The sequence below is a fragment of the Salarias fasciatus genome, unplaced genomic scaffold (assembly GCF_902148845.1).
Source record: "Salarias fasciatus unplaced genomic scaffold, fSalaFa1.1, whole genome shotgun sequence".
In the NCBI taxonomy this organism is placed as follows: domain Eukaryota; kingdom Metazoa; phylum Chordata; class Actinopteri; order Blenniiformes; family Blenniidae; genus Salarias; species Salarias fasciatus.
Window position 1 is genome coordinate 1 of NW_021941267.1, and position 72,089 is coordinate 72,089.

Below are 72,089 nucleotides of genomic sequence, written 5' to 3' on the forward strand. Positions count from 1 at the left end.
TGTGTGTGTGTGTGTGTGTGTGTGTGTGTGTGTGTGTGTGTGTGTGGTGTGTAAAGGGCAGAGACAGAGAGATCTTAGGCAGATCCCTCTTCCCTCCTCGTAATTGCACAGATAATTCCAAATCACACAACTTTTGCTGAGACAACTGGCAACTTGATTTAGCGTTCTTTAATGGCTCCAACCTTCCAGACACTGAACATTTCCACTTTCTGCCTTCTACCTTTAAACACCGTTAGCAGGAAGACGACTGGATCTTGGCACGTATATTAGGAACAGAGATATGAATGATCATGTTTGAAACTTCCATGTTTACCTATACAACACGACTTGAAGTCAATGTGTCATTTATCATGAAAAAAATAAAATCTGGCCTGATGTTTCAAACAGCAGTGTGGCTTTTTTTTTTGTTTTTAGGTATACTAAAGCTCAATAATATATATATATCTTGACAGTTTTCTTGTTTCTTATTGGGTTAATAACACACCCAAGAATGAAATTCAGGTAACTCCCTCGATATTTTGTGTCAGACTTTTGTTTTTTTTCCTTCAGACACTGGAGGAGGCCTGAGAATTGGGAAAAGTGTTTTGGTGTGTGTGCGATGCGTCAGGACACAGAGGGTCTAAAATCAATCCACAGGATACACACTCAGGGCTTCATTTTAGGAGGGCTGATAAACAACAGCATTTGGTGACCTTTCGCTGTTCTTATGGGGATTTAACCCCCCGCTCAGAGCTGCACCATGCTGTGGCTCCAGCAGTCAGGAGAACACGAGGAGCACCGGGAACTCAGGCGGGACCGCTTCCTGGAGGACGCCTGGAAGACGTCTCGTGTCCTCACAGTTCACCGGACCGTCCAGGATGCTCCCGTTCTGTCTTTTTGTTTTTCTTTGGGCGGAGGTGTAGTTTCTACATTCCAGCTTCCCTGACGGTGTGTGTCAGTGTGTGTATGTGGCACAGGACGCAGGGGTGGGGGTGGGGTGGGGGAGTGGTCAAGGCGAACTCTCCACTCTCCCTAGGACTGGTGTGTAAGATGCTTTCAACAGCAGCAAACTGGTTCTGCACTTACTGTGAGAGGAAGCTCTGAGTGTTTAGAGTACTCGCCGCCACTTATATGCAGTTATTATTGTTACATACATTCTTGAGGAGAACGGGGGGAAAATGGAACAGGGAAGGCTTTTCCAAGAGTCCAAACCAGTAAAAGGAGAGGAGATTTTGTGTGTGTGGTGTGTGTGTGTGTGTGTTTTGTGTGTGGTTGTGTGTGTGTCTGTGTGTGTGCATGCTCGTATTCACATGCATGGATGCACGAGGGAGTAAATATACCATAATCGTCATCTCAGTTTACACTCTTTAAAAATATCCGCATCCAATGAAAAGTCTAATAATCTCGCAGCTACATAATTATTAATGTCGATGAGAACAAGTGGTTCCAATCTTTTGTGTGTGTTGATTGTGTTAAGAAAAAGAACAAAGACTGCGAGTGAAAGTGAGATGGTAATGAGCTGATTATTCTTTTTGTTCTCAATACGCTCATTTCAGTACTGGTGTTTTTGGGGTTTAGGCATTAAGTTTGCACGTTCAACAACAAGTCATGGTCCGCTCCATCTGTGTGACCAATATTCGTACCTAACAGTGAGAAACAAACATGCAATACTTCGTTTGGGGTTAGAAATACTTGGCTGTGGTCAGAAATAAAATGCTTATTTTATTTAGCTTTCATCTCTTTTAAATCAATCATGATTATAATCCATCTGTCCTCTCCACCTTCCCCCTCCCCACAAAGACTTAAATGTCTGTGATTGTTTTTCTCTGGTCATAAATCTTATGGAAACGATGAGACACACCAACAATCACTGCTCCTCTGTGAGGAGGGCCTTGAAGTTCTCCAAGAGCGTATTTGTAAGCCTCATTTATGGCTCAATCTCACACAGAAACAGCAGAATATTCTGACTCCAGCTACTGTTACCAGCACCTGAAGAATAAAGTGATTATCATATTCTGTTTATAGATGTTTTTTTCCTCCTCAGGCATTTTGACACATCCGTCTTATACCCAGAAACCATTTACAGTGAAGAACATGAAGAGTTAAAATTAGAAATAAAAAAAAACACATTACTTACATTCAGAATTTTTTGGCACTTGTGTTGGTCTTCACACCTGTGTTTACATCCATTTGTGGCGTTGTGTTCTTCCACAAAAATCAACACTGAATGAAAACCCTGTGAACCCGTCCTCTACCCCAACCTCCTCCTCATCACAGCAACTTCACAGCTCTAACCAGGGCTGTCCAAAATAGGCCCGAGGACCAAAACTGGTCAGGGAAGAGACTGCATCCTGTCCTCCAACTATGAAGCAAAGTTGTGAAATTCCCCCCTAGCAAAGTTAAGATGCTTCTGAAGAGAAAGTGTTTATTTTGATGGAATTAAACTACAAAATCAAAAACTGATGTGATGAAAAACTGTTGATGGGGGCTGTTACAGATATTTCTAATCAGAATCATTGATTTAAGAAAATACTTTAACTAATTAATCTTGGATTTTGTTCAGCTTCTTGCTTCCAAGTGTTTTACAAACACACTGAACTGCAGTCACAGAGATCCTGAAAACGCTTAGAAAGCTGCTAAACTCGGATGTAAACAGTTCCCACTCAAACGGAGCGGGCTGCTTTTTTTCGTTCATTGCATTTCCAGTGTGAAGGACGTCTGAGTGTAAAGTGAGCCTCTTTTGGTCAGTAAAACGCGGCGCTTTAACAGCTCGCCTTCACCAGAGTTCACAGCATGCATAATGGAGAGGATAGAGTTACCGGCTACTTGTGGGCAAACATGACTGCCAATAATTGCCTTACCATATTTGCATGTCCCGCTCAGTGTTATTGAACACCCTGCTAAGTAACTGGGCACTGTGGCCCAGGCACTATTTTAAGTTGTTTGCTTGATTCCACAGTGGGATGAAACAAGACAATTGTGAAGCCCATTTCACACCATTATGGTGTTTTTAAGAGGCCTCGGGTTTCACTGAAAGCTCAGATTCTGGCATGCGTTTTATTGATGGCCAGTGTGGATCGGACGGGTTTCAAGCAATGCGACGCTTCACAAGAGTCAGGATGTGCCGTGATTTTTTCAAGAAGGTAGCTGATTCCAGTTTGAATGCTGATGCTTCAATCCACAAGCAGTAGAAAATGGGAAAAAGAAGGATGGCTCTGTCTTCACAAGTTAGAGAAAACTCTATAAATGGCTTATGGGATGCGAGTGAACAAAGGAACAGACAAAACGCCTTGGACCTCACCAGTCTAATTACTGAAATGTTGGAACTCGAAAGTGAAATGCAGAATTTTTCACAGGTTTCAGCAAAATCCAGTCAAGTCTGGCCAAGAAAGCAGATGGGTGGATGGAACTAATGAAGGGAACAAATAAAGAAAATGAAAGTTGAACAATGGTATGGAAGGAGTTCACTTTGAGAAATACAGAGAACGGCTCAGGAATGGAAATTACCAGGAAATATCTGATTAACAAAGTTATGCTGAAGAGCTAGCTTTGTGTAATCATGTCTTGAATGGACTGTCAATACGGTGCCATGACATGAAGGAAACAGATCATACTGGAGTGGAATATTGCGATGACAACAAACACACGTATGTTGGTAATGTCTTTGTGCTTTCATTTGTTTTTTTCAAGTAACAGTACGGTACTCTCCTCTGCTCGTGTCTTCTCCCTCCATCACCTTCTTGTCTGCTCCCACTCGCAGCTTACATTGGGTTTTTGGTGGTTGGTCTTCAATTTTTGTGCTTCTCACTTCTACCATGCCGACAACAGTAGGATATGAAATGGAATTTCTTTATATATAAGTATATTTAAAGTTAGAATGCATTTTAATCGGCCATATGTCCATATGTCATTTGCTGAACTGATCTTTATGTGTTGGCGAACAGTGCAAACAGTGACATGCTTTTCTTGGTTGAACTTGTTTTAAGGACTGGTGATAAGTCCTGAAACCAGACCAGCTGAGAAACTCTGAGAAAAAGCAACCAGGAGCCAGGAGTAGCACCATAAATGTTCCCTACAAATTGTCTTATGGGCTTGAAAACTTGTAAAAACACAAAAAGAGCAATGGCCTGACGGTTCGCAGAGCTATTAAATAATCTTTACAATAGCAAGAAAGAAGGGCAGAAGCGTGTGAAATGATAATTTAGTTTGAGTCAAGGGTTTTTTTTTTTGTCATCAAAGTTGGGAAGACCATAAATTGTTTTTGTTTTCCAATAAATAAACCTACGAAATGTGTTGAAGTTTTCCTCTAGTGGCATCTGGTTGGAGTTAAGTCAACGTTTTTTGATACAGTAACAAAGAGAGGAGAGAGAGATGAGAGAGAGAGAGAAGAGAGAGAGAGAGAGAGAGAGAGAGAGAGAGAGCCAGTCTGGCAGATGTCCTTGGTTTGGGCGGCTCGTCATGCAGAACACAACATCCACTCTGCCATAAAAGTCTCCCAATCGCTCTGAGAATAAACGGTAATCAAAAACTTGCGACGAAGCAAAGCATAACTAATTACAAATAAATACAAGGTGGCTAATCATAAGTAATCCAGTTGTGGTGCATCGGCAGACTCCCAGGCGAGAGCAGGAAGAAGCCCGAGTTTGGAGCAGAGTGATTTCCCTCAGGCAGATGTGCCATTTAAGTGTGCTCCATTGTTGCGGGTGAGATCCATTAGGCCTCACTCCGGTTTGCCACATCAAAGTGAAATCTCACATATGGATTATGTATAAATCTGGGGGCTTTGTCATTATTTTATTTTTATTTTCAGTCTCAAGCTGGGCAACTTGATTCAATAAGTTGATTTTGAAAAATGACTCATATGAAATCTGTGTGGACACATGTGTGTACAGCTTACGAGCGCTTATGTGCATGCATGCGCCGATTTGTGTGTGTGTGTGTGTGTGTGTGTGTGTGTGTGTGTGTGTGTGTGTGTGTGAGTAAACAGCTTAATGGAACCAAGCGGATTTCATAATGGAAAAGGCCAACGTTGGAGTTGCATGAAACAGTCTTGTTCTGATGTGGATTAATGAGGTCAGGTTATAAAGCAAAATCAAAACCAAATTCAACTCCAAGGATCCTTTTTATTATATTTTTTTATTATTTTTTTCTTTTTGTTTTTTAAATCTGACCCTCTGTTTTTTATCATGGTAAAAAGGCGTGTTCACCAGGTGAAGGCGTGTTCCAGTTGTGTCCGATCGTCTCCAACACAAGATAGTTCTTGCCTAAATCTAATGCAACAGTTAAGCTCGATGAGGATGATGGTTTTGAAGCATTTTCCTGTCATTTAAGTATTAAGGCTGACTCCATTTTCATAATGTTTACATAGATTCCCCCACACCACATTAAAAAAAAACATTTAGCCAAAGGTCAGTTGGAATGTGAAAACGTGGAATCATCTCATCAGATTGTTTTTAAATTTTCCACAAATCGGCCCGTACCATTTCCCTACATTTGCAATGGGAGTGGGACTTTAATGTCATAGGCGCTGTTGGGTTGGTGTTTCCATCGAGGCTTTAATTTGCTTAAATCCTCTCACTCAGATTAGCTGAGGTTTTTCTAGCTGATTTTCACTGTTATCATTCCGTGATAAATCAGTTACTTATCAGTCTTTGAAACTCAATTTCATTATTAATTAAATGTTCTTATCATTCCATAGATATGAGGTGGTATGGGCCACTCTCCACCTTCTCCGATAGGGCTTCATCAATGAAATGTATGAATGTCACTGCACCTTTGGCTCCATCCTGATGTTCAACACATTTCAGATGAGATCTTAAGTTAAACTCAGCATATTACCTTTTATCATATTAGATGTTTGGATTTTCCTCTCACAGTTGCTCCTTGCCTTGTCGTCACTACGAAAAACAAAGGTATTTATTTCAATAACTACAGCGTGCATTACCAACTCCACGACTGCGGGAATATTTTAGGAGTGCTCCATTCAGTATCGATCCCGACACTGGCTTCGGTTCATAACGGTGCGTGAGTGACCCCGTTTCCATGGAAACAAAGTCAGAGCATCTTCAAAAAGTTCCACCGTTTTTAAAACGTTGTGTTTACAGTGGCTCAGTTGTGTTAAACAGACCCTCAAAAGCAATGACAATGTTCTCTTTTCAAGTTGAAGACACTGTAAGTGGAACTTAAAAAGTCATAAATATGAAACAGTATTTCTTGAAATACTCTTGAGCAGTACCTGAGGGTTGAAACTCTCCATTTTGGCATGTTTCAATAAAACAGGGACTAATTTTAGGTGATAAGTCACTTCCGGATATGATTTCCACCATCTCAATGTGTTCTTTATACTGACAGATGCGACGTTAATCTAATTCTCCACCCTGACACAAACTTACATCCTTTTCTTTATGACAAAATTGCTGTAGTGTCTAAAGGTCACCATAAATGTAGCCCTCTAGCTAAGAGAGGGCCCTGATGCTCCCGATATACCAGACTGGACAGGCAGCAACCACAATCATCAAACATATGTTTATCAGATTAAGAATTAATTCCATAAATCAAGGGTCAATAAATACAACACGCACGTCTCTTAATTAGGATATCTCCATGGAAAAGGTTAACACGGTTTATCATTCACTGATTTGCTTGAGAGGATATTGCGCTACTTTACGTTTTATTATAGACGTGTATTATCAGTATAGGTGAGCCGATGACTGCCCTGGTATAAGCAGACAATGAGTTATGGTGTGTAACTGTCAATGTAACTGTGTAAATGGCTGTCAACTCTACAACTACCAAGTCCAGGAGGATCTGGACTGGGACCGGGACCAGGAGAATCTGGATTGGGAGTCATGACCCTCTGGAGGAAAACAGTTCCTGTTGTCCATCCACCGAGGACGAGCAAAAGAACGTCTTGCTGCAACTGGACTCACAAGTTTGAAAAGAATTTGATACTAAACACGAAAGCAAACCTGATATAAACATCGTTCAATCACGTCAAATAGAATGTTTCTTTATCGCACATCAAAAATGACCCTGACATGTGACTTTCTGCTGTTTAAGTCATGTCCTCTCTAGAAAGACGCCCATTGTAAAATGAAGCATCCCAAAATGATGTTTTTGTTCCAGCTTGATCAGCTGAAAACCTGCACTGAAGCTATGTCTGTTCTATTTCCAGAAGATGCCGTTCATGTGATGTTTTGCATATTGTGTAAATTCTGAGCTCCGATAATCACTCAACAATACAAACTGACTCTGCATCATTAGCATTTGCAGCTTTAGGCTACGTCTCGAGTCTCAAAGTTATTTGACTGTAACAGAAATGGGGAACTTGGGGAAATGTAGAATCAAATTTATAAGAGACTTGACAGTATGCTCATTTCATGGCAAAACAAAAAAAGTGTTATGAGGCAGTATTGGAGGGAAAATATACTGACTGATATCCAGTTTTTCTAATAAAATGACGGTGTATCTTGGTCTACTTTGTGTTTGACGCATTAGTTAACATTTTGTCTCCTCAGAGCAGGAAAAGCCCAAGTTTTCCTCCAACTGTAGCTTTAATCTGTTTGTGCATGATTCAAATGGGAGGAAAGCCTGGATTCACCAAAAAGGCAGAGAAATCACAAAATCACATGTTTTGGATTGTTGAATTAAGTAAAAAAAAAAAAAATTATATTGAACAAAATATGATTGATTTCATAGATTAACACCACTTTTGTGTTTTTTGAAGTTCAATTTCAACGTCCAGACGTAATACACATCTTCACGTGAAAAAACGGAGAACCTTCAATGCAGTTTTGAGGCGAGTGGTCGAAGCCACTGAAAACGCCACTTTCAAAAAACGACTCAAGGTGAAACTTTTCAAACTGCGACTCCATGGGAACGGCATAAACACTGCTGCTGCACACGCGCACCATGTAAATAGTAAATTGCTCTTAAGTACGTGACACATGCGAACCGAAGATGCCTAAAAATATAAACAACCACAAAGTTAAAGTATCTAATCAAGTAGCATCTGTTCTAATTCACTGCCACCATGTTACCTTCATGGCAGATATGATGAGACGGAAAAGAGGTAAGGATGGGACCCAGAACCGGTTCCTGTTCAGAACTGGTTCCCAGCGTTTCAATTCTTTGGCATCATTTGACCATTTTGAAAATGGCTCCTGTATCGATCCCAGGGGGCGAGAGGCACGTCGTGTAGCTCATGCGAGGAGCGCAGCGACGTCATTCACCAGCGTAGCCAGCAGGGAACATGGCGGCCATTAGCTTGGTTACATTTCACAAGAAAGGATGACAACAATACTTGCAAAGTGGGTATTTCGTCAAAGGGAGGAAATGCTACCAAAACTGAGAAGCACTTGTACACGGGGCATGTGATACGTCTGAATGAATGTTGTGTTTTTTCAATGTGTTCTCATTGTAAAACCAGCTGTTACTGTTTAAATTAATGGCTTCTCATGCATTTTTCAAAATGAGAATCGATAAAGTACCGAATTGTTAAGCAGAAATGAAAATGGAATCAGAATCATAAAAATCTTATCAATTCTCATCACTTATCAGAAATAAAAAAGCTAATTAATTCCCTTGTTCAAAAAGTCATTAATAAATACAATGCTATTTATGTGGAAATATTCAATTATCCGTCTTTTCCATCTTCTTGTCTACATAAAGTAGCATCTGTAAATTTACCCCAAAAAATCAAACTCACAAAATTGTTTCCATATCTCTCGTTAAAAATAACATGTCAGCATCTTAAAGAATCAGTGAAGATGAGGAAATGCTAGCTACAATGCTAGTACACCAAATGTTTAGGCTGATCAGAGAATAAAATAAACCCAGTCAAGCTTTACAACTTTTTCAACTTTTCTCATGAAATTTCAACAATCTACAGACTTCAGAAGACGGCAGCTGAAGTGCTATTTATTTTCCGCGGTTCGGGGTGTCTTCTGATGAGCCGAAGTCCTGAACGTACAGTGCTGTAAGGATTTTCAGGAAAAGTCGTTGAAGATAATGAAGCTTGGATTGGTTGAAGGATGAACTGAGGGGCTACATAAAAGGAAAGTACCAGATAATTACAAAGATAAATAAGAGGTGAATCCTGCAAAGCTGCTCTAATTGAGGCCTGGAATGAAATTAAAGGAGCACAATTAACTGATTTGAACAAGCCCAGTCTGTGGGTGATACTTCTCCAGATTGACAAAAGATCCACTTAGCGTGATTTTCCCAACACTGAAATCTCAATGTAAAAACATCGGCGGCTGTTTACTCTTGAGGTCCACTTCCTCTCCGGACTCGTCTGGCAATAGAGCGGCATTGTTTCAGCGGCGGGCCTGGCGAAGGGGCGGACTCCGCAGATAAGCGCCTGGACCATTACAGGGTCCCTCCTTCAGACCTATTAGGTCTTGCAAGGACTCCAAACACCAATTTGTTCTGCAAATAGCCCATTCAATTTGTGCCTGCCAAAGAGAGACACCTCTCTCCCTCTCGGCTGTAATTGAATCTTCAAAGGGACATTTTCCTCTATTTCTGTCAGGTATTAGAGTGATGAATAGCAAACGGTCATCCAGACAGAAAGAGAGGATGCATGTTTATCCATTTCCAGTTAGACGCTCATCACGTGCCTTGATGATTGCGAGACAGGAAATTGAATGGCAACGCTGTGGCATCTCCTCTGGGGTGGGGGCTTTCACTCATAGGGCAAACAAGTCCTGCACTGACATCAGGCCTCTGGGCGCTTGGGGGGGGGGGGCTCTTATTGGGCCATTCATTAAACTGTCTGTGTGAATCCCAGCTTCTTGAATGAAATCAAGAGAGGCTTTTCAAATCTTCAATATTTTTATTAATTAAATACACCATACTGGAGCAAGTGTCTCGGAAAATATCACAAATAAATTTCTCTCTCATTCAGCATTTGATACATCGGTGATGACCTCTACATTACTGACTAAGGAGCAGGTTTTCTTCAGCTTTGCCGCGGTGATTCGAAAAAGGTTAAGGAGCGGAGTGCGGACGGGGTCGGATGTACTTGTAGCCACGCCTGGACAACGACATTTACATGCAAACTGTACATACATGGTAGTTTTACAAATACACCAAGAGAGTGTTCATGATTTGTTTCTCCACAAAATGCCACAAACTTTTTTTAAACCCCCATCTTTTTCATATATATATATATTTATTTATTTATATTTATTTATTATTATATATATATATATATATGTATATGTATGTATATATATATATATATATATATATATATATATATATATATATATATATATATATATATATATATATACCACCAAAAATAACAAAAAGAAGAAAACACATTCCCCCCTTGACAACACATAAAATATAGAAAGTGGAAACACCACGTTGCTGGGAAATGAGGGTAGAAAAAGAAGAGGAAAAATGGAAAGGTTTTCCCCGATTTTTCTCTCCCGAAAAATGTCTTTAAACAAATGTGCAGAGTTTAAAAAGCCTGCATCTCTTAAGCCTCATTAGTCTTTTGCGCTTTCTTTCAATCTCCTCTCGATGTCTTATTGAGTTTCTCTTCCAAAAAAAGTCTCCTTGGATTCTGATCGTCTCCTTTTTTTTTTTCTGTAGAGTTTCTTTCCTCCATCCCCAAGGTCGTGAAGTCCTCAGCGTCCCAATTCGGATACGATAAGTGCAAGTATCCACACATTTGTTGGAGGAAAAAAAAAAGCCAAGTGTTGAAGGCTAAGTGTTGGATATGAGGTTGAAAAAAATATTTTTTTTCAGTTTTTTGGGGTTGAAGAGGTTTCCTTCAGGGACTGGGAGCACAAGTAAAAAAAGAAGAAGAAGAAGAAGAAGAAGAAGAAGAAGAAGAAGAAGAAGTGAAAAGGCCGGGGTGCTGCTGATGCACTCTGTCTCAGGTGACAATGAGTAAGGGCTAAAATGAAGGCACACGTCCTGCTTCCCGCGCTGCTCCCCCGTCTAACACACCTGGATGGAGGGGAGGGGAGGAACAAAAGGAAACAAACAAAAAACAGTTTAAAGCAAAGCAGATCTCAGGGACTTGGTTGATTTTACAGTGTTAAATACGTTTCACCCCCACCACCTCCATGATAAGCCAACCTCCCGCTGCCGCCGCCACTTTAATTTATTGATCAGCCAAGGCTTTCCAAACCATCTGCTACCTCCCCCCCTCACCCCTTAATTTACTTTGCATTAAGTTAAAAGTGCATTCAAGAAGCGATTCTCTTTGGTATAATTAGAGCTGCGCTCCGACATAACTGCAGGAGGTGCGGCGAGTCCTGTGAAAGAGGGAAAGATGCAGGGGAGGAAAGACAATTATCTGACTGTTCTCAGCAACAACGCTCAACTTTTTCATCTTTTTATCATGTGTTTTTTTTTCCTTCTTCTCCCCTTTCTTTTGCTTGGTGATTCTAACAGAACGGTGATTTACTTTCTCCCCCACTCCTTCATCCCTAAAATCACTAGGAGGGCTCGGGTCTATTAGTAATTGCAAACTCCTACTTGGGGGCTAATTAAAGTGACTGACGCAGGGAGGGTCTCACTCCCCTGGGTCAGAGCGGCTCCGTATGAGAGAGGTAATTTGTCTGCTCTGAACAAAGAGATTAGGAAGAAGCTGGGAAGAAAGCCTAATAAATGAGCGTCAAATGTCCCGCGCCGCCATCATGAGCAACGCCAATTATGTCACGGCCTAATCGCGCATAATCAAAAACAACAGTCAGCAGATAACCCCCGTGACTGCTTCATTTTCCCCCCTCGGCTAAAGGCCACACTCGCACTTCCATACACCCGCGCTGTATCGACGTGGAGGCCTCTGAGTTTTGCCCGTTTCCACGTTCGCTCTAGTGGTGTCTGAGCAAAAAAAAAAAAAAAAAAAAAAAATCTAAAAGAAAAGGGGAAGAAATGTGCGGTAAAGCACAGGAGCAGGCAGCACAGCTCTCCCTATTTCACTCCTGGATATAACCAAAGCATCCGGAGCCTGTTCACATTGAGCGATGCCTCTCTGTTTATTTAATAATTCTCTCTCTGCTATAATTAAAGCACCGGGGCCAATATTCAGATTGCATTTTAGCATCAATAATTCAACAGTTTTCAATACAATTGATGTTAGCGCATAAATAAACAATGAGGCCTCATATTTACTACACCAGCCGTGGCTTACGAGGGACTCGGGCGGATGTGGGATGGGGAGCGAGGACTTAAACAGACATTTAAAATTAAGCTAGATAATGCAACAGCTTTCAATTTCAATGTGAGGAGCTCTAAGAGCCGGGAGAGCTGATTTGTAAAAGTGACAAGCCCTTAAAAGGCCTGTGACGTAGAGGGGGTGGAGGGGTGGGGGTGAGGGGGGGCTTAATGGAGCTGTACCTCTCCTCTTCTCAGAGAAGCACTCAAGGTGAAATGCATGCTCCCAACAATATAATTCCTCTTTCAGTCAGAGTCTGACACACTCCGAACACCTCCCATATCTCGGGCTGTGCTTGTGTGCGCAGGCGAGGTATCAATAAAGGCGCTTGTTGCGAGGCAAAAATGATTAGATCTCCTGTGGGGCAGAATGAAGCTATCCTGAAGAATGAAGTTATCCTTCGTATATGATTAGGCCTTCTGTTTTGCTTTCACTGGAGGCATCAAGATCAAATCAAGGGAAAAACCATGATGACAGCTCTCATGATATACTAGCTGCCGCAGCTCGCCGCCTCTGTGCTCAACCCTCAGGGCTCCAGGATGCACCCCACCCCCGTCTGTTTGTTAGCATGGGGGTAATAACTTAGCCCAGGTGATCTGGGCCCCGTTGACGCTAAGTAGTATACTATTCTTATTTCAAAGACAGCAACTTTTCAGCGGGAGCGGGAGTCGTGCTGCTCCGGATGACTAAATGAAGCGGCCATGAGTCAAATGTTCTGCCGATCACAACAAACCGAGGCCGGCGCCCATCCAACCCCCCCACCCCGATCCCCCCCCCTGCCATCATTTTCACATGTTTTCGTGCTGATGGTCCGTACAGATTTTCTGAGTGCGTGTCCTCCAACCCAACAAGAATGATGGAAAAATCCATTGACTGTCTAAAAATAAAATTCATCTCTGCTTCGTGAGATTTAATATCTGCCGTATGCCTCGTGGTGAATCAACGGCGTCGATATAAACAGAGTGAAAAATGTCGGCGCGAAAAATTACAGATGTTTTTTTCTTCCTGCTAATGACTCCGGCTGACTGATGACCAGCCTTAACCGCCTTGTCCTGTGTTTTGAGGTGATCCTCCCTCCCTCCCTCCCTCCCGCTCAGACGTGGCGGCGTTTGCGGCGGCCGGGCCTTACCTTCTGGTCGGGCAGCAGCGGGTTCGTCTGCAGTGAACTCAAATGGCCGTTGATGAGCGCTGTGGGTCTGTCGTGTTCGCAGAACAGGCTGCCGTTGATGTAGTGGAACCGGTCCCCGGGGACGAGCCGGTTCCGGCAGGTGGAACATGTGAAACACTGGAGACAGAAGAGACAGACGGGGGACTCTGTCAGTCATACAGGACAGACCAGTGAGTTCATCCATTCATCTCAGGACTGCATGGCATTAAACACATCGAGCTTTGAGATTTGTTCTTCCAAGTAACAGTGCTCGTTCTCTTGACCACAATTCATGGCTTCTGTAATTTCCACCAGCAGCATTTGAGAAGTGGTTTGCTGTCTTTTTTCCCCTTGATTTTTCTGAATTATTCACCATTAAGCACATTCCATGTTGAATCTCCAGACAGTGCATTGAGAGATAATTCATCACAGATCAGTCTGCAGCGATATGGATGTTCTACATGATGATATCGCGATAACAGCATTTTCCTGGTATACTGTGCAGCTCCAGGTCAACCTAGCACGTCTTAATTCACACAAGAATTGACTGAGCTGCACGGCAGAGCAGTGGTTAGCCTGAATAATCACAGTTCGAGTCCAAACTTGGAGCTTTTCAATGCAGCCTTACTGCATACCTGAGCATTACAAAAAGAAAAAAGAAGCCCACGTCTGAGGTAAATTGGTGACCATAAATCTTTCTGTCTCTCTGTCACTGCCCTCATACTGGCTGCAGCCCGCCTCAAGAGGTGCACGGAATAGTTGGTTTAATCATTTGAAAATACTGTAACACAGTTACGTTTGAGAGTTATAGAGGCTGCAAGAAGTGTACACATTAATATCATTACAAAAACATTTCATAGATTACATTTAAAGTTATGCACTTGGGACACAGATGTCAACACAGATGTCATGCTGTGCAATGTTAATACCATAAACTACATCATGGTGTTATTTTTTTCAGATATATGAGAACTTGATTCAAGCTTACTAATAAGAGCATAACATTTAACTTCCATCTGATCCTAATAAAACTGTAAATAAATACATGAAAAGAGAAAAAAGGAGCTAATAAAAGCACCAATCGTTTTAGTGCAACAAAGTATTAACAGATCAGTAAGAGGGTCAAGTTTAATGAACTGGTTCTGCAGAAAGTCTCCTCTGAGTCTGGTTCTGCAAAGGTATCTGTCTGTCAAAAAGGAGTTCATTCTTTCTACAGTCACTTGTGCTTGCTCATGTGGAATTGCTTTTCCTATGTAAAAGTGCTTTGAAATCATTGTGCTATATTTGGTGAATCATAAATAAAGCTTAACTGAACAGAATAACTTGTCATAATCTAGAAATTGTCTTTAATGTAGACAAATTTCTACATCAGTGTAGTAATTATGAACCCCTGAGCCAATTCACCTCATAACAAACTAAAATGGTGAAATATAATGCAGTTAATATCATAATTTCTCGAGGCTGTGAAACTTCATCTTGCAGGCTGGATTAGAGGGTTTCAGGTAAAATCTTGGTAAATCCACAGTAATTTTCAATTTTGGCAGCTGATTTCTTATCTGTTTTCATGTATACCCATAAATGAGCCTTAAAGGTTGTATAGAAGATCTTTATTACTAACAAAAATGAATTAAAGCTAAAAAATGGCGTTATTAAGCTGTAGCAGCCTTGTTTTTATCGTGATCAAAAAAAAAAAGAAAAGAAAAATTAATCAACTCTGATCCACCGAGACCAGGGACGGCTCAGGGACAGGGTTTGGCGCAAGTGCAGGATTTTACTCATATTCGCTGTGTTTTGTGTTGTTCAAAAAGACACGTTGGTAGCTATGTGTTAGCGCTGTGATGCTAAGATGCTACATGCTACATGCTACTTTCTGCGTAAGGAGGAGGCGTTCCTCCGTAGACAGCAGGGGAGGAGGGGGTGTGGGTCACGCATGCGCAGCATTTCAAAAAGGACTAACTGTCACTGGATTTCTCCCTCCATGGAAAATCCTCTATACAACCTCTAAGTGCTCAATGAAGCAGTTGTTGACAAACTGCAGGCTGGACGGTGGGACAGAGTTCACAAGTTTAACATGAAAATATGGCGTTTCTTCATTTTCAGTTTCAGAAAAACTCGGCATTTACGCGGCAATGTTTTGAAAACAATGTCTGTTCACACGGAAACAACAGAAACACAGAGAACTAGGAAGTTAATAGGTAAGGCCACGAGTTGTTTTTTTTTAATGAAACCACACACACACACACGCGCACAGAGAGCAATACGCAATAAACATTAACAATGGGAGTACTCATGGGTTTGCTATCACGATGACTATCAACTCTAAAACCACAGAGCCCAGAAGAATCTGGACCAGAATCTGGAGGAAAACAGGACTGTTACTTCATCTACTGAGCGTGAGCAGAAGAACTCTCTGCTCGTGCCACGGTGGTAATGCCACGGCAGTAGCAGTGTTTCCACTGTCTAACGGAGATGAACGGATTTTCGGAAAGTTTTGTAAAAAAGTTCCACCTTGGGAACTGTTTTCAACAAGCTGTGTTTTCAGTGGCTCTGAGCGCCGTTGTGTAAACGGATGTCCAATAACACAAAGAAAGTTTGATGTTTTCACTTGAAAACATAAATGAAAGCATTAATGTGATCATGGAGGGGTGGGCTCACAGAGGAACTTGACTGTGACACTTTGACTGTCAAAATTAAATTTATAATTGTCAAACAAAACCTTAAAAACACACGGTCTCAGAGGACTGCACCATATATTACTAATATATTGCTTTAACAATATCAATATGCAAACCGCAAAAGACTGAGTCTGTAAATCATGAAAACAGAAAATTGTGTGATTAGCATAATAAAACATTTTAAAATCTAAAGGCTCACAGACCTCAACATCAGCGTTATCATGGTGTTATCGCAGTCCTGCTACAGCACACGATCGCTCGTCGTTTCCCTGATATCGTGCAGCTCTCTTTTCCTTTTCAAGACTCTACAGCAGAACCGGTGAGACTCTATTGATTTTATTTCTACAGCTCCTTTTGTGTGTGTTGCTGAGGGCTGGTGACGGGACACACCAGCAGCTCCACAGCGCTGTTTAGCACTATGAATTAGATTTATGTCATTAGCTCGCTGGTCAATGTATATTATGCAGAGTGTGTGTGTGTGTGTGTGTGTGTGTGTGTGTGTGTGTGTGTGTGTGTGTGAGGCACCCTGCAGGTATTTTTGATGGTGTCTCATTGTTGACTCTCCCTCCTTTCTGAAAGAAGCTCTCCAGTGATGTCTGGTATTTGGTGGCGTTTGAGAAGGCTAGCTTGCGGACTTAGTAAATTAAGGTAAGTGAGAGTGAGGTGTGGACAGGAGTGGCTATTTTCCAATCATATTTCAAAGTTTATTTATTCTTTGTTGGCCGATATGAAAACATCTGAGACCCGCTGCCTGTCCATGACCGCTGGATGAGTCTTCGGGGAAATACTGTGATGTTTTGACAAACACAGCCTTCCTTAGAGGTAATCTGGGGGGTAAAGTTCCAAAACCACTGACATAAAGGATGAAAACTGTCCAGGCCAGTGATTTGCCAAGGTGTTTTCTCTTACTCAAAGCAAATCTACCTGCATTTCTGAGACTGCTGGTTGATACACAAGATCAACTAAAACCTTGTGACAGTCTGGTTTTCAAATTTAATTTATTTGGAATAAACACCTGAAATCCATTAATACCTAGCTTAGAGTCGCGCACTTTACAACATTAAAAAGTACAATTATTCTAAATATTTCAGAGCTGAGCCACTGTTTTGCTTTAACCAATAAGATCATTAAAACAGAAGAGACTTGAATATTTTGATGACTTCATTATCAACCTAATGTATCTGTGTCAAACCTACTGCATCAATTCTAAAATAAAATATATCGTTTCCTGTGAGCGTGTATCAACATCAGCTGAATCTTGAGCCATGCACAATAGTGGCAGTAATGAAGACTCACAACTCCAAATTATGTCTGAGAGCAGGAGCTCCATGTTTTACAATTTCTTTGGCCATAAAATATCAATAATTAATGATATCTAATAGGGGTGGGACGAGACACAAATTCCACGAGACGAGATGTCTCACGAGATTGAGTCCACGAGATCGAGACGAGACGAGACGGGGGGGTTGGTGCTGAGCAGTGGGGAGCGGTGCGGTACTCACATGCAGCGTCGGAGCGGCGCAGAGCAGTGCTCACACGGAACACGGAGCGTCGGGGCGCCCCTTGTACGGCCACGGCGCCCCCCCCCTGTACACTGCGCCCCAGGCGGCCCCCTAGTTCGCCTATTCCCATTCAAACCGCGGCGCACAGACAACGCCATGACTGCATTTGCACTTCATGCCACTAGGTGTGCTGTTTGCATGTTCTACCTTATTTTACAGACACCACAGAGGAAGAAGGGCTGCAGGCTGCAGGCTCTCTGCATGTTGTGAGAAAACAAGTGTGAGCCGGAAGACGTGGTAAAATGTTCATTGATGCGATGCACCGATTTTTCAATAAAAGAGAAGAACTGAACGATCGTTTCCACACATTTTCTTTACGTCGTATCAATTAAACTGTATCACAAGTAGTTTGTGGACTCAAAAGACCAAGATTCCTTGCGGATAGAACATGCGCAGAACAGTATTTCATGTCCCTTTCTGCCGGGTTTTTAAATGTGAATATGAGCATATTCGGGGCTTTGCACGTGTTTATATGGCTGTGCGCCGTGTAATGTATTATTCCATCAATATTCCAGTTAATAAAGAGTTATTGCCTGCATATAAACGTACTCAATCTCGCGGCATTCGATCTCGCGAGATCTCACGAGATCTCGTCCCATCCCTAATATCTAAAGTTACTTGAAAGCAAATTTTCTTGATTCTTCAGGACATTTACTCTTTTTTACTACCTTGCAATTCAGAGTAAATTGAAGTTCACCACTCTGATAAAGTTTAAAAATGTCCATGAAACCTTGAACAGGTTGTTCCTCTTTTAAAACCGTTTGCTCGCTGATCTTTTCCGTGTGAAGCCAGCGTGTTGTCCTTCTGTGCGGACTCTGATCTAAAAGCAGTCACTGAAGGATGAAGACCATTAAATTCTGTCACACTAAATGCATTTTATTCAAAACATTCAGACACATCTTAATATCCTAGTGACACAGCCAGATTCTATATGTTTTCTACTATTTCCACTCTGGAAGTGTATTTTTCTCAACTTCCTGCTGGTTTTTGGAGCTTAAGTACACGAAGCTCTCCGTGTTTCTGCCTCTGAAAGAGCGTCTGAGGTGGAATGAATTATCACCATCTTCTTCTGCTGCTCCGCTAAACATGTTGCACATGCAACAGTTAAATAACACGAGAGAGCAGTGGAGATTTTGCACAGGGAAACTATTCCTTTCATTTCACAAATGCTTTATTTTTGCCAAAGCTGTTGTGACTGCTCGGTATTTGGTGGAGCTGCTTTCAAACTCAAATGTACATTATGTTATTGAGCAATTGGATCAACAAGATGTTGCATTTTAACACACAGTATTGGTGATGATAGCACTGAGATGTGCTCGGGCTCGGCCTGAAGGTTTTACCTTGAGATGGTAGACGTTGCCCTGCGCCCTCATCACCAGTTCGCTGGCTGGAATCGACTGACCGCAGGCGCTGCAGGCTCCGCTGTTCCCGAATAATCTGAGCAAAGACATTGGGAGATGAAGAAGAGTGAGTGTTAGCGTGTGCCCACCTGCCGGCACGTGCACGGCTGCAGCCGCGTGTAATGGACTGTGGCAGCCACACTTTTTGTCGGTCTGGGAGTGTGTGTTGCGTAAGTAAAAGTGGACGCCCTGCCTTAAGTTTGCTATTCCCTGGCTCCATTTCGATTTTGAAGGTGTGTGTGTGTGTGTGTGTGTGTTGGGGGGGGGGGGCAACAACTAGGAAATCATCACTGTATCACCAGGGAGAAAAAAAGAAAAAAAAAACAATCCTCCACTCCTCATCTGTCTGCCAGCATTCGGCGCTGGAACTGTGTATTACGTCGGCTGCACATTTTTTTGCAACCAAATAATAACCTGGAACATAAGCAATCAGGCCCTAAGAGGATTTGATTGTACATCCAGGCGGAGACATAGTGCTTTTGCCATTAGGACTCCTGTGAATGCTCCGTCAGTGCTGTGTTTCCATTAGAAACCCTGTAGCTACTCGGGTTGATATATAATGTGCATGGGTTAACCTTTCAATCATGGTGTCAACACTTTAGATTTGCTTCTGCTCATCTCTTTCGTCCCTAACCTTCTCTCTCTCTCTCTCTCTCTTTCTCTCTCTCTCTCTCTCTCTCTCTCTCCTTCTGCCTCTTGATAATGAAATGCTTGCTCCAGCTTCCCTTCTATCTTCCTTCTGAGTCCACAATTTAGATTACTTCATCTCGGTGAGCAGCAAACTGAATGAAATTTCGATTTGAGCAGAAAGTAATTTACTGGGATCTGGACCCATTTGTCATCATATCTCACCGGGTGTTTGCTCTATCACTGCACTTTTCCTAAGCAATCAAATAAGACCACGGCATCTGACATGCTCCGGAGAGAAGGGGAGGAAAAGAGGGGGCTGAGGGGGTGAAGGGATGGAGGGAGGGGAGGAGTGGCTTACGCTGGTTTGTCTGTGTATCAGATAAAGTTGTCTGGCTTAAAAAAAAAAATGAAAAAATTAAAGAGCAAAGGAAACAAGAAGACAGTACTTCACTGTTTAACAGACTTGCATCGGGATGGAGCAGAAGAATAAATGCTTTAACCGTCCCAAACCAAAGCTAGAGGAGTGCAGGATGCAGACTAAACAAACAAATTATTTGCAAATAAAAATTTTAGCAGGGGTGTGGTGGTGGTGGAGGTGGGGGTGGTGGTGGAGGGTGGGGGATGGAGGGGTGCACAAAGAAGTAGCTTTGAGCAAGACAAGCCTCAGCAGAAGCAAATTTTGTCTTGGCATCGTTTGGAAAGGCTCCATCAAAACTCAATTTCAGAAACTAATTAACTGGAGACTGTCGTCACAACTCTGCCAATTCAGGGTTCTGGCTGGGACAAACATGACAGTGGGGAAATGAACATATATGCCTCGCTTTGAGACTCCAGGACTCCTGCGATGTTGTTGGGGTTTTTTCCCATGAGATTGGCAGATTTTACTGGAAAATGCCATCATTTCGTTCCTCTACAAGAAAATAGTAATAAACAAAGGGATGCGGGAGCCGGGCCTTTCTTTTTGTCTTGCATTTTGGCGCAGTGTGGCTCTCGTAACAAGGTTAATTATTTTACCAGGGGGATAGCTCTTGATAGTGTTTGATTTAGGGAGCCAGGGCCCTTTAGGTACTCAATTAAGTTGCTGTATCGGTTTGAACTTGGGCTCTAATGGCCTCTTCTGCCAGTGAACTACAGCAGCAGGGTGAAGTCGACACCTCGGGTCAGTATAATTAAGGCCAGGGGACTCTTTTAATTGCAGTGACACATCTGGTTTCTGCTTTTCGCCTCTTTAGAAAAAAAAAAAAGAAAATCACTTCCTCTCCACGTATCTTGGGGGTTGGCTTTATCTTGATTTATCTGTCCCCTTGCCGATCTGTCTTTGATTAAATTAAATAACAAACACACACACAAAAAAAAGCATTTGGACCTGTCTTGTTGTCTTAACGCAGGCGGCGGCGGCGGTGGCGATTGGATTTCATTTCAGCGCTGACTGCCCAGTGAAATATAGCGTGGCTTGCTGCTGGGCCGGGCTGTCTGGTAAATGCAGACCTCATTCAGCGAAAGGCCTTTGAGTAGGGTAAAATTACCCCACAACAATGATTTCTGCAACACAGTCCATTAAAAATGCCTCTCTACATCAGCAGCCAAAGCACCTTAAAAGCACTAGGGCCATATTGATACTGAAGCGGGGGCTTTGCATAATGGCAAGAGCTGCATTAGAGGGAGAGAGCGTTGGGGGGGGGGGGGTGAGAATGAGGGGAGGGCCAGCATCGTGTATGTGCATGTGTTTTGGAAGGAGGGAGGGGAGGAGAAGGACGACAGGGGAGGTATGTGTGCGCGCGCGCGTGTGTGTGTGTGTGTGTGTGTGTGTGTGTGTGTGTAAGGGAGGATGGTGGTGGTGGTGGTGGAGGTGGGGGATCAGCCAAATTACACTTGGTTAATTCAGAGTAACAGATCTGGCCCCAAGTGAATTGAAGGCCTTGAATTAATTCTGTTATGACAAATCAAGATAAACGTTTCCCCTAAATTGCATGCGATTTAATTAATTTCTGAGATCCCACTTTTCCCCCTCTCCTCTTCTCCCCTCCTCTCCCCGGCCCTAATAGTTCACATTCTATCGCGCTGTCATAGTGCTTGAGTGGGCAGACTTCAAAGTGATATTAAATAACCAACTATTAGATTTACCTCACACGTTCTATTGGAAAAGTGCCATTTAATTACCTAGGCTTATTCAATTAAGGAGGAGGGAAATGGGGGGGACAGTATGCTCTCCCCTTGCAATCCGGCAGCCACAAGTAAATTAATTCCCCCTCCACTTGCGGCTCACAGAAATAATATCACCTTCAGCTTAAAACAACACGTCCCCCCCTGCACAGCCAATCACAACTGTGGCTCGGAGTGGCGGTCTGGGGCGAGAGCACTTTGTGGCAACGAGGAGGACACTGGGATTATACCCACACTCCACCGCTGATTGGTCAGATAAGCATTTTCATATGGGACGTGTTCATATAGAGGCTGAGCTACAGCTCTTTAGCAGTCTGAGGCAAAAAAAAAAACACACACACAAGGCTGCCCCTTTAAGAGGAAGGGGAAAAAAACAACGGCAAATGGCCTTCACAATAATCCCTCTTCTCTATCTGTCTTTCCTCTCTTGCTCTCTCTCAAAAGCCAATTTGGTTAATTAAATGTTTTGTTTGCAGTGTGGCTCTCATTCATTTCGGACACGTCATTGGGAGCGGATACAAGCCAGGGACCAGATCTCATTAGATAAAACCCATCAGGACTAAAGGAAATGGAGGGGGACTATAATTAAAGCATTTAATTGTGTGGACTCACTGTCAGATGTTCCCCCCTCCCCCCCATCCCCGCTCCAATCTTTATCTCTGCTGAGATCTCCAGGTTCCATAATATGCGGTTTAGCTCTTCTACCAAGCGTGCTCTCATTACAAGTGGAAAGGTGCATCTACATTCTCCCACCCTCTTCTCCCCCAATTTCCAATTTTAATTACATTACAGTCCCATTACAAATGAAGTGCCCCATTGACTTTGCCATCCTTTTTTATGAGAGCGCAGTCTCACTTTAGATTCTGAATTATCTGTGCAGATTTGATGGCGGTGCTTGAAGAGAAAACAACATGAAAAGAGACTTTAAAGAACTTTCACAAGCAGAAACACAAACGCTCCGGATCAATACTGTCTTTGTGTCGCACTCGTGAGTGCAAGAAGCCGATTGAACCGCCAGTAAACCACAACTGGCCTGGTCACTTCAGGCCGCTTTACATTACAGCAGTGGGTGTCGTCAACAAGCTCTGGTTGGGTGTCTAGCACGCCTACTAGAATATTCAAAAAGGCTCCTCTTCGCTAATTAAATGGTGCTTTTCCATTATGCAGAAAAAAGAAAACAAACGCAGAGCGCAGTCATCTGCATCTCAAAACGCGAACATAAGTCCAGCAGGGCTGGTTTGCTCTCCTCCTGTTGACTGTGAGGCCGGACAGACAGCCGACGACCTGCAGAGCAACTCTTCCAGTCTGCGCTCTGTCAACACGGCGCCCTGCCGAGCGCCTTTCACAGTGCCGGGAGAATTCAACCGGGACAACTGTATCACGGGCTCTGATGACATTAACTCAAATTTAACACACATGTTACTTTTAACTCGCCTTCAAGTCACTTCTCAGAATAATCCAGAACTTTCCCCAGTCATGAGTTTATAGAAAACACAAGTTTCCTGAGAATTCTTGGCAGACGGGATACGGATGATCTAACTTGTCCTGAAACATCAGCGAGACAATCTCTAACATACCAACACCAACACTTAACTTCTGACGAGGCTATGCAGCATCTTTCTCTCACCTGATATAGTCGTTTCTACAGAGGATCATGCCGCTTTTCGTGTAACACGACGTGCCGATTTCGCCCAGCTGAGCCTGGCAGCACGAGCACTTGAGGCACCGGCTGTGCCAGTAGCTGTCCATGGTGTAGAGAAGGAAGCGGTCTGCGATTTTCCCCCCGCAGCCGGCGCACCGCTTCCAGGACAGAGAGCCCGCGCCCACCGGAGGGGGCTGGCTGCTGCCTCCGGGATTCACCATGGTCCCTACGAAAGAGAAACACACACACACACGCACACATGAAAACGCGTGGGAATGAGTCGACATCGGATCGTGCAAGTCCGAGTCAAGAGCAACCTAAGCTGCTGAACAGTCACAGCGTACATGAGAAGCCGATTCATCGATCACACGGGTCTGTAAACCCGGCTTCTGGAGCATGCTGTAGCATCTGCCGGTCCCACCATGCCACAAAAGCACGGAGGCGGGATCTGCCCTGCTCCACGCCAGCCATGAGTCATGTAGTGAATTAACCTGCCCTTGATCTCCGTCTCATCTCTAAGCTGTTGCTTCGCTGGACCTCTCATGATGAATGTCAGTTAGCTGATAACTGTGAGGCCAGAAGAACAGTCGTCCAGTGTGAAGGGCCTTTGTCTCACTGTCCAAACAGCACACAACTCTTTTTTCTGACTGTTTTGGTGAGCGCACCTCCTGCCAAAAAAGAAACAAGCCCAACTGCCATGAAAGGAGTGTGTCTTACAAGGTACTAGAGTGGCAGGATGGAAAGGCATGGCGTGCTTAGAGCTTTGTTTACCGAAATTTTTCTGCTTTTCCGGGTCCTGAGAAATAAACTGGAATGTCTCAGACTGTACCAGATCAGCATGTCATTGATCTAAAAGTGCACACACAGACCTGCTGTAATCACGTTAGGTGTGTAAATCTAATGAAATGCAGGCATTTGTTTAAAATTAATGTGAGGCGCTTTCAAATGTAATCCTTTTCCAATTTGGTTGGGCAGACTTGCCTGGATAAAGCCAAATCTTTGTTGAAAGGCAGGTAGGCTAATTAGAGTTGGGAAGAGAGAGAGAGAGAGAGAGGAAGGGAGAGAGAGAGAGGGAGGGGTGGAGGAGCTGGTGGGTGTACACACACAGAAAAGCATTCAGTAAGCCCATTAGCGATGGCTCTTAGGGACAAACCGCAGCGTACCTTAGTGCTGATTAAATCTAAAAGGAGATGAATCAAAAAGCCGACCTGAAAGTGACTCCCTGGATAAACAAGAAGAGGGCTATCGTCAAGTTTCATTCAGAGAGGAGTTTTCTTTTTCTTTTTGCTGAGGGATGGATGGAGGGGACAGGAGGAGGAGGAGGAGGAGGAAGAGAAGGAGGGGGTGGCTTTTAACTTAAATGGGCTAACTCAAGTAATTACACGGGCAGGCAATTTAGGCGCAGAGTCGTGGAAATGGAAGCGAAACCAGAGAAGGAAGAGGGGACAACACATCGAGCAGCCACGTGCTAAAATGTCCCGTCTTTTTTACTGGGACAAGATAAACTAAGCAGCACCAACATTAGGATTGCTCCAGGGGCAACAAAAAAAGAAAGAAAGAAAAACGACGCACCTTCACTGTGACTTTTCGCTGTAACTACACGTGATAAATACACTTCAGTGGCGCAGCGCGTGCGTAATACCAACAGACACCCACCTCGTTTGTCTCTTTTAAGTGTAATGGTTGTAAAAGTTGACGGCTTGAAGGGCAGGTAGGTAGGTCGGGAAACAGGTACAACAGTCCGTACCCCCTCCCCGAAAAAAAGTACAGGTTGAAAAGAAAGAAAGCAAGAAAGGAAGGGGAAAAAAACACCCAGCGAGCGGACGCACTGAGCGGCGCGCCGTCGGCCTCCCCGCGCGAGCTGGCAGCGAGCGGAGCGCAGAGGTAAATGGAGTTATCAGATAGTATTTCCACTGGATGGCTCTCCGCTTTACTGTCGCCGCTTCAAGTGCTCCTTTTAGCGCTGGAACAAAAGGAGTCCATTGCAAGACGTAATTACAGGTCTACGCATGCCGTAATTTTCCACCAAGCCCGAAAAGTGCGTGTTTTGCAGTGCGGGACGGGAGGGGTGGCAGACACAGGACGAGGAGACGCAAAATGAGAGAAAAATAAAAAAATAATGAGGAGGAGGCAGACAGGAGCGGCTGTAATTGACTGTCCTCTGCGCCTCTCGGTCTGGTCTCTGGGTCCCGCTAGATGCTTGTTCTACATGTGTCGCTGACAGGAAGAAAACCTCCAGTAAAAAAACCTTTCAGCCGCGTGACGACGCGCCTCCGCAGCCAATCCGGGCGCACTCCATTTATAGTGGGGTGGGGGGGGGGGGGATAACAGAGCCAGCCAATGGAGGGGGTCTGACAGAGAGCGAGAGAGACCTGGACGCTCAGACTGAGAGGGATGGAGAGGAGCGACCGGAGGAGACGTGTTTACAGTCGCAAAAACACGCAACTCACCAACAGACGGCATGTCCCGTTCACGACCTGCACTAAACACAGCAAATCCATTCTCCTACTCTAAAATTATTACATGCACACACACACACACACATATATATATATATATATATATATATATATATATATATATATATATATATATATATATATATATATATATATATATATATATATATACACACACACACACACACACAGGCGTCCTACAGGAGGCGTTCATCTCATGCCGGAGTTTAATTAGTTGACATTCAACAACTACTTTGTTTACCGAGGGTGACTCCAGCCGCTGGGAAATATCACTGTTTAATCGCTGCGTAGTGGCGCCATCGTCTGTCACTGGGAGTAATCGCAACAAGGCCCCGCTGTCGTTTACAACCTCATTAAGTCTCGGGTCATTGGTTTCAACACCTATTAAGGCTAATCTCCAAGACCTTGAATTGGCGGAGATCCTTTAATTCATCCGAGTCTTGCGATCTGCAAGCCTTTTTTTTCAACCACAACACATGATATCAGAGAGTTGATGAAGCTGGGAGGTGGCTGTTATACCTTTAAATATTTCTTTTTAAAAAGCAGTACACATATCAAAAGAGATGGTACTATTACCTGTTTTTGAAACTTTTGTCTCAAGCAAATAAGAAAAACAGTCTGCATACTTTCATGTTCTATAAATACAGTTCCAAAATATTCCTATGATGCAAAATAAAACAAAGTTATTTCAAGGTACTTTTACAGAGAACAACCAACAATTCCATTTGAGCAAGCACAGGAGATGGTGGAAAGGAAGATTTGCCTTTCAGCAGGAAGACACCTGCAGAACCAGACTCAGAGGAGGAGAGAAGCTCAGTGTTGGTCTTCAAACTGTGTAAATCTATTACAGCGTCAATAAAAAACAGAGTGTCCTGAACAGCCCAAACTGTAGCTTTATTGAATCTTCATCCTAACCTACCAGAGACTGTGTTTGTTCCATATCACACCGTTACATTTAGCTGAATTTGAGTTTCTGTGTTGTGGTCTGGACTCGTCGGCTTTTCCCTCTGCTTTCATACAAGATCTGGAACCTCAGAACTGGAAGCTCCTGATGCCAATCAAGTCTCCATCATGGAGATTAGCTCAACTTCTGTTGTCAGCCAGTGCATTTGCTTGTCTCTGTACTAACCTTTTTGTTTGTTTGTTTGTTTGTTTTTACCTTCGTCTATCCTGACGTGGAACAGCAGAACGTCTCCACCTCTGTTCTGTAAAAGTTTCTTCAGTAAAAAGACTCCTCTGTCACCTTGGTCATGTGGTATTTGTTGGGTCGTTCACTTTAAACATGCCTTGGAACAGCTGTGTTGTTGTTGCCGCTGCATAAATAAAACTGACCTCAATAAAATTGCAATGACAGGCAGATTATGTTAGCTGCATGTTTCAAAAGGTTGGGATGAAGATGAGTTTGCTTTGAAAGTTGTGTCAGTTTTTCTTTTAAGATTAAAGAGCTTCAACTTATTTAAAAAAGACATGATCTAGTTCTTGCTTGATGTGTAAGGCCATATATCAAACTCAGACCCCTCTACATGATCATGTTTTGAGTGAAAATGCATCATTTTTCAGTTTTGATCTCAGAAAAGTTTTGCATTAATAAACCATTTTTAATTTAAATGTTTTTGCAGGAGAATCTGGAATGAGACCAGGACCAGGACCAGGACCAGGACCAGGACCAGGTGAATCTGGACTGGGAACCATGACCGAACTGACGGACATCATCTCTTTTAAATGGACTTTCTGGCACTGGTTGCTTCAACTCCGCCTTTTCTGAATGACTTCAGGCCATCAGAAGAAGTCGGTCATTGTGCCCCTTGTTTGTGTTGTTTTGCTCAGCATTACAGTGATAAAGTGTGTTAGCAGAGCATAAAGGTGAATGAAAACCTTACGTGCAAATGTTTGTATGGGTGAGAACATTTTTCGTTTTTTGTGTTCACGTTTCAGAAAAGTTCCCCGTTTATACAGCAGCATTTCAAAAACAATGTCTGTTTTCACGTTGGGCTACTGCTGGTTGTTTTTGTAATGAAACCACACGACAACACCCTGTAGTCATAACCACTGGTTAGTGGACAGGCGTTCTTTTGGACGGACGGCCATGGCGAATTGTAGCTGCGTGTAACGGCAGCGTTTCCGTGGTTCCGTGGAGGCGGAGCCTGAGCGTTTTCTAGTGCTTGCATTTGCTCCAATTTCCAACAGCACCGGAACATTCTCAATAAGTTGCATTTTCAGTGACTCCATGCACTGTTGTTGTGCAAATGAACACCCAAAACGTAAAGAAAGTTTTGCATTTTCACTGAAAATATTGTCACATAATTTAGTACAATGAGGACAAACAGACAGAATCGAACCAGGATCTTCTTGCTGTTAAGATTCTGTCCACGGACGGGTTGCTGTTTTGTTTATTTGTTTTTAACTTGATATGATTTTATTGATTCAGGGTGAACTCACCAAGCGCCCGAACTTTTCTCTGAAGTGCTTCGAATGGATGACGTCTTCAGTTGAACTCTTTGGGGGAAAAAAAAGAAATAAAAAATGGGGAAGTTGTTTGAGATTCACCAGGTTGAGCGGTTTTACATGACAAAACAGCTCCTCTCTGAGATACCCGGGCTTCATTACAAAGACATCAGATGTATAAAGCTGATCTTTTTCTTGACTTTAATTGTTTAATTATTCCTTTCGCTCTGAAGAGATTGCGCCGCATCACTCTGATTTCCCTTTGGCAAAGCCACAGCTACTCCACCTTGGTTTGAGCCACATTCTCCTGACATTCTCATCAAGCCTCGCACTTGCCTGAACAAAAACACAGAATCCCACAGAAGATTGTGAAGAATCACTTTTTCCACCAAGGAATGATTAATTGATATAAATGATTAAAACAGAGGGAAATTACGAAATGAATTTGAAAAGAAGCCTCACAGGAGAAGCTTTGTTTGTTCCAGGCCTGTTTTAATGAGCTTTTCATAACTGGGCAAGAGAAATTACTCAGCGTGTTCTTTTTCTCCAGCTCTTTTGCAAAATAATTACGGCTAGTTGAAAGTGAGACGGAGGAGGTGGAGGGGTCAGGGAGACGAGGAGGGTGGGGGTTCCCTCAGAAATTGATCACCTCCTTTTCTCCACAGAGATCTCTCAGTCCTGTGGCAGTTTCCAAGCAGCTTCATTATGAGACGGGAGCGGAGGGGAAAAAAAGAAGCTACACACAACAATATGGCAGAACACTATTTCAATGTTTAAACAGGGACAAGGGAGCGTCAGATGTGGCTTGCAGTGTTGATACTCCCCACAGGGGTGATCTCACCGAGATGAAAAGGAGACCGGGGCGCTTCATAATGAAGCTGCTTGTCCTGTGGGAAACAGCGCGAGAGCCACATTCAGCGTGGCGGTTGAGTTGGAATTGGGGATTCTCTCCGTGTTAGGCTCTATTGACACGACGCAGAGTAGTAGAGGAGTCTGGACTTTACACAGAGTTTACAAGCCGTAGGCGGCCGACGCACAGGTCAATGCTGATCTCTCTCACGCTCATATTCTAAGACCTGCAGCAGATTGTTTACTGCAGCTCCGTGTGGCCTCGGCTGTGTTTACGCTACAGCCTTGCCCTCGCTTCAGCATGTGTGAGCGAGCAGAGGCAACTGCCGAGGCAAGATTACAGTTCAGATCATTTGCAGATAGAGAAGAGCTGATCTGAGACTGCACCAGGGATGGCAGCAAGATCTCTAACAAGAAGCTGCAGAACGAGTAAAACACCAACCTGAAGTTCTGCTTAACTTCAATGTTTTTCTTTTCGTTACTAGATGTTCAAGCTTGACAGGGCAACACACCAGGGGATGTTCAGAGCTTGATACCAAAGAATTGATCACAAACTGGAAGAGAATTCAAAACCAAAGTCACCTTTCATGATAAAAACTGAAAATGGTAAAGTCACATGTTTGAAGAGACACGGATGGACAGCAGCAAGAATCTGGCCCTGCTTACAAGAATATTTAGGGAAAAGTTTGATTTCATTAAGCGCATAGAAGTTTCAAGATGGGGAGATAAAGAAAAACCATAAAATACAGTCTGATCTTTTTGTTTTTTTACTTTCCCAGGAGTTTTTGGGTGTGTCATTATCAAAACACTAGTTCTTACAGCAGAAATCATTGCTTGTTGTAAAAGATAGCAGCTACTTAATCTGATGGGGAAAAGTTAAACTGCTTTGAACACTGGCTTTTATTCATAACTTGGAAACAAGCACATGTGAATGCTGTGTTAATAAGCTACCTGCTCAGTTCTGGTTTCTACTTCTTTAATACAGAATAAAAATTCTCTAAGAGGTTTTATACAGCATTGTCTTATCAACAATGGGTCAAAATATGTTTCCCATGTGGAAATAGATATGCTGCAGTTAGACAGAACTTCGAGTTAGCATCATAAACCTTTATTAAAAAAAATATACATAGAGCGGGGGGGGGGGGGGGGGGGGATTTGGGTAATTAAGAGTATGTTGCCTCATTCACGACTTATGGATGGGTGCTGAATGTTGTGACGGTAGAGTATATCCCAAACTGTTCCCAGCAAGTAAGGAAATGAAGCAGTATGAATTCTCCTTACTTGAACGACACCATGACTGAAGGAATGACATTAATTAAAGTGGTGGAAATGAGATCTCTTCACAGGTGAATGATCTCTCTTCTCACATGAGGGGAGTCAAAACCTCCCTTGCTCCATCTTGAGAGGGTTCATTTGAGGTGGTTGGGGTTCTATCCAGTCAGGAGGTCTGTGGACACCCTCTGTTGGAGAAGACCAAGACTGGGCCACTTGGACCAAGCAACAGCTGTGCTGCTCAGGAGGGATTAAATGCCTGTGGTGGCCTGAGAAGGGCTCGCTGCACCCAGGATGGGCTAGAGGAAGCTGCAGGTGGCAGGGATAACCAGGATGGATGGATGGATGGATGGATGGATGGATTGATTGACAACATTTCTTTGTAAATAGCACAGTTCATGCCATCCTTTCCTCTGGATGTGGATAATGGATTGTAATATTTCTTCATATATTTTTTTCACATAAAGTCTCTCATTATATTCTAGTGGCAATTTGGTTCTGTTGGTTACCTCTGCCAGGAGGTTATGTAATCACGTCGGTTTGTTGTTTGGTTGGTCGGTTGGTTGGTTTGTTTGTTAGCAAGATCACGGAAAAAGTAATGGACGGATTGCAATGAAACTTTGTGGAAAGGTGGGTCTTGGGTTAACTGAGAATCCATTAAATTTTGGTGATGATCCGGATCACTGTTTGGATCCAGGAATTTTTTAAAGGATGCTTTATCATTGAGAGATAGGGAGTCTTTCACATGGTTGGGCAGGCCCGCCGACAGGGGGGACAAACGCCTGGTTCACACAGGAAGCGCCGCTTCCGACGCGGAAGTGGGAAGCGCCGCGCCCCGACTGTCAGATCGGCGCCCCTGTTAACCTATCTGACGGTTCATACAGGAGACGCGGGACAGCGCCGCGTACGTAGCGGCTCGCGCCGTGGACCGCGGCGCTCCGCTCCTCTCTATTTTCTCCGTGGCTCGCGCCGTGCACCGCCAGCTGTAAAGCTGGACAGAGCAGATCGCACCACACAGGAGGTCGGGAACGGAAAATACGAGAGAATCCGGTCAATTTTCAAATTAAAATGAAGTGAAATAACATAAATTATGTTGCTTTTCGGTTTTCTTTTTCAGATAAACACACACACACACACACACAGGGAGAGAGAGGGTGACAGAGAGAGGCACCGCACGCTGCAGCGCTCCGCTCCGATCACACCTCGATCACAATGTTGTGTGATTATAAATGGTGTTCTTATGGTTGTTGGTGACTGATTTGAGCTGTGGCGAAGGTCTGCGCTCTCTGAGGGCCAATTTCTAGTTATTTTTAAATTAATTTAAAAATAAATTAGAAGGAGCTTTTTGGATATGAAGGAATAAACCCATGAGACCTACAGAATATGCGAAGGAGCTGCTTCAGGATCTCTTTAAATTCTTACATATTCACTGAAGTGTTATTGATATGATTGGACAGTTGTTTAAGTTCAGCTTGGATTTCTTTTGAGATCCATACCACGCTGTTATTTACTGTTTATGTGTTTGTTTGACTGTTAAATGTTATGATTTTATGTATTTCACAGAATAATGCAATGCACCTTGAGTAAGTTCTTTGCTAAATGAACCACACAAAGTTTATTTCTTTAGAATTTTTACATTCTTACAGACTCTTCTAGTTAACATATATAATAGAATCACGCTTCATTTGTGATTTTGTCCCACAAATGTAATGGATTCTGTTGGTTTTTGATTAATATGGGTGCACATTCCCGACACACCAAACAATTTTTTTGACAGGAATGAAAGAGCAAACCAGAGCCAGAAAACATTTCTTAAAAAGGGGAGGAGGCAGAGAGAGAGACAGCGAGATGCGAAGTGATGAAATTCAGAAACTAAATGACAGAGTGGCATAAAAAAAAAAAAAAAAGCCAGCCTATCCTTTAAGTGCTTTAATCGTTGGATAATTGCCTCTACACACTATTCCAGACTCTCTGCGTGCGCACACGTACAAACACAAACAGAACACCATGTGCTGCCTCTAACAACGTTGCTTTAATGAAATGTCGCGAATCCCTAATGAGTCTCAATGTCTTGTGATAAATTTCATAATTATTCAACCCCACGCAACTGGAGCGGGAAATTCATCAGTCAAAGCAAATTAGTTGGGATCCATTAGGGTTCAGTATCTTGTAGGGACATTCACTTTATTAGCTCCTTACACCCATTGCCATAATTGGGAGCATATTTCATTTGACTCTAACCCCACTTTACTGAATGACTGCTCCTTCCCTTCTTTATTTACAGGGACGTGGTCCATGCCGAGCGCATGGCTTCCGCTGTACAATACAGAGCGGTGCCATCAGATAATGCTGGGCCTTTGCTTAAACACTGACTTCAACTTTGTTTTCCTCTCAGAGAAGCATCAAACCAATCAAGCCGAACACACTTGTTCTGTCTTCTCTGATCCAGCCGCAGATGAAATTGGGAGATGCAGAGATATCAGCTCTTTCTAACACAGATTAACACGAGTCAGTAATGAAAGGGGGTTTTGTCTCGTGGAGAGGGCGCTGTGGCCCGATCGTCCCCTGTTGGTCCGTGGCACTCGGCGGAGGGGGTAATTTCTTCAGGATGACTGACGATGGCTTCCATTCACAGTTGCCTCTCTTATTTGACTCAGGGTTGCCTCAGGGTTGGCTTTCCCCTCACTCTTCGATCTGTGGGTCTGACAACCTGCAGACATCTCGGATGAGGGGCATTCTTCCCACGGAGACGCCGGGTCTCAGACAAGGGAGAATGGACAGAAAAACCCTGCCTGTGCAGTGATGAGACGATGACAAACTGATGTTGGACTGGAGCTGGAGAACGATTGATCAAAACACACTAAAGAAAAAGGTGATAAGACAATGGAGCTTCGGTAGGTTTGCAGAAAAATAATGTTCTTACACATACATGTTATCTCTGTGCAGTGTTAAATTAAATTTCTCAACAGTTTGAAAAGAACCTTGAATAATCTGAACTTTTTGGCCTTTAAATGCTGTAATCGACCCTTCCTATTAACCTGCATCATAATAAACACACCAAGTATGTTCTCCATATCATGTGAATAAGTTCAGTCGACCTGACTGAACTGCTTTGGGGTGTTCTGTCTCTGTTTTCAAGCAAATGGGGTGGAAACAGATAGCACTTGAACATACCCATCAAAGCCAGTTTTTGGTTTTTTTTCCTTGTAAATTGATTACAATGAATTTACACCTACAAATACGTTCCATTTGTCATCTGTGTAAAGCATTTCCCAAACACGTCAGATACACAGTGGGGTAACAAACAAAAAACCCGTGAATGTTTACGTCATACTCCTCGTTCAGTGCGTGCATGTGTAGTTATATCTTTTTTTTAAAAAAGCATGAACTAGTGACCTTGCATACAAAATAGTTTTCTTAAGTTCCCTGGTTCTTCTATTGTTAAACCATTGCATGTGTAACCTTAATGAAATGAAAACAATCAAAAACCATTTCAAAGCTACATTCCTCATGACTGAAGAACAGCTGTATTTCTTAACTGTTCTCATTGAAGATTACAGCTGAGAGCTGCTCAGTTCAAAGTTTTAGCTTCCTGATATCTGAAAGTCTGTGACACACAGTATAGCACCGTAAGACCTCAGTGGAGGACTGAACTCTCAGAGGGTAAAAATTCTTCCAATTACGCAGAGCTTTATTCAGTAACCAGCTATTACAGCTTTTACTCAACTCATCCTTGACATATTTGTGTCAAAACTCAAATGTAGGCTAACACTTGGCTGAAAAGCCCCCATTAGTTCCAGGGTTAGGGACTCTACTCAACTGAGAAGCTGGAAGTACCTGTATCTCTGCGGCAGGTGGTGAAGATTCAACCAAGAAAACACTTTAAGCTCCACAGATTCTGTTTCAGCTCCTAAGAGCTCCAACCAACAAGATATTCTGAGAAGAAATGAAAAGGAAACTGAACACTGAACCAGAGAGTAGGTTTCCATAGAGCCTACAGGAAACCAGACAATAAGAAATGTAGACTGACCAATAAACAGAATGAGGAAAGAAAAATCCAGTAAGAACCAGAATCAGATGTCAGGTTACAGCAGCAGTCATTACAAACAAGAAAAGACACTTAGGTACAGTCACAAAACATTCACAGAAAGATTCAGAAAAATGTAATAAATCACATATAATGAAATGCAATTAATTAAAAAATAAAATAGTAAGGCCCCACAGAAAATCTTTATTCATCCTTCACCAAGGGTGCAGCAGCCACCCCGCTTTTTTTTAAGTTTAAGTTTAATAGACAAACAGGACTCATAATGGGGGGATTAGAAGCAGTAGGAATTTAATCTGAGTGTCACAGTCCAGAAGAACCAGCAGTAATGAATATTTGCTGGAGGCCTTGAGTTGGCTATAGTCATTGAAAACCCACAGATCAAGTGCAACAATTTCATTTTTCTTTTTCCTTCTTTCTATTTTGAGGGAGCAAATCAATAAAAAGAAATTAACTAAATAGTCACATTTCTTTGAACAATTTATGAACCTGTAATCAAGACACATTTAATGCAAATGAATCGTGTTTCTTCTGAACATTTTGAGCTTCAATGGACATAAACTGCTCCTGTGTCCTTCACAACATGCTTCATTACATAATTCAAACTCCTCCAGGATAGTTGGACAGCTGATATTGACAAGTTGGTCGTTCACTGGACACATCTGGCGGTCACGTTCATCAGATGTGATGGCGGAGCTGCGAACACCTGAGTGTGTTTTTATGCAAAACCCCAAGATGATCATGCATGTGAAATGGGCACACACGCAAAGATGTGCAAGTCTCAGATCTGCAGAACCGAGGACCTGGTAGGCGTCATAAAGCGTCCAAGAAATCCCAGGTCAACCTGCCGTCAGGCCACTCCCACCATGTGACCACGTAGCGACCCACTTCTCCATGAGGTCAGTCAGAGCCCGGACCTTTGCTTCACTGCTCCAGACTTTTCTCAGTTGACAGCAGAATGCTTTGGGAGCAGGTCCTCGGAGGACGGAGACGTCCCAGGAACAGGTACCACGAGAGTGTTTGTGGCTCTCAGCAACAGGAGGTTGTAATCCAGACAGTCCTGGAAGGGAGATGTCAGCTCACGCAGCTAAACGAACATCAAGTGTGATCCGACCTGTGGCGGGTCATTGCGAGGGAAGCAGCTGGTCCAGACGGAGGCCTCGGTCAATCCGTTACAGCTGTGCAGAGGTTTTCACGTCTTGTGTCGAGCGCTGGTTAAGGTAATGCACCATCCCCACCTGTCTCCTGATTACCTTCCTGCTTCTTGTTCCTGCAGGTTGCATTCCTGCAGACCTTGAAATGTGCTTCGACCTGGCCCGCACACGGGGGAAAGCCCCGGACAGGATGCTATTTGTGGACTTCAGCTCTGCCTTTCACACAGTCACCTTCTAAAACTGGTTCAGAAAACAGCGAGCTGCAGCTGCAGTGTGCTGAGTTCTCACACAGGCCACAAAAGTCAGGATGGATCGTCACACAGCATCCACACTCCACCCCAAGGATATGTGCTCGGCTTCAAGATGCTGAGAGTGATTCCAAAAAAAAAAAAAAAAAAAAAAGAAAGAAAAAGGTTGAAGCGCTTCACGTCCGCTTGTGTTCACACCTCCTGTCAGGTGGAAAATTGGTCCAATAGAGGCTGGATTTCCTCAGAAAGCCGAAACAAGCGCGCGTCCGTCCCTCCTTGCTGATTCACTTCCACCTTCTATGAAAACCGCTGTAGGAAGACAGTAGAAGTTGTGCAGTCAAAATAAACATTCGGTTATTTACAGCATTAGACTGGTTAGATGTGCAAATGAGAAGATGGATATCAGATCACACTTATATTTCCTCAGAAAACTCACTTTGTTCACATCAGCTCGTGAAGAAAAGATTTACCTGATGCATTTCCAGAACACTTAATTTCTTCACACAAAAAGGAAAAAAATGGATCAAGTATTTTAGCAACAGCAGCATGGCCTACAGAGAGAGAGAGAGAGAGAGAGAGAGAGAGAGAGAGAGGGCCGTCGGTGTTTGTCACACAGAAGCATCCTTGAATGAAAATGTAATAATATAAAGCAGTGTGAACTTTTCCCCCCAAATAAAGGATATCTACCAGTTTCACTCATGCAGTTTGTTACGGAGCGTTTGACTTCATGAGGTTCTTGTGATGCGGCGGCTGCACATGAAGAGCTATCACTCCAGAATATCACTTGCTGATATTTTCAGACAGCTTCTACAATATCTTAAATTGTACACTCAAGAAAACTGATTTTTTTTTTCTTCATTTTGCAACTGAGACAAACAGAGACCATTTATTTAATAGGAGCCTTTAGATAGAAGGACTGTGACGAAAAGAATGAATGGACAGAAGAGAAAAGTAATGTGTAACTTCTGTCATATTGTCCAATCAGAACCCTTCACAGCGCTCAGAGCTAAAGTGGAATTAGATAAAGGTGAATAAACATATTTTCCATGTAAACTTTAATTCAGAATTGCAATTTGTATGTAAACATGAAGGAGAATACGTCAAATCAGAATTTAATTTGGGATAATTAATTCTGAATGTAAAAACATGATGTACCTGTGGCCGCTGTGACGTTAACCTCCGTCTCCCCAGCTACATGCAAAGACATTTCAGAAGTTTTCAGATATAATTGTTTTCGATGATTTGTTGCTTTATTTACATGGAAAAGAAAGACTCAAATGCAAAGACATTACATTTTTTTGCAATGAATACATAAGCATTAAATACCGTACCGTCTAAATAGAGATCACCGCAAAGCCGCTACCACCAATCTCTGTAACTCAATGTAAACAGTCAGTGATCAACAACCTGTTAGCATTCAGCCACACAAAGAGCATCTTTCCTACTGCCGCATGCCGTTTATTTGTCTACTCAGGCCTGGAGTATCGTGGTTGCTAGCATCAATCAGGCGTGGTCTGGAGGTATTTTCCTGTCCAGCTACAGGACTGTCGGACGACACACAGCCAAAGGTTGAATTTCAAACTGGCTCTGATGCTGAGACGTCTCCTCAGCTGTCGGGGGACGCTGCAGCAGGCCCCGCCCCCGAGGCCTCGCCATGCTGCCTTCACCTCTTTCTGCCCACATCGTTGCCATGTTTGTCCAAAAAGGCTGCGCTGCGGAGCTGACCTGATTGGGAGGTAATAAAAATCTAAGTTGAACAAAGGAAAGAAATAAGCTACATCCAAGCACGTATAACAGCAGTCATAGACACACACACACACACACACACACACACACACACACACACACACACACAGAAAATAGCACCCTTATCATCCCTGTTTCATTTAGAGTTGATTGCTGTCGGATTATAATGCAATCACCACGCTGTGTGAGCCGTAACTATGGGAACTGGTTTTAACTGTTTATCTTGCCAGAGATCTTAATTTAAGTTTGAACACTCTGGATCACTTAGATGTGAGAGACAGGGGAAATTGACAAAAAAAAAAAAGAGAAAAAAAGGAGGACAACAAAGAGAAGGGAGGGGAATGGGAGCTGTGCAAGAAAAATGGAGAAACAGACACTTTCTTGTTCTTTCTGCTGTATTTCGTATGCAATTTAATTTGTCTTTTGAGAGAAAATCAATTTATGATGACAATCCGCAGGGCAGGAATGAAAGCGGCCCGGCTCCTTCGCCATGGGAAAGTTTCTGCCAGAGAATGCCACTAATCTTGGCAAAATGAATCATTCACACTTTATTTGGACATCTGTGTTAACCCTCCCCCATCCCTCCTCCTCCCACTCCTCCTCCTGACTCTCATTCATTTGTGACAGTTTTATTACGAGTTGTGCAGGTGGCTGGAGGCTCAGGAGTCAGAGAGGAATGCCTCATGGAGATGGTCCAAAATGTTGAGGAGTTGTTGAGTTTGTAATGCTGTTTTTTTTCCCCGCTTTGACTGCAGTTTGGTTTGACGGGCGCTATTCTTAGGACACGCTCAACTAACACGCCGCCGGTGCAAATCAAAAAAGAAAAATTTTCTGTCCCGGGCTCCAACAAACATGTCTGTTTTTTAAGGTGTGAACAAACCCAGATTAAAGGATCTGAGGCAGCGACTTGCTGTAAGCCTGAGCTAACTCTGTGCTAAATACAGGAAATTGCACTTGCTGCTATAATATCCAGAGTGTAGTTTGGCGCTCACGGCGAGCAGGAATATCGCCTCCCTGGCATTCCAAGAATTTCTTCAAAACATCTCCAGCCTGCTGTTATTTCAAAACTAGTGGGATTGTGGGTAAGTGCTTTCGGTGTTCGCTCACCTGCTGATCAGGCCGACATTTGTGTAAGTCACGTAAATTTGCACGACGTAAAATCGGCCGCACATATGTGAAGAGCTTTCCAAAAATAATTACTGGAGGGTTGCCATTTGCTTGAGCTCTGCAAAGCTCTTTTGTTGGCCTGTAACTTTATTGTTTTGGCTCTCTGTGACTGCTGTGTTTACAGCAGCTGGCAACAGCGGGCAGCATTTTTTTTCTTTCTAAAGCTTGATTAAGTGTCTGTACCTGCCCAGCACCACAAGGCCAGGCAGGAGACTGCACTCCCTGGAAAAGCAGCATCATTTCCTCTTTGCTGTCACAAAGCCGTGGAGCCATTCTGTAAAATATTCTGCATACAGCTGATCGACTCACGCTCATGTGTTCACAAAAACATATGCATGTTTTTACCTCTGTTTGTGTTGTTCTACAGCTTCGAAGGTGGAACTTGCTCAAAATATTCCGCCTCCATCCCTGTGGAAACATGAAAAAAAACAAAAACTGTATGTAAATGCCCGACCTCTGTCTCCACTGTGAATGCACATTCATACTGTGACTGTACTAAACATTCCTTCTACCTGTACTCAATAGATGGACAATAAGATAGTGTCATAAGTCCCAGTCCAGATTCTCCTGGTCCTGGTCCTGGTTCCAGTCCAGATTCTCCTGGTCCTGGTCCTGGTTCCAGTCCAGATTCTCCTGGACTTCGTATTTTCACAGTTGACAGACACCATAATAACAATCCAACTTGTTTGTTTGTCTGTGTTCTCCATTGTTAATGTTTATGGCGCATCATTCTCTGCACACGTGTGTGTTGTTTCATCTCACAAACAACCAACAGCGCCCTCTAAGGGTCTGGTATCCCTGCTGACTACGGCGTTTTCAGTGTTTCTGCTGTTTTTACATAAATGAACACTGTTTTTCAAAAAGTTGCTTTGTAAAGACAAAATCTTTCTGAAACTAAAGCGTTTTCACTTGAAAAGCTGTTGTGGGGCCTGAGTTGCCCCGATGCTCCGTTGTTGCCCCTCCACATGACCTCTGCATCCTGACTGCGCTACCTGTGTGACCACCTGTCAGACACACTCCCAGGTGTAACTCAGGACTGGGTTCCTGGTAAATGCTGATTTGTGTTGCTTACTTGTGAGGATTCCTGGGTTTCCCTACCAGGAGAGTGTTGCTCTGTCTGGAGCTCCCTCAACTGAACAAGCCCTTCCCCCTCAGCCAGGCTGTGGTCTTGGAGAAATGCCTTCTATTAGATGTATCACAGTTACGCCCAACTGCAACCGGGCCCTGGGGTCATCCGCAGACCCACTGGAGTGATTATATCTCTTGGCTTGTTCTGGGAGAGGCTAGGGATCCCCCGAGAACAGCTGGAGGAAGTTGCAGGGCCCAGGGACATCTGGGCTGCTTTGCCCTTCTTGTTACTGCTGTGACCCCAAATAAACTGAGTATCGTGGTGGAAGGATGTCCATGTGATTAAAAAAGAAAAAGCCTTTTTAAAAGCTTAAAATATTTGAAACCTCCATGTAGCCCAAAACAGGGGGTAATTAAATCAGAACGTGACAACATCATTACAAAATACAACAAGTTGACCATATATCTGTTATTGTAAACTGTTTCCAGTCAGACCGTCACTTCTAGATTGACCAGTTGAATCAAAGACCCACCTCCATTGCAATGTTGCATGTATTATCAGATCCTTCATCATTTTCACTACACAATAGACTGGAACCCTTCCTGCAGTGTGGTAGCCACAGTCCCTTCTTTCTACCGGTCCATCACCCTGCTGGGGCGTGCAGCCGTTGGCTGTTGGGGAAAGTGGAGGAGTCCTGATGAACTGAAAGAAAGCGTGTTGTTATTGGGTCTTTTCCTTTGGAGGGATGTCAAACCCCCAGACTTAATGCCTCCATTTATCCACTGCATTTCCTCATTTGTTTTAAAATGAGAGGGTTACTGAGTTAAAATAACATGTTTGCAAGAGATTTCAAACATATTACTTCCTTGTTGCATTACTGTAAAATGTATGTATCCCTCAGACATTTCTTTTTCTCGGTTTGCTCAGGCCATGACATTTCAGCTCGTGAATGGATCACATGTGAAAAGCACTGACAGTGTCAGCCCTGCAAAGAATCCATAATGTCCTCCATCCTCTTGAGCCCCACCGTTGGACTGGTCCTTCAGTCAAAAGCTGTACTTTGCATTTCTGACAAAACCATTATTAAATCCTCACATTATTCCCAACAAACTGACATTAAATTCACTCCCACTTGACCTCACCACTCTCTCCTGGTAATATGCTGTATTTTTCAGCGGAATACAACTTTGACTGAATAGTCAACTGATGTGTGAAATGGAAAAAAGTTGAAGAGGCAAGGCCAGCGATCAATAGGAAGTTAATTAATGAAGAGTGTGCAATGTTGTATAAGTATGGATTTCTGAATGCCTATGTTCCAGTCATTGAAATGTCACCAGCATCTGGGGGGAAGAAAACCTCCCTACCTTTAATTTACCTTGAATTTCTAATCAAATGAAGAGAAGTATTTAGTCTTTGCATACAACCAACAGAGCATAATGTGGTATACATTTTTTTGGACTCTAGGCATTGACTGTGAGAGCTGACTGAATGAATAAGTGAATGAAGCTCCTACATAGCATGATTAACATTTATTGTGGTAATAGACTTTTTCATTTCCACTTTGTAAAACTTCTCGGCATATCTATTCCATATGATTTGAAAATTTGATTACATTTGATTTATTACATTGACGGCATATTGTAAACAGCTGTTGCAGGGGTCATTAGATGGAGTCATCTTCCAGTCCAAAGGTTGTTGGTTCGATTCCTCTGTGGAAGTGACAGTGAACCGAGCCCCAGTTTCACAGGAGCATCTGCAATAATTGATGTGTCAGTGTGTGAACGACTGCATGAACGACCGGGTCGATCGTACTGGTTGTGTGAACCACGCTGAAATGCACTATGAAAGTAGACTCACTATATGTGGACATTTTAAAATGTTATTTGCTCAATTCAGACTTCATCTTCATTCAAAGTGCATTGATTCAGATTGGTAGGAACAGTAAATCCATATCATCTCCACATTTTTCATTACTTTCTAAGCAGAGTTTTCTTAAATTGCAGATTTGGCAGTGCAGGTCTGTTAGCGATATATATTCTAGAAAATATTCAACAATCCAGACTGACTGTCTAGATCAAAGCTCTTTTGAGAAAAGGAAAAAAAAAGCCAAATAATGTACTTTGCACTCTTGTAGGTTGAATGTACCTCACCGTGTTGTTCAAGCTTGAAAAGTTTGTGTGAGCAAAGTTGTGCTGTGAAAGAGAACAAGGATAAAAAATTAAGTTCTGATTACAATTACGGGACGTGACACTTAGCTGATTTCAAATCAGCGAGGCCAAATTTCACAAAGCCTGTCAATGGTGGCAGCAAGCTCGCCAGATCCTTCCCCAATCAAAAGTTTGCTCTATATAATTTTACGCAATCAGATTTCTCCACAGTCATCCAGTGCAATCAGGTAATCAGAGGGGAGCATTAACAAGACAAATGGGGTTTAAAAAGTGGGTGCACTCTGTTTGCAGGAACTTCCTATGGAGAAGCCCCCTCCTCTCCTTGATTGCTCCTATCACCCTCATACGGTGCAACATCCCCGCTAAATAGCTCGCTACTACAGTACAGGCAGTATGTGCAGTAAGAACAAATATGATTGACTTTACAGGTAAAAAAATCAACAGGTAAATTGGTACTCTTAAGGTTATTTATGTCAAGTGACTAACCGCTCTGACGAACGGCTTCACCAGACGAGTGAGAAGGTGTACAGTAACGACGCCGCGGCCCCCGGAACACCTTTGGTGAGAGCGAGATTCTGGGATTCAGATTGCACAGTCAGGGACTGTTTATGCACAGATTGTATTTTCTCTCCATCTATGCAGATGCGGCACGTATGAATGGATTTGTCACTGCTGTCTATCATCTTCTTCGCTTTCGTACAGAATCAAACAAATAATTTCCCTGCAGTACTGTCCTGGGGGAGAACGGTGGAGGGTGGAACCCGGCCTCGGGTTGTTGGAGACTCACCCCGCTGCAGTGGGGTCAGCCCTTTAACTGGACTGAGGACGGCGAAGCCAGCGAAGCAGTTTCTACGCCATGATATGAGACTGTCTCAAATGACAACAGGTCAGAAAACAGTATAGAAAATATTATGCCCTCCCCCGTCTTTGCTATGAACAACAAATTATTTCTTATTTCTTATATTTTTGTGAATACAGTATCTCTCCGATTATAACAACTAAGTAACAAAAGCTATAATCTGTTCGTAAATCCAAGCTATTAAAGCAGGCTGTAAAATGATGGCATTAACCACAGGAGCCGTCCATACAATTAATGCATTTGGTTATAAATTGGATTGTTCGGCCAGACACATTATGCATGAAGTATATTTATCCTTTGCAGGACCTTATCGTAATTAGTGTCTTCTTTCCCCAGCTGAACTTCTTTCTGGGCTCTAATGGTAGCCTGCATTTCTGGGCAGTCTGAGGGACTGACCTCTTCAGACTCTTACCCAATCCTTCCAGCAGATTTTCTTGGCTCTGAAATAATTAGGGAAGAAGATGTGAGGATGACAAAAGACAACAGGAAAATGAAATAGGCCCTCTCTCTGGGCCCTTAGGGTCTTTGCTGCAATTCTAATTAAGCCCATCCAGAAACAGAGGAGCTGGATTGAGGCGGTTTCTCATCAGAGTCCCTCCATGAGCCTCTTTTGTCATGAACACACAGCCAATTACAAAGCTCAACAATGGAGTGGGAAAGTCTTATACCCTCCACAAAGACGAGGGACTGCGGAAAGCTGCAAATATCCATGAGCAGGGAGTGACTTTGTGAAAAGCGCTCTCACCTTCCTGAGAAGTGAAATCAAATATGCAACTCTTTGTTTGTGTGCATGTGCGCCAAATTGGTGGACATGAGCACTCGAGGTTTGGGCTCCCTCCAGCTCACATGCCACACTCGTCATATGTTTCCCAGGGAACACTATACATCCAGTGAATTTATTTTCCACTCCACATAAGCTTGTTCCGCTAATTAAGTAGAAATAATTTTAAGCCTGGAGAAAATCTAAATGGCCGTCAGTCTGCATCGGGACAAGTCAAAGACAACCTTGCTTGTTTATCATCTCCGCACATTAGCCTCTGCAAACGGTACGAGTGGCTGTGTAATCTCCGAGCTCACCAGACCCCAGATTATGGAGCTGTCTCTCATTTTATTCATTGTGCACAGAGAGTAATTACCCAGAGATAAGTGTTCCTCTATCAGGGTCCGGCCGCGGCGCTCCGAAAGCAATCTTCCTCAGACACGGGTCCCGTCCCAGGCCATTTGGGTGGCACGGAGTGGCAAGTGACTGAGCTTTGTGGTTGCCTGCGTTCAGATGAGGCCTGCTGACAGTCATGGCCAGGTGGGCAAATCTTTCAATCAGACACCCTATTTACCATTGCAAAGCTCTGCTGCTCTGTCTCATTTAGAGCCGCTTAGGTTGCCTGTGATGAAAGCAGATAACCAGGTACATTCGCTCTCCCACTTCTTTCTGCAGATCACTGGTGAGGAGGCAGGAAAGGACGGAGGCTTTGGACTGTGCCCTGCTGTGGAAGTGTGTCACAAACAGAATGAATCTTTGTAGAGAAATCGGGGTTACAAAGCTGCAATTAGTTGCTTTATGAGTTCTGCTTACCATCAATGAACAGTTTGTTCATTTGAACAGTTTGTTGAAACACATAGAGAAACATGGAGCAGTTACTTTCCTCCACATTCTGGTGTTCACTGGTTTACTCATGTTTGGTCCAGTTGAAGCCATTCCTAGTAGAATTGCTGCGATGGTGGAAATGCGGTGCTGCCTTCAACATTCTGGTGAGCCCAAATTAACAAAATCCACTTGAGAAGTACATTTTAGTCCACTGGAAAATGTACTCTATTATGGTCCAGTTAAAATTTAATTCTTAGCCGAGAACACATGGTCTTCTACTGTGGTCATGTGGAATCATCTCACCATGTTTTAACAAACACTGATAGTAATATTTGGAGCATTTGTAAACAAAAAATGGTAAAGAAAAAAATTACATAAACTATGTAGTTACAAATTAAAAGTATTCCAAAAAGTCACTGAACATTTTTAATGAACACTATTGGCACAATAATTTGCTTCAGAGCAGAAGTTTTAATTTTTCTTTAAAAGTTTAATTAATTTTGAAAAGCATTGAATATTTTTCACTTATTTATTCTTGCTGTTTTTTTTTTTTTGTTTTGTTTTGTTTTTTACTTTTGACTTTTTCAACATCTGCCATAATTGAAGTTCGGTGTTTACTTCATTGGGTTTAAACTAAAATTAACGACTAATCATAGTGTTTTAATCACCTTGGGGTAACTACACTTACGTCCAACTATAAAGGGTGTAACATTTCTATGTAGCTATGTTCTATGTAGTTATGTTACAAAACTACGGATTTTAAGCATTTACATTAAAAGTCTCTCATTATAGTGATAACTGTCTGTGTTTTACACAAAGGTATGCTTGCAAAGTAAGCAGGAGTGGGGAAAATGCTGGTGCTTCAGACTAAACAGAAAGATGAACTGTTCAGAAAGGAAAAGAGTGGTATGGTAGTGATAAGGCTTCATGGAGGCAAAGAACAAAATGCTGCACTACTATTAACTATCTATGCTCTGCACAATGCATACAAGCTGTACGGTTATTATTTAATCATGCTTAGCATGTAGCATCACTGGTATGTGAGCTCTGAAACTCTTGAGCATGTAGCATGTAGCATGGCTCGGAGTAAAACCCTCCTGGAGAGCTTTCACAAGTACGGGCATTCTGTGCAGTCCTGGACATGATGCTGGAATCGATATTGGTGCATTCTTAGAAGTCACGGTTCAATCTGTAAAGTGTGTGGCTTCTACAGTTTTCCAGCAAAATGTGACTGCACTTTAAAAAAAAAAATAGATAAATAAAAATATCAGATTTTAAGCCATCTTCCAGTGCTTTGGCGCTGTACTGATTGCATGGAAACACAGGTTCAATCGATACTAAAGCATGGCTTATGTGTTTTACTTGGGTAAACTCTACCTACTCTCAAATAATCGGAAATTAGAATATCTTTTGATTACTTCTCTCTTCAAGAACCTCTGTGACTTTAAGGCCCATTTACACAACAACATTTTCCAGTGATAACACAACATTTTGGTTGCATTTTGGGAGACCATTTACACAGCAACAGAGCTCAGAGCCACAGAAAAAGCAGACTTTTGAAAATGACTCCCAAGGTGGAACTTTTCGAAAACAGTCCGAATCCATTACCATGTAAACAGGTAAAAACACAACTATCTGAAAACACTCATGCTCTGTCCTCACGTAGACTGCAGAGATGTCCTGTCCTGCACACCACAGTCGTAGTAAACAGTTCTCCTGCACATGCTCAGTAGATCCACTATCAGAACGGTCAGGTGTTATGACTCCCAGTCCAGATTCTCCTGGTCCTGGTCCCGGTCCATATTTTTTAACTGCCTGGGAGCTTTTAACAAACAATAACATAAGAATTGCCAATATCATATCACTTCTAGCCATTCAGAGTGTAATTATGCCAGTAACATAATAAAATAGCTCGTAGATAGATTTTTAGATTTGCAGAGTTTGTAACCACAATGAGTAAACATGTTGATTATTATATCCACTATGTCTGTTTTGTTAAGCAAAAGCTTTATTGCAGCCTTGTTAATGTGTTACTACATTACTGACTCCAGTCATTACATTCTGAGGTTTTTTTTTAATATTAATTTAATCACACAATACGTATTTTGCACATTATTGGCACAATGTTACAATGATGATAGCTGTGAGATCTCAGCACTCTACTGTTAAGTTTTGACATTGGAGGCTTTATCACACTGAAAAAGGCCAAAATAGTGACCTTATCGTGATCTACTACATTATTGCTTGTTACAGAGCTAAACGGCCACAGTCATCCAAAACTTGCTTTAGTGAATAAATAAATGTTTCTCCCTGATATCTTCTGTGGAGCTTCAGATTGTACATTTCAGGGAAAACTAAAATAATTTAGTGTCATATTATTTCACACATGAGGAGATCTGAGCCTGTTACCAATGCCCCACAGCTCACAGCCACAAACAGGGTCAACTTCAAGTCTGTCTGACTGGTTTCTGAGCGCCATCGTCAATTCTTCCCTCTGCCAAAAACCAAGAAAAGAATCATCCTGACAAGAGAGTAGCAGCACCAAACCATTTCCTGGTGTCACGTGTTTCTACTCCGTTGGCCTGAAACAATTCTTTCTTTCATTGTGACGAAACACGAGATGCCAGATAATCTTGTAAATATGTGTTGTATTTCTTTTTCTGCATTCGGTGGAGAGAGGCAGGCCTTTGTCTGGGGCTTCCTGGCCCACAGGAAGTGGTTGCGTGTGGGACAGTGAGGGACACTCATCTCTTGGAGGAGGGGAGGGGGCCGAACGCTGGGAAGACGTATCCCTTTTTGATCAAGGCCTGCTGACGGATCGCCTGGAGAAAGGCAAATGGGGATCATACCGGGGCCCGATGACAAGAGGCCAATTTTGATGTCCCTTTTCTCTCATTGCAGCGCTTCTCTTTCAAGCCAAAATCTGCTTGAGCAGCCTGGGAAAGTGGCCTTTTATCCACCTCCTCAGCCGCGCAGATGACAGCGCAGCTAAGCTAAATGGAAGTTAGATGAACGTGAAGACAAAGTGGTATTAGTTTTTCTTTTTGGATGGTCACAGAATAAACATACAGGAAGTGGACCGAGTCTTTAAAAAGTGAGCAAAGTGAGGAGAGAAAGAGCTGCTGGCCAGCCAAAACAAGGGCATCGCTTTGCTTCATCCTGGATTGTTTAATTCAAAAATGTTGACCCATGTGAGAAACATTATATCTCAGGAACATCGAGGTCCATATTTAGTGTAACAGGAACCTCAAAGGCCACATGTTCTCACAGTGTTTATAATGCATTAGTGGAACAAACTCTACACTGTACTCGCTTTACAAATCCCACCTGGCTGTGTATTAGTTACAGATGTGGCCCTCTAATTCATAATGAACTAATAATGGTTTTGTTAGTGCAAGATTGTTTTGCTTTCCTCCCTCGCACACATATAGACGGGGCTAATCTGTGCTGGAGGTGTGGCGGGGCCAGGACCAGATATTGCACCCCTGTATGAAACATACACTGAGGAATGCGCTGTTGGAAAGCCGGCCGGCTTTGAATTGTCTCGATATGACTCACTCGTCATGAACGGATCTCTATCATTAAATACCCGCTTTCCTTTCTACCCCTTTGGGGAGTCACCTTCCTGCATCCAGCCAGATTAGAATGAATTAGTTTAAGTAGAACGTCCCCTATATGCACAGGAGAAACCGCACAAGTTCAGCTCCTTGCTTTATTGAAAGCCTCTGACTATGTTTTGCAGTGAACGGGGCTGCTTGACACAGTGCTGCAAATTAATGACTCCATATTTTTGATGGTGCGCTGATAAAGAGGAGAGCTCAAGGACTAGACATGCGAGATAAAGTACAACAAAAGATGAAGATCTTAAGGCATCAATTAACAGCCTGATCCAGCTTTTATGTCATAAAGACTGCCGAAAGAAAAAGAAAAAACCTTACACATTAAAAAAAACCATCAGAGGCATTTATTCTGCAGCACTGACATAGAGTTATACCGACTGTGTCAACACACATAAAGTCTCACTTTTAGATTATTTTCATAGTTAATTATCTCAGAAAATATACCTAATGAAAGCTACGGGGGGAAAAAAATCACTTTCTCTTCCATACCAGCATCTGAAATGTCAGTGCTTATCTCAGAAACAGTTGGAGGATTAATATGAAGCTAATAATTACACATCAGGCAATAGTCATTAATAATGATAATATTAAAATCATATAGCACCACATGGTTTACATTTCAGGTTCTGCTGCTTATGTAAAGCTAACTCAATGACCGCTCTCATTCTAGGTACGACTGGAGATCAGGAGACTTTTTGAAAAGACGATGTCGATGGGAAAACTGAATTCCATCCTTCTAACTTCTACACCACTTAATTCCACTTTGATGTGCTTTTACTCAATGAAGTTTGCTTTTAAAACATGGATTAGTATATGGTGGCTATGGCTGGTGGCGGCATCCCTGAGAAAGACATTGAACTCAAATCTCAACGTTTCTCCAAATATTTCGCAAATTCATTTATTGGACTATGACGAGTATCACCCTCGCCACCAGGCGAGTGAGAGAGGGTAACAAATGTGGTTTAACGAAGTATTTGTTCCAATATTTTCACATGAAAATGCTTAATCGTATGTGCTTCTGTTTACATGACGGCGCTGCTGAGATTCATTCAAAACACAATGTTTAGAAAATGCTCTGACTCTTTTGCCCAGAGGACAAAAAACTTAAAAATGCAGTTTCCTGTAAACACCACTACTAGTCACGATGCATCTAAACGTTGTTAGATGTTGTGTCTTACCTGTTTCTTTCAGATAAGGATTGATTTGGATTCTCCCCACTGGATCGATTTAATACAGAGAACCAATTATGCCGTACATTCGCTGTATGTGTCACAAATAGTCTTTTTCCTTCTTCATGACAACAGTCCAGCATGCCAATGCAATCAGGGAAACAGCTCAGAGGAGGTTGTGGATCCTTCTAGCTCATTTCTATGGTACCGAAAAGAACCGATGTTGGTCTATTTAGTGCGGTTCTCAGCCACACTGGCTGAAAGTATGCTTTCCTCACTTTGTTACTCATGTTTACATTTCCAACACTTCTCTGCTTTAGAAGAACACACTCCTCAACGTCCTCAGATGGATAGTGGTTCTGAGCACAGCTTCATGGACAGAGGGACTCCTCCAGGACTTCAGAAAATATACTGTGGCACAGCAATCAAGATAGCGATCAGCTTTCTTTTGCCCGGATCAAGTATTAAAACAGAAATCCCTCCTGCTGCCAAGTGTAATGTCAGCCTGTTGTTTCCTATAATTAAACTAAATAAGATCTGCTTCTGGTTTTCAGATGGCGCAGACTTGTATTGTGTTCGGTACAGAACAGCTCATTGTGTGGATTCAGATAATCACCTATATACTCAAATCAAGCTTGGAGGAGCGCAGAGGACAGGTTCCAGTGTGGCTTGTCTTCACATGCATAGTGTGCACAGACCACTGGTGTAGCATAACTCAGAAGAAAAGCTCGAAACTCGAAATAATATCCAGTTTGGAGTTACTTCAGTGCATTCCAAAAGCAGTTAATTTCTACCATTGCACCAGGGTGGCTGACAAAAATCGGCCCCATTGTAGAGAGGAGTGTGTTATCCTGCTTTTGGTTTATCAAAGCGCGTTGATGACGTGCAAAGAACAAAGCCGTAACACATGCGGCGTGAAGTATTTAATTAAAACGTCTTCCTGTTACTTCCCCTGGAAGATTTCACCTCGCAACTTTGATGTATGACCCGCCAGGAAGGAGGGAGCCGAGCTGCACGCTCGGCATTATCGCAGCATATGTGTGTGTACACTTGAGTCTCATTAGGGAATTTCACCCTGGAAAAAAAAAAAAAAAATCACAATAAAAAAAAAACAAAAAGGAGTGATAAAGAAAATGAAAGATGGAAAGAAAGCAGGAGGAAATCCAGAGGTAAGGAGGAGTGGGGAGATTGTAATGAGTTGCACCTGTTTCCTTTAACCCGGCTCCAGTTTCCCTCTACAAACGCATGCAGATTACCCATCAAAGCCCCTCGTCGCTGCCTCCACTCAATGGATCCTTTGTTGCCAGTTGTCAGGGAGGCGGCCCACAAAAGTATGTAACACAAGCAGGCCACATTGCCGTGGAACTTACAGTACATGCAAGCCTCCGCCGGCCACAACCAGAAGCACTGTGAGCGTTTCGTAGACGAGCAGTCTGCAGCAGAGACGCCGGCGCTGCTGCTGCTTCGCTTCTCTTTCCCTCTGTGAGGCCTGGTGTGACCACAGCAGTTGTGTCGTCTGTCAACAGTCTAAAACGAGCTCAGCACGCACGCACGCACGCACGCACGCACGCGCGCGCGCACACACACACACACACACACACACACACACACACACACACACACACACACACACACACACACGCACACACACACACACACACACACAGTCTTAATCATTGCAATGTTCCTGTTGACTTCAGGCCACACGTTACACAACGATAACAATTATTCATTCAATCACATGTTACTGGCAGCTTTCGAGCAGGTTATCTGAGTTCAGACCTGTGCAGAGCCGCGGGTGGACTGTCACAGAGCGACAGAAGTAACAATGGACTTTAATCAGCACAAATAAACACAACAAAATACTAAAAGAAAAAACATCTGATTAAAAAAATGCTCTGTAAAAAAAACAGATTTTAAATACACTGTTGACATGAAACAAAAAACTGAAAATTAATGACTTTCTTTTAAATGATTTTAAGTGAGTCTTAACAATACAAAGAAAAACACTACCTGATGATTGGACCTTTAGATTTTCTTTTACTTTCTATGTCAAGCTCTTTTTTCAGCATGCAAACAGTTCAACCAGGTAAATAAATAAAACCCAAAGAGAAGCTGGCAAAATGCAAACTATTGGAGATACATCATAATATTCAGCCAACTAATTAAGAAGGATGGTTCAACTCTACTGATCGTGATGTCTGCTTAAAGGACGATCATGTAAGAATCACATTCATATAGAAACATGTTTCTCCCCTTTATAGAGGTAAAGCATCTCTTTAACCACTGAGGGCACCTGATTGAGCCTCATCAGGTGAAAATGAAGCAATGCACTGTGCTCAATGAATGAATTAAATGTGCAAGCGTTCTTAAATGTTTAGACCCAAAAGTTTGTCATGTTTGGACAGATTATTTTATTCACATAATTTACTGTATTGGTAAAACAATGGTGTCTGATAGAAATACGGTGTAAAAATAATCCAACACAGAGCATTTTTTGAGCCACAAATGGAGAAATTCACTTAATTTCTAACACTTTTTAATTTACATATTTACAAATTTACTCTTGGCACATTTCAAAGCATTGTGACGACACCTTTATAAATAGTTATGCCACTAATATTTCGTGAGTCACAGATCAAACCCTTTCTGTACGGACACTTCATAGAGTTCCATTGTAATGTTATCATTTATTAGAGAAGACTGTCCCACAAACTCAGTCCATAATTTGCTATAATTAAAGCTGGTGTCCGGAGTTTCCGTTCGTTTCCAGCGTATGAATCATTTTTCAACAGAGCTTCAATGTGTCAGTCTGGTTCGATACTACAATATAATATTAGCATAAAGCAATATAAACATTTATTCATGAGCCCCGCCTTCGTCTCATAGACCCCCATGTTATCCGAAAAAGCGCCGGTCAGCGTCAGCCAATAGAGTTCGAGCTTCCGCCTTGTCGTGCTGTCAATCAACACCTGCACACAGCCAGAGAGCACGGCCGCTCGCCCAGCAGAGGAGAGTTAGCTCCGCAGCAGATATATCCACTGTCTGCTGAACATCCACCGGAAACAGCTCAACATGGAGGATGCTGTAGGACTCAGAGGCTCTCATTTTCACCCGACAGATAACAGCGTGCACAATTAAAGGGGCGTGGCTTGGTCGCTCATGAAAGCAGAGGGAGGGCGGAACCTCCAGACATTGGATTAAAAAAAACCTCTCTCGTTCAAAACTCCGGACACGAGCTTTAATGTTGAATCAGAGAGTAAAGCCACAGTCGCCACATTTAATGACCCTGGAAGTCATTAATATCTGGAAAAACCTTGAAACTATCAGTCAAAGAGTGAAAACTATCTTTCACCTCCTTTTAATTTATGTTTTTCCAGTCTAAGGGATTTTAGGAAAACGAATTAGCCTTTTCTATACTAATGTGACTATCTGTCTGTGATTCAAGCTGCATGGATGAACATCTTCAAGAAAAAGTGCTGGATCTGGGCAGGGAGAGACTAAAATTACCCCGGCAGACTGCGATGTTGATTTTGGTCTTTTCATAGGATTTGCTGACAATACAAAATAGCAAATTATTTCCATTCTTAATCTTGTTGGTAAATTTGTCTGGAGAGAACAACAAGAACTGCTACGCTTGAAAAATCTACAGCGCCACTCTTCTTATTGGTCACAACAAATGTACATTCTTAACAAATGAACAGCATTTACTGGAGAGATGCATGCAAGTGGAATTTTCTGTTTAGTAAACCGGCTGTGATGCTGGAAGATTCCCCAATGAATCGACGTATCCTTCCTTCCATCCATGCCTAAATCAATCGATCCTGAAAGGAAAACAGCTCTAAATGAAAAAAATAAACAACCCTGGAATCTGAAGTAACTCACACCTTTTTGACAGAAAAGCCCGGCTCCATTCGCAGTGTGACTCGCCTTGACCTAGCTTAGCATGAGATAATTTGTTTTGGAGGGTTTGTAACTAAATGGCATATCTCACCTTCGTCTGCTACATTTGTACTATTTTTCATCTTCTTTATTGCTGCGACCTGCTTTTATTTCCAACAACTACCTAGAATTTGATAGAGAGGCACATATATTTTTCTTTGTTCTCTTTTCTCATAACTGTACTTCAAGCTGACGCTACCGCTGAAGCTTATGGATTACTTCACTCACTAAAACGTCGCCATCTGCTTTATGCTTCACCTTTTCTTCTGGGAAACTTCACTTGTCCTTGTTAAACTAATGATTGATCTCGGAACCGGAAACAATGAGTGGCTCATTGCGGCGGCTGAATGAAGACGGGGTTGGTAGGTTAGCAGCTACTTTGGCGGCATGAATGCAGCGCGTCAAAGAGCTCATGGACGCCGGCCTTTATGATCAATAACAAGAACGGCGCCGGGGATATTGAGGAGCTTTCCTGTTTCTCTGACAAACGGATGGGAGCACCGAGAAGTGACATGGTGGTCCCAACGGTCAATACAGTCGCAACCATTCATTAGACGGAGCCGTCCTTGATTAGGTTATTATCAAAAGCACTGAGCACTTCAATGAGGAGAGCTCCGGGAGGAGTGATGGCGACGCGGTGGTACAGTGGCACTCTCGCTGACGCTGGTAGGTTCAGATGCTCACCTCACGGAATGTATCTGACAATGAGCGGGGCAGTGGAGGCGGGAGGTAATGGCGGGAGGTAGGAGGGGAGGGTGGGGGGGACCACTCTGCATTCAAGCGCTAATTAGAAAAATTAGATCTATGAAAGGCAGCGAGTGATCTAGGCCTTCAACCTACGTCTATGTACCGCTGTAGCAGCACAAAGAGGAGGCAACAATGAGCGGCGAGGAGGAGGAGGGAGGGGATAAATAATTTAATCCATTATCTACTCTGCAAAGCTCATCAGCACTGCTACACAATGGCCACGATTGAATTGCTGATTGCATTTCTCTCCTACCCTGCAGGAGAAAATGCCCATGCTCCACTATGTTCTCTCGGCCTGCCGGCGCAGCCAATAGCAGGAGGAAGACAGAGAGCAAACGAGGGAGGGAGGGAGAGACGGAGGAGTGTAGAGTGTCTTCCACCAAGGTCAAACTACAATACAGCAATCTAATTAAGAGTATCAGAGAGTTTCCTGTATGGGGTCAACCTCCCTGTTGTGTTCACAGGCCTGTATTGTCCATTATGTATTACATCATGTACTTCTGCATGTAAATGATGGCGGCAAATCTGATTTAGTCTTCATCTTCCTCCCAACCTTCTTTTCAGACGCGAGTCTGTCAGTGGAAATAGTTGTGCAGATTACTGCTTCTATCTATATAAATTTCTTTTTTTGTTCTTTTTACTTACGCTGTTCTGAAGACGGTGTTGTTTATTAGCCGGTCTGTCACATCGCTTCAGGTTTTCTTCTATCAAAAACTTCAGAAAAGAAGCTGAAGTGGAAAAAAAAAAAAATACTCATGTCCTCTACTTTTATAGAAGTACAAATGCAACGATTATGGAAAGTCTAAGGACTGACTTCACTGACTTATTGTAGTGAAAGTCCAAAATATTGATTAGATTTGTAGTTTGAATCCCAGAGTGAAATATGAGAAAAAGCTTTAGTTATATCTGCCTCACTTTTTTCTCTTTTTGACAACAAATGAGGAAATCCAGGGTCATTTTATTGAAGAGTGGGTGAAATGATTGAAATCAAACCCGTGCACACACTCACACCTACAAGCAATACAGGGTCATTAATTAACCTCAAATGGACGTTTTCACAGTCTTGGATGAAACCTGCGGATGCACAGGGAGAACATGCAAACCAGGCAGAAAAAGCAGCGGGTTTTTGGTGTTCAGATATGTTGTCATTTGAAATTGCCTGTCAGCATGACCTGATTGACTTTAAAGGAATACTCCGAAGATTTTGGACCCACGCCCTATCCCTATCATTTACAGAGTTAGATAAGCTCATAAATACCTTTGTTGTGTCCGTTCATCCAGCCGCGGGATCCCAGCTGTTAGCATCGTAGTTAGCTTAGCTCAACTACGGCAGGTGAAGAGGAGGCAGAGCCAGACTGACGAAAGTGGACAAAATCCTCCTTCCAGTGGTCCAGGGGATGGCGTATTAGCACGTGAAGTAAATCCGAATGGCTATAAAGCATTTTAAAAGACGTGTTATCTTTTCAATCCGTTAAAATAACGTTTTGATCCACACAGACCTGCGCATGCGCAGTGCTCCGCGGAAGGATATACCGGAGCATAGCAGTAGAAGCGTAGACTCAGCCGCTGTGCGCCTGGTATATCCTTCCGCAGCACACTATGCTTGTGCAGGTCTGTGTGTATCAAAACACTATTTTAAGGGATTGAAAAGAAAACACGTCTTTTAAAAAGATTTATAACCATTCGGATTTACTTTGCGTGCTAATACGCCGTCCCCTGGACCGCTGGAAGGAGTATGTTGTCCACTTTCTCAGTCTGGCTCTGTCTCCTCTTCACCTGCCGTAGTTGAGCTAAGCTAACTACGATGCTAACAGCTGTTAGCCAGGCACTGGACGAACAGACACAAAAAAGGTATTTATGAGCTTATCTCACTCTGTAAATGATAGGGATAGGGCGTGGGTCCAAAATCTTCGGAGTATTCTTTTAAGTGGCACACTTGTTGGTAAAAGCACCTTTTAATAAACGAACTTTCAGTTTTCCCTTTTGAAATAAATATATTTAATGTTATACACAGCGCAGTGTTTTGTTTGTTTGTTTTAGGTCTGTTTCTGAGGAGTCCAGAAATCTCTTGTTTATGAAGAATATTCCCAGGTATCTGTCATTAATAGAAATGGACCTGAAGGGCACAGAGTCAGCACACGGCTTCAGCTATCCCTTTCACACTGCAAAATGACCTGTTCAGAGGAAGGAAAGCATTAATGGATGAATGAGGTGATGCTCTTCAATAGTGATGGTTTCCATAGCGATGGTTTCCATCTTTTTCCTCCCCGCCATCAGCTGCAATCTATAATCTGCGGCAGTCTCCAGTCAAACAGGAATATCTGGGACACTTGAGGCTTTCTTGGCCCGGCGCCTCTGCCATGCTGGCTTCATTTTACCTTCTATTGCAGCACTTTTATATAAAACTGGGAGAAAAGTAGTACACATAATGGTCCCCTTTGGCCAGGCGCTTTAAGGTCCTGTCCACAGTCCCAGTGTGGGGCAGTCAAGCTGTTTCTGCTCTGCTCTGTTTGTTTAATGGAACAGTAGTGAAACCACTTTGAGGTCAGCTCACTGCAAAAAAGAGGGAAAAAACACCGCCGAGTCTCCTGTGATCAGCGGAAAAAAGCCTCCTAAACCCTTCCAGAGGGTCGCTTCTGGAAGTCTGGCCAACTTTCATTGACAAAAAGAGGTCATTATTCTGCATGAGCTCAGTAATTAGGGATCAAATGTGCTGGATGGGATGTAATGGAGACATTTCACTTATGTTACACCTGCTGATCAATTATTCTTGAAAAAAAAAGGGGCAAAAGGCCAAAATGTGCCCACTCAGAACATGCAGCATTATGGGCAGTCCATTCACACACTCTGAATTCTTCCTTCTCATTATGCAAGTACAGCACAAATTGTCCTGGACCAAGGGAAACTATTTATAGGCACCGCGAGGCCGCACAGCCAAGTATGCCTAATGGTGTAATTTGTATTGTTAATGGTAATGCACTGTTAGTTTGTTCCATTTGGCTTTGCACAGGTGCCTTAAAGGGAGCCTCTGCTGCTCCTACGGGCCTTTTCCTCAGCGGTACCACGCCTCCCTCTGCTGGACTCCACTGTGTCGTACAGCAGCTGGAGTCGAGGTTTGAGAAGGAGCTGCAGGATTCTCTCAGAGCGAGTCAAGACTGAGTGGTCTTATAGTGATGGAAAGACCTCAAGCCCCACAAAAACGAAATGATTAAATAAATAAATAAATAAATAAATCAAGTACAAACAGCTCCCCTGCACAGAAGCGACGCAGACTTCTGAGAAATTGTGTTCCTAATTAACTTTCAAGCTCATCAGCTGCAATCAATATAGAGTGTGGCTCTTTTTCTTCTAATTGAGATGAAGTAATTATCAGACTGTATTCATCTCATTAATGAAACAATGTTCCAATATGCCTGAAGCAAAACTGTTAATTGAGTTCTATTTTCTGAGACAGGCAGCCTCTCCTTATGTCCATGGCCACAGAGCGTCAAATGTGGGTTGGGGGGCCTTTGTGCTCGTCTCGGTGCAGTCAGAAGAACAGGCGGAGGACTGGTGGAGCATGCCAGTGGTCCCTCCCTCCTGTCTATCCCCCCATCAGAGGGAACCTCAAGACTGGGTAACACAGCTGACTTCAGCAGAACGCTCCATCCCAGGCTGTTGCGCAGCTTCACTGGTTCGGTGCTCCCTGCTGAGTAAGTTATAGTAAGGCAATTATTCTGTAATTATGGAGCCACAAGCTGAGAAACACAGTCAAGACATACGGAGTCCATGTAAGTCATTGTAGGGGATCACAAAAAAAAAAAATAAATATATGGGCTTGGATGTTAATGTGTGTGTACATGCTTATTAAGGGCAAATATTTGTACATTATTTGGAAGAGTCCCATCCACCAGAGGGAGGGAGGCATGCTCCACAAATGATTGATCCATATATGATCTGCTGATGTATAAAATCTCCCTCTCACAGTGATTACAGCTACGACAATAATAAAAACTAATACTAATGGTAATAATAATAATAATAATAATAATAATAATAATAATAATAACCTTTATCCGTTACCTTTGTGGTGCAGGGTATGCATTTTGAAAACGTGTCAGGTCAATACGGCAGCACAGCTTGAGTCTCAGTGTTGTACTGTGTCTACTGATCTTCAGAAAACTGTGTTGATTTTTGTTCATGTCCTGGGCCTGATTGGAGTCTCTTGCAGGTCAGTTTTATCCTACAGACCCTATGTTAGACACACCAGTGCTTGGAGCAGTGGCCTCTTTATAATTTATAAATTCTTTATAATAGATTTATTTTCTCCTTACATTTTCAAGTTTCATATTGTAGACTGCAATTTCCTTCCTTTCTTCCCAATTCTGAAGAGGATTTTATTTTCCCTTGTTGCATAAAAATCTTATTTAATCATTCATTTATTTATTTTTACTTCATAATTAGTCTTTAATGGGTTCACTCTGAAAGTGTGCCTGTATTTTGATTTCTGTATATTTCCATTTAATATTGCATTTTTTTTCCATATTCACTTTGTTGGTAAACAAATGTATGAATTACTGATTTCTTTTTCTTCCTGGGTCTCTTCGTGTTTAAAGGGTTAAAACCTCGGGACATCTTTTCCATGTGTTTCAGTCACTGCTTGGGACACAGACAAACAAGGCAGTAGGTCAATGAAGCCTCTTCTTAGGGGACTCTGGGTGCCATCTAGTGGGGAGCTCCAGAATTGCAGCTGTCCAAGGAAAAATGAAATTAGATCAAATTAATTGCTCTATATATGGTAACTTTCAACTTTCAAAATGCTGTATTTTAGCGTAAATGAAGATGCCACACTGTTCCAGACAGCTGCTGTGTTTTTCTCGTGGACACTCAGAACCTACAAGTCTGGCCTGCTTCTCCAGGATCATCTCCATCCGCTGCTTCCTGAAGTGAAGGAAGTTCATGATGGCGCTGAGGATGGTCAAAGTCCTCTGCTTCTCTGGAGAGGTCAGAGCGACAAGATCACAACAAGTGGAAACATGGCTCCAGAAAAAATGAGCTATGTAGAACATTCATTTTGGAAATGACTAGCAGAAAAAAAAGGTTGTTAAAAAAAACAAAATTTTGTCCATGAAAAGTAAAAAAAAAAAAACTTACTTGGATTCAGGAGGTCATTCAGTGAGAATCGTAGACCATACACACCGGCAGGAAGTGCTAAAAAGAAGAAGAAGAAGAAAAAAAAGGCCTTTTTGGCTTTTTGCCGTTTGTGAATTCGTTGAATTGTCAGATTTCTAATGATTCAGAGCAGGATGACATCTGATATAACTTAATACAACACAGACTATTTCTATATTTGATCTTTTTCTGGTTGAACTCCATGCGGCTGCAGCAGCTTCAATCCTCCTGTTCGAGAAGCTGATGAGAGCGGCACCAGTGTTTGGAGCGCTAGTACCTGCAGTTTGAAATGTGTCTGTTTATGGACAGTTTGTTTAAATGCTGTGTGGTGAATACCTAAAAGAAATGACATCTAAACCCTCCAGCATCAGACATGCTCACAGCAGCAAACACACTCATGTTTCAATTCATTTTCAAACAGAGAAGTTCTACGACTGACTTGAATGTTCTGTATTGTGTAAGTCAGTCACTGGAGTCTTCACTTTTTCAGCAGCATGCTGAATGTTGGATGACAAAAAAAGAAATGAAATATTCAAACTGTTTGTGCCTTTTTAGGCTGAACACATTGAGAGAAAGATGCAGATCGTCACCATGCACGAAGCTAAAAGATTTAAAGTGTCCATTGATTTAGTGCGAGTAAGAGGAATTAGGAACTCTCTGACTCTGAGTGAAACTCACATGCGAACGTAGACGCTCACGATGGTGGTCGACCCCTCGTAGTAGGCCGGATTCTGAATGTTCTCCAGCGGTGGAACCTGACGGAAAATACAGTCATGAACACACACGGGGGACAGAAATGTGGAACATGCAGCCAAACCCACCAGAAGACACGATGGTGAGCCCGACAGGATATCACTGGGGACATTTGTGCCTTTTTCTTATGCTGTGACGATCAGAGGTTAAAACGTGCGGGGGAATGAGGCCATCTCCACAGAACCAGAGCTACATTACACCTCCAGTGTTTCAGGGATTCTCAATGATTTCACATGGGAAGATAATGTTTCAACAGATGTCGGCATCGTTGATCTTCTCCTGTGTGTTACATGGCTCCATCTGAAATATGGAGTGAACCTCTATTGTCCATATCTCACACCTGTTGCAAACACCGTGTTTTCATTCTTGTGTTGTCTCTTTGAGAGATTTATTATTCTCGAACAAGGCAGCATTTTATTTCACACCCATCATTTTTGAAAGAAATTCCAAACCAATAATAAATTCATCCTGTTCTCCAGGATCCACACAAAAGGATTTCTTGTCTATTTTGCCCAGTAAATGGGCACGTTTAAGAATTTAGATCAGCGGTATGCGACTCAAAACCGACCCACAAAAGGCTCCAATGCAGCCCGCTAAACCACCAAAGCAATGGTCAAAATTTAAGGAGTGTGAAGTGATTTAGCTTTGAATGAGTGAATATGGAGGAGTACTCACCATGGAGTGACACTCGGGCTTGAAGCGAAAGAGGTGACGCAGAACCGTCATGTACAAAGTCTGAACCGTTTCTGCCTGGAAGAGAGAGCAGCAGTAGGATTAATGCTTTCAGTCTGAGGAACGAGAACTCAAAAAGCCTCTCTCTGTCTCTGTGGACAGATTACAGTGGAAAGCAAAACAAATCAGAGCTGTGTGTGTTATCCAATCCATCCATCATCGATGCAGCCTCACTCAGCACAGGATGATGGGCAGCTCACTCTCAATCCACCAAAATCTCACCCCTGCTTCTTTTGATCCCACCAACCTGTCGGCATTGGCTCCTCACATCACTTCAGTTATAAAAGATCTATTAAGTTTAAAGGTTCATCATCCATAAAGTTACGAGTGATATGGTGATGCTGATGATCCATGACAGTAAACACCCAACTGTCTCTGCATTTAGGTGAGAATATATATCTGAAGGTAGCAGTACAGGCAAATAAGGCAACATTCACCCATAAACAATATGACGTCCGTTTTTTAAACAAATATTAACTTGATTAGACTAGTTGTGTGAGGAGCAGCTCGCTGGAACGACAACCTGCTAGTCAACTCGCCATTCTGCTGCTACGACAGGATATTTAATAACTAGCTGGTTACGGGGTGTATTGAGTAGCAGCTCGTGGAGAGGAGTTAACCAGCATCTTAACTAGCTGTATGATTTGTTATCGTGGGAGAGATAACCAGCTGGTCAACTAGCGGTGTGAGCCGTTACCTTGGGGGTGGGAGTCAGGTCGCTCTTGGTGAAGTGCTTCGCCTCTGAATCGGTCAGAACTTCATTTCAATAGAAAACCCCTATCCCGCCGACAGTGTGGAGTGGGAAGGCGTTTTCAGTCATGGTCGTGGCTGCACAGCGGATTGAGATGATAAAATCACAGAAAAATGGCAAAAGATGAACAAAGTTGCTGTTCGGCTCCGAACAAAATACAAAATCGGTGCCTGAAAATCCTTGTTTATGTAACTGAGGGAAAATTAAGAACAGCTCAAAGATGAAACTGAGGAGGTTATGTAGAGAAATACAAATACATACTGTATTAACTCAGTGGACACAAAGAAAAAGACAAGATTCGCCACCTAATGAATAAATACGGTGGGAGAAAAACAACACACAACTTGGTTAAAACACGCCCGAGCAAAGCAGCCCCCCTCAGTCTGTTCCTGAGCCTTGGCTGGTACTTCCTGGAAGCAAACACACAAACCCCAAACAACCAACAAAAAGCAAAATGAAATCAGCGACCAACCCAACCAACTAACGCACCCAAAACTGACACAGCTGGGGCAGAGTGAAGAAAACACAGCAAGGAAAAAAAAGAAAAAAAAAAAGAAGACAGAACAAGGCAACAGAGGCAAGTCGGCTGTCCCGACCCCTCAAGCCTCCACGCCGACCTGTGCTCTGGGACAAACATACAGATAATATTAAAGGGTCTGTATCCTGCTTTTTTAGCTGGTCCAAACCCTATTATTGGCATTAACATGGTAATAGTTTATTTTTGGCGCTAAGGAAAAGTCATTTTGTGTTAAATAAAGGATTTTTGGAGGTTAATTCTGAAACCCGGAAGAGAAAACGCTCAGTTTCACTGAAAATCCCGCCTCTCCCCCTGTGGACTTTGACTGACAGCGTACTTCAACCAATCGGAGACACGTTAGCGTCTCTAAGGGTTAGCTTTAGCTTCTCTACACGCAAAGACACGTGAAAACGTCTTTTCCTGTTAGAAACTCACCAAGCGCAGACCCTCCAGACCCTTCAGACCCTTCAGACTCTTGCTCTTGTTTGATTGTTGCTTTCAGACGATGGTTAAAGTTTATCTCCGTAATCAGAGATACAAAAAGCGGCAATGCTGATTGCCGAGGGCCTGTGGGGACACACACACGCACACACACACACACACACACACACACACACACACTCCTCAGTGGAAAATGCGAATCAGCTGCTGCTGGTCAGAGGAGAGTGGGGTGTTGTCTGCGGGGGTGGGGTGGGAGAAGAGTGGTGGGGAGGAGTTCAACTTTTGTGACTTACTTAGGTTTGAAGAATTTCAAACGAGCTGTTTTCTACGCGAAGGGAGGGGCTGCTGTAGAGAGCAGCAGAAAGAGATTACTCAGACATGCGTGGAAGAACGCAAATAACCTTTTGGGGGTTGTTTTTAAGGGAATTCAACTTTGGGGCATGCTAAAAACCTTAAAAAAGTGGATTTTGCATGATATAGGTCCTTTAATACACGACAACACCAAGCCAGTAGACATGCATGCTGTTGGGTTCAGAATCCAATAGCTTTGGCTTACTCGTGAATGTTTATATGAGTAGGAAAAAACTTCCACAGTACTCCAGTGTAAAAATGAAAAAACAAAGTCTTTAATCCACAGTTCGTTATTTCTTCTTACAGGAGTATTCCAATCTAAGTCTTCCTAAACACTAAACAATTCTACAGTAAGAAAACCATGTGGCTCAGTCCTTAATTACTTCAGTTCCAACTTCAATGGACTCTATGCACAACTTCACTACTTCCTGAGCTTCAGGAGGCTCCTTGTTTCCTGTCTTTCATGATAGGACGAGCTGATTAATCCAGGTGTCCTGACCTCTGTAACCACAACAGTAATGGTCAGACACACCTGGATTAATCAGCTCGTCCTATCATGAAAGACAGGAAACAAGGAGCCTCCTGAAGTTCAGGAAGTGGTTGAGTTGTGCATAGAGTCCATTCTCTTCTATGCCTGCTCTCTGCATGCAGCGTTTTTTTTCATCCTTCTTAAAGCGACAGTAACCTATTTTACTACAACCAAAATACAATAACAAAACACTGTCTTTTAAATGTAATTATCTTTCAAATAAACATGAATTAAACCAAATCAATCTTAAACAGCATTTTAACAATATTTTCTTAAATTATTTATTCAATGAACTTAACTCTCAAACAAAAATGTGAATTATGCTTACTTATTAACTTAAAACATGAATTTACATAGCTCGGCTCCCACATACTGGCCCCTAATTGTGCTCTTAACTAGACACAATTACCAAACAACAAATTAAATGAAGCCAAAGATCTTAAAATCCTCACATGAAAACAGTCCCTGTTCACAGTCTTTTAGGTAGTGGACTTCATGCCTCACTCAGCTTCTTGTAAGAGGCAACTTTTTGTGATGGGTCTGTCCAAAGTGTTGGTCTTAGTTTTAATCCGGACCTGGCGTACCAGCCTAAATTTGTCTGGCACTGTGTGGATGACCCTTCCGGTAACCCATGAGTTGCGTGCAGCTGAGTCATCAACGATTACCACGATGTCTCCAGTGATGAAGTTGCGGGATGGGTAGTTCCATTTTTGGCGCTCTTGCAGCTCTGGAAGATATTCTCTTGCCCATCGCAGAATAGGTCTGCCATATACTGGATCTGTTTCCATCTTTTAGGTGCATACAGGTCTTGTTTGTCAAAAAGACTTGGGGGCAGAGATGGCTTGGGCTTGAGCAGCAACAGGTGATTGGGCGTCAGCGCTTCTAGGTCATTTGGATCACTGGAAGCTTTGGTTATCGGCCTGCTATTCAGAATCGCTTCTGCCTCACATAGCAGGGTGTGTAAGCTCTCCTCATCAAGCACCTGTTCCTTCAGTGTGGTACTCAGAATCTTTTTTACTGACTTGATCAGTCTCTCCCAAACACCTCCATGGTGGGAACCAGTGGGAGGATTAAACATGCACTGGATGCCATTTTGATGCAAGGTGCTTTCAATCTTGGAGACATTCCATTCCTCAATGGCTTTCTTTAGCTCATGCTTGGCTCCAACAAAATTGGTTCCATTGTCAGAGCGGAGGTTTTTGACCTGACCTCTTCTTGCCACAAAGCGACGCAGAGTGTTTATAAAGGAATCCGTGTCGAGTGATGATGCAAACTCTAAGTGCACAGCACGAACTGCCAGACACGTAAAGATAACACCATATCTCTTGACTGTGCTTCTTCTACGTTTTACTTCAAATGGGCCAAAGTAGTCCACTCCAGTGTTGGTAAATGGAGGGTCATCTGGCACGACTCTGTCTCGAGGTAAGTCAGCCACTTGCTGTTGTCCTGCTGCACCATGTGAGCGTCGACAGATGATGCACTTGGATAGGATCCTCCTTATTGCTGAATTTGCACCTGGGATCCAGTACTTGGTCAGTAGTTTGGATAGCACATGATTGCGGCCGCTGTGACCTAAGTTTTCATGGATCTCTTTTAGGATCAGGTTTGTGACGTGAAGATTCTTGTCCAGAATTGCTGGTAGCTTGGACTCCTCAGGCAAAGCAGACCTGTTTAGTCTCCCACCAACTCTGAGAATGCCATCATGAATAATAGGATTCAGCTTGAACAGGCTACTGCTTCTCTTTATGCCTTCACATCTTTGAAATGCAGAGATCTCCTTGGAAAATGTTTTTCTCTGGCAGACAGTATCGAATGATCTCTTGTTCAGCTTCTGTAAGATCCTTCACAGTGAGTCGCTGAGTGTCAGCACTCATGACATCTGACTTGAAGGTCCTCATTTCCATCTCAACTTCTGGTGTACCTTTGATTGTACTTAATTCTTTCTTCTTTCGACTCGACTCAGCAAAATGCTCTTTACTTTCATCAGCCAGGCAACCGCTTTCTTGAGGCGCATCCAAGATGAGAAGTACTGCATGAGCTCTCGTACAGCATCTCGTTGTTCTTCGGTAGCAGTTGCACAAACCATGGCGTTCCTTACCTCTGGGTCCTCCATGGTTAGATCCCCAGGTTTTCAGGCCACTCTTCCGTGGGTTTAGAGAGAAAGTCCGGCCCCTGTAACCAAGTGTGGCTTTGGATGAATTTCTTCACATCGAGTCCCCTTGACGCGCAGTCAGCTGGGTTCTGTGAAGTATTAACGTACCTCCATTGATGTGGCTCAGAGATTTTCAAGATGGTGTCCACACGATTAGCAACGAAAGTGCGAAATCTGCTTGTTTTGTTTTGAATGTATTTCAGCACAGTTGCACTGTCTGACCAAAACACTGATTCCTGTAGTTCAAGCTGCAGTTCCGTTCTCAATGTCTTATCCATGCGAGCAGCCATGGTAGCTGCAGTGAGCTCCAGTCCAGGTACTGTCATGTGCTTGAGAGGAGCCACTCTTGATTTTCCCATGACAAACGCACAATGGGTTTCATTGTTGCTGTTCTTTTGTACCAGGTAGCTAACCGTCCCATAACCTTCTTCGCTCACATCTACAAAGTGGTGGAGTTGGTTAAAAACTGACTCACCAAAGCCTTTAGGCTTGAAGCATCTTGGGACACTGATATTCTCCAGCTGGCACAGTTGAGTTTTCCACATGGACCACTCACGAGCGAGTTCGTCCGGTATGAGAGTATCCCAGCCTAACTTCATTCTGCAAAGCTCTTGCACGATTTCCTTTGCTGTGAGTGTGACTGGGGACAAAATACCCAATGGGTCATAAACAGAGCTTACAATGGACAGGATGTTTCTCCTGGTTGGAGTCTTATTTGACATGATAATTTTTAACCTGAAACTGTCAGACTGGATACACCAGCAAACTCCCAGGGCTCTCTCTGTTGGAAGGACATCCCGATTCAAGTCAAGGTCTTTAACCTCTGTTGCCCTCTCTTCTTCTGGAATCATCGAAAGCAATGCTCTGCTATTGCTTATCCATTTGGTGAGTCTGAATCCGCCTTTTTCACATACAGCTCGCAATGTGTGGTACAACTGAACAGCTTCTTTTTCTGTGTGTACTGACTTCAAGCAGTCATCCACATAGAAATTGTTGAGCACCGTTTCTACTGCTTCGTTGTTGCACTCATCTCTGATGTCTTCAGCACACTTGCGCTAGCTTGGAGATGAGGTCGCTCCGAACAAATACACCACCATTATGTACTCCACTAACTCCTGACTGATGTCGCCTGATGTCCACCAGAGGAACCATAGAAGGTCAGAGTCTTCGTCAGGCACCTTAACCTGGTGGAACATAGCTTCGACGTCTGATATGACAGCTACTTCCTCTTGCCTGAACCGGTTGATTACACCAAGGAGGGTGCTGGTGAGATTCGGTCCCTGTAGCAGCTGATTGTTCAGTGTGATGCCCTGTTATGATGCGCCACAGTCAAAAACCACTCGGAGCTTGTGCTTCTTGGGATGATAAACCCCATGGTGTGGCAGGTACCAAACTTTACCATCATCACGGTTGAGGTCTTTCACTGGTACTTTCACGGCATAGCCCCTTTCAACGATGCCATCCATAAATGAAGAATACTCTGTGTGGAAGTTTGGGTTTTTCAGAAACTTCCACCTCAAGTTCAAAGCACATTGTTCAGCCACTTCACGATTGTTGGGCATCTTCACATCTCTATTTCTGAGAGGCAAGGCAATGCCGTAATGTCCATCCACAAGCTTTGCTGATTTTGAAGCCATGTCCATGAATTGAAGCTCTTCCCTGGACATCTCCAATCTCTCGTCTTGGTTGTACTCCGGAAAGTCACTCTTAAACTGCTGACTCCAGAGTTCATCCAGTCTGCTGACCGAAATGCAATTTGCTGATACTTGGGTCAGTCCACTTGTTGTGCTGTGGGGATCATCTTCACGGAGAAGTCCATTGATGGTCCAGCCAAGACGTGTTTTTACAGCATATGGGCCCTCATTTATGCTGGAGATGACCTGCCATGGTTCAATAGCTTTGGGTGCAGTAGTACCAATAAGGAGCCCAATTTCTGCATGAATTTTTGGGATTTTAACCTGTTGAAGGTGGGACCACTTGTCAACGTCTTGTTGGAAGGGAATGTTGTCAGCAGATGCTGGGATGGCCTTCTGGCTGTATGTATCTGGGAGGGTCAGAAAATCATTACAACCTAAGCTGCTTACTTCCAGATCGGCCACTATGTGACTACTAACAATTTTTTTCTCTCCCATGGTCTTCAGTAAGATGTTTGTTTTTCTGCCTGTGACACTAAGCTCTCTCATTAAGTCCTCAGTGGAGAAGCATGCAGTGCTTCCAGGGTCGAGAAAGGCATAGGTGGTTGTGACTGCTTGGTCCTTTTTGGTCTTGACTTGAACTGGAGCTATTGCCAAGATGCTCTCTGAATTCTTTGTACTACAAGTTGTCGTAGTCATACCTATGAAACCACTCACAATGGACTCAGGCAGTTTTTCTTCGTCATCACATGATTGTATTTCAGATTTTACTTCTATGTTTGCAGCATTGGTCTTTGACTTTATGTGTAAAACTGTAGGATGTAATTGTGCACAAACTTGGCAACTCAGTTTCTCCTTACATGAATTACTCATGTGACCCTGTTTTAGACAACTGAAACACAGACCTTTTGCTCGCAAGAAGTCAATCTTCTCCTTGTGAAGACATTTCTTCATCTTCTTGCATTGTTCCATTGTGTGTTCACTCCCATAACAGAAAAACAGGGTTTTGAAAATGCACATAGTTGATTACCATTGATTGTCATTTCTGACCTGGGCTTTGGAGACACCTGCTGGTGACTAGTGATAATTGCAGCTGTGGTGAAGCCTCTGCTGCTGACACTTCTTCTGTGCGACTTTTCATCTGGCTGACCTTTAGTCTGACCTTTGTAAACAATATCCTTTATGTCACCAAACAGTGGGTGCAAGGCTTCCTTCGCTTGCTTGTTGATGAAGTCCACGAGGTCGTTAAACTTGGCTCTACGATTTTCTCTGTCCTGGATTCCACAGACAAAAGTCCTCCACCTTTCCCTCAGTTTGTACGGCAGCTTTGCAATAATAGCACGCATGTTGGCTGTATTGTCCAGCTCATCCATGTACTCCATATCAGTCATAGCATTGTGACATCCTGTTAGATAGAGCCCAAATGAATGGAAAGCCTCCCCATCATCAGATTTGATTGTTGGCCAGTTCAGAGCCTTGTTGATATACGCCACAGAAATCTTGTAGGTATTTCCGAAATGTTCCTCCAGAAGTCTTTTGGCTTCATAATATCCATACTCAGGCTCCATATGAAGACAACTCCTGATCAGTTCCCCACTAGTGTACTGTTCCATATAGTACAATCTGTCTTTGCTGCTCTCTGTCTTGTCTTCTACTCCATGTTCAAATGCTCTGATGAACAGTCGATATTCCAGGGGATCTCCCTTGAACACTGGAATGCTCTGAGGTGGAAGGGTTGCCACTTTCTGTTGCTTAGTTAACATTTCAGCGACACCCTGTAAGGTCTCAGGTGACTGTAGCTTCTGCTGTCTGGGTGCATCAGGCGATGTCTGGTTAATTTGTGTCATGTCACTGATGTGCAGAGCTTTTTGTCCATTTTTGGTGAGCACAGGAGTCTTTGTTTGCTTGGGTGCCAGTACATCTCTGGTCTTGTTCGAAGCCAAATAGGAGTTCATTCCGTCACGAGGTGATGTTTTGGATGCAAGCTCTTCAAACTCGTTCAAGATCTTAATCTTAGCATCAGTTTCTGCTAAAGCAGTTTGCATCTCAAGCTCTTCCTTTTCTCTTTTGAGTTTAGCTTCCTTTTCTTCCAATATTTGTTTCTGTTTTAGAGCAGATGCTTTAACCAACAACGCAGCTCGTTCCAATTCTGTTTTGAGCCGAGTAGATGAAGCAGAGGATGACCTCTGAGAGGATCGTCCAGAAAGTGCTTTGGAACCACGCTTTGATAATGAAACACATGCATTCGATACACTGTCTGATGGCTGCACCTCCTCATTACATTTTGCAGCTTCTGCAACACGTACATTGGCCTTTTCAATCCAACTCTTAGCTCTCTCAGAAAAATCCTTAAAAGCATCAGCCTTAGGTTCAAACCAGCTCACCTGGTCTCTGTTCATTTCCTCTTCAGAAATCACTTGGAAAAGCTCTTTAACTTTGGTGTGCAATTCACAGAACTCTCCAAACAGCTTGTTGAAATCCACCATTAACACAGTCTGAACTTTTGTGACATTATTATCATCTCCACTGTCCATTAATTGACATATCTGATTCATTTTGCCTGTTAACTTTCCAAGTTTAGCCTTGCGTATACTTACAGCACGATTTAACTTTTCCTCTATTGCCTTAGGTGTGACTTTAACCTCTCTAGCATCTACAATTGTAGCTGTTTCTTCCTCTTCAGCCTCCATGATTTCATGTGATAATAAGCACTGTATTCCAAAGCTTTATCATTTTCATCCACAAAGCAGCTTGTTTAACAGAAACGCCATGGACATCCAGCTGATTGATGCATAGAGTGGTAAATTTCCATTGTACTCACGACCACTTACACTTGAATCAGATGAAATCCGTTCCTTGTGGCGTAAAAGTCCATCCATGAACATCCATACATGTGAAAGGAGCTGGGTTTTCTTACAAATATGTTGGGTTCAGAATCCAATAGCCTTGGCTTACTCGTGAATATTTTATATGGGTAGGAAAAAACTTCCACAGTACTCCGGTGTAAAAATGAAAAAACAAAGTCTTTAATCCACAGTTCGTTATTTCTTCTTACAGGAGTATTCCAATCTAAGTCTTCCTAAACACGAAACAATTCTACGGTAAGAAAACCATGTTCCAACTTCCTCAATTCTCTTCTATGCCTGCTCTCTGCATGCAGCGTTTTTTTCATCCTTCTTAAAGCGACAGCAACCTATTTTACTACAACCAAAATACAATAACAAAACACTGTCTTTTAAATGTAATTATCTTTCAAATAAACATGAATTAAACCAAATCAATCTTAAACAGCATTTTAACAATATTTTCTTAAATTATTTATTCAATGAACTTAACTCTCAAACAAAAATGTGAATTGTGCTTACTTATTAACTTAAAACATGAATTTACATAACTTGGCTCCCACACATGCTGCCACATACCTGCTCCACCCCAGAGGTGCCAAGGAGATGGAAGCGCGTCCGCCCTGAATTTATCCCCTCCCACAAGACAGCCCAGCTGGTCACTGATTCCTGCCACAGCTGTGATGGAATTACCATAAGATTTAGTTTAGTTTAGTTTAGTTTAGTTTAGTTTAGCGTATTTGTTTCTTTCATTTAAAACACAAAAACAAAAAATGATGAAAATACATCAATCTCATCAGTTTGGACACAAAACAAATGAAAGAAAAGGAGCAGAAAGAAGAACAATCTTATTATATCTGCCCCTTTACATACAAATTATTTAAACTGATACTTAAGGTCCGTTAGGTCCTATTGGACCGTTAGGTCCAAACAGCCAATCCACCATTGTGGTGCTGATTATCAGTGTGTCACTGTATTAATAAGTCCAAGGCACTGTCCATGGTGCTGAAATAGCCAATCCACCATTTTTGTGAAGTTTATCAGTTGGTCATTGTATGATTAAAAATCCAAGGCGCTGTCCATGTTACTGAATTTGCTAATTCATCCTCTGGAACTCACTGAACCAACCTCTCTGTGACTGCTCCGACTTCCCCAACTTCAAGAAAGAACTCAAAACCCACCTGTTCAAAATTGCTTTTAATGTTTAATGTTATTTACTGTGGTTGATTTTATGCTGTTGTTTTTAATTTATTTTGCTGTATTGTGACGCACCTTTGAGTGACTTGAAAAGCGCTATACAAATAAAATGTATTATTATTATTATTATTTATTTATTTATTTTTTTTTTTTTTTGGTGCAGATTTTTAGTGGTTTGCTGTAATGATAACTTCCAAGCGCTGTGCACTGTACTAAAGTAGCCAAATGATAATTGTGATCATCAGTCAGTCAATGTTGATTGACAAATCGTACAAGCGCTGTTTTAGTAAGTGAAAGGCGCTGTCCATGGTGCTGAAATAGCCAATCCACTACTGTGGTGAAGATTATCAGTTGGTCATTGCTTTAAAGGGGCTGTATCCTGCTTTTTTAGCTAGTCCAAACCCTAGAAATGGCATTAACATGGTAATAATTTATTTTTGGCGCAAAGGAAAAGTCATTTGGTGTTAAATAAAAGATTTTCTGGGGCTAATTCTGAAAGCCGGAAGAGAAAACGCTCTGTTTCACTGAAAATCCTGCCTCTCCCCCTGTGGACTTTGACTGACAGCTACTTCAACCAATCAGTGCTTCGTTAGTGTCTCTAAGGGTTAGCTTTAGCTCTTTAGCTCTAGCTTCTCTACACGGAAATACACGCGAAAATGTCTTTTCCTGTTAGAAACTCACCAAGCGCAGAACCTTCAGACCCTTCAGACTCTTGCTCTTGCTTGACTGTCGCTTTCAGATGATGGTTAAATGTTTATCTCCGTAATCAGAGTTAGAAAAAAGCAGCAACGCTGATTGCCGAGGGCCTGCAGGAGGGGGGCTCAGGGGAGCCATCTTCACCGTGTGACGTGACCATGGGAAAACAGAGCGTTTTCACGGGTGTGGGAGGGGCTGCCTCTCTGAGCAGCACAACAAGGAGGAAAGCTCAAACACACAGGCACGAAGGAAAAAAACGCTTTGGGGGTGTTTTTGGTGAGTACATAACTATATAACAAGGTTAAAACATACAAAAAGTGAATTTTGCATTATACAGCCCCTTTAATAAGACAAAGGCGCTGTCCTTGGTGCTGAAATTGCCAATCCACCATTGCTCA

General features: G+C 42.8%; 1 protein-coding gene across 1 annotated transcript; it reads right to left on the reverse strand.

Moving 5' to 3' along the window:
• Positions 1-10,228: 10,228 nt before the first annotated feature.
• Positions 10,229-25,575, reverse strand: LOC115384636 (LIM domain transcription factor LMO4). The gene is made up of 5 exons (XM_030086874.1): positions 25,036-25,575; positions 23,365-23,605; positions 18,885-18,981; positions 13,290-13,445; positions 10,229-10,944 (listed from the first exon to the last, which is right to left on the reverse strand). The coding sequence occupies exons 2-5, from the start codon at positions 23,598-23,600 to the stop codon at positions 10,936-10,938; spliced, it is 498 nt and encodes a 165-aa protein (XP_029942734.1). The 5' UTR covers positions 23,601-23,605; positions 25,036-25,575; the 3' UTR covers positions 10,229-10,935.
• Between the last annotated feature and the right edge of the window lie 46,514 nt (positions 25,576-72,089).

Bases quoted from the DNA above. Each gene is read 5' to 3' on its own strand.
- LOC115384636 (XM_030086874.1), bottom strand. From the start codon at position 23,600: ATGGTGAATCCCGGAGGCAGCAGCCAGCCCCCTCCGGTGGGCGCGGGC. The intron at 18,982-23,364 runs GTGAGAGAAAGA...GTCTTTGCTCAG, and splicing joins TGTAGAAACGACTATATCAG to ATTATTCGGGAACAGCGGAG. The intron at 13,446-18,884 runs GTAAAACCTTCA...TTCTGTCTCCAG, and splicing joins GCAACGTCTACCATCTCAAG to TGTTTCACATGTTCCACCTG.